Source organism: Rattus norvegicus, chromosome Y (genome assembly GCF_036323735.1).
Source record: "Rattus norvegicus strain BN/NHsdMcwi chromosome Y, GRCr8, whole genome shotgun sequence".
Taxonomy (NCBI): Eukaryota; Metazoa; Chordata; class Mammalia; order Rodentia; family Muridae; genus Rattus; species Rattus norvegicus.
The window spans coordinates 21,377,580-21,449,668 of record NC_086040.1 but is presented as its reverse complement, the minus strand read 5'-3'; the positions used below and the strand labels follow the sequence as shown (position 1 = coordinate 21,449,668).

At 37.1% G+C, this 72,089-nt stretch overlaps 2 long non-coding RNA genes across 2 annotated transcripts; one reads left to right on the top strand and one right to left on the bottom strand.

Annotated features, from left to right (window-relative positions):
- Positions 1 to 17,127: 17,127 nt before the first annotated feature.
- Positions 17,128 to 36,992, bottom strand: LOC120099673 (uncharacterized). Its single transcript, XR_005498803.2, has 3 exons — positions 36,819 to 36,992; positions 34,057 to 34,145; positions 17,128 to 17,226 (listed from the first exon to the last, which is right to left on the bottom strand). It is a non-coding gene; the product is annotated as an uncharacterized LOC120099673 (long non-coding RNA).
- A 9,173-nt stretch (positions 36,993 to 46,165) lies between these two features.
- LOC134484272 (uncharacterized) lies at positions 46,166 to 66,527 on the top strand. The gene is made up of 3 exons (XR_010061684.1): positions 46,166 to 46,335; positions 57,510 to 57,649; positions 66,370 to 66,527. It is a non-coding gene; the product is annotated as an uncharacterized LOC134484272 (long non-coding RNA).
- Positions 66,528 to 72,089: the final 5,562 nt, after the last annotated feature.

Genomic DNA, 72,089 nt, shown 5'->3' with positions numbered 1-72,089 from the left:
TCTATAATCCATATGGTCCTTTGCTGTATTGATGTCTGGTAATATTTGGATAAAATATGATTTGGGAGATTATCATTTTAAGTAGGTACACAATGTTTGCACTGTACTCACTGTAGAGCTGGGCTCCCTTTGTTGCCAAAATCATTGCAGATAATGTAATTGGAAAACTGAATTTTTGAGTACACATTGAGGAATATTTATAAAGTCCCCTATCAAGGAATGTACAATAAGAAAGTGAAATACATATTCATTCAATTAAAGGTCTGTATGGAAAATAGTGGCCTTTGGGAAACAGACAAAACCTAGAAATTTGTACTGTAAGTCACAGGAATGAAACTGGGAATAAAAATATTATGTAGAAGAATCTCCTCCATTCCATGTTCCTAAATCATTTCTACCCATGCCAAGCCCCTGACTAATTTTCTCCATTCAGAGCATGTAACCACTAATGGAGGAAAGAGAAGTCTCTAGCTTTAGAGAGATGTAGTAAATGAAGGTTTCCACTATGTCACAGGAGTCACTACTGAAAAGTGCAACCTTGAATCAGGTTCTCATAAGGAACACTGTTCTGCAGGTAGGAAATGGCAGCTTTCAGTGACATCAGCAATAGGACCTCCCTGAACAATCTCTTGTATCCTGAATAGCTCTTTCTTTTATATGATGTCACAAGTGTTGTCATGACAACAACTACCTCTCAGATCTTCTTTCCTTACCTCTAGGATTTGCATATTGGCCTCTAATTCAGAATAAACAACCATTTGGGAGAGAGAGCAAAGAGGAAAAAGAGATCAGAGATGGAGAGAAGGAACCTTGCCTTCTGTCTTGGTATTAAAAAAGGAAGAAACGCTGGGGATTTAGCTCAGTGGTAGAGCGCTTACCTAGGAAGTTCAAGGCCCTGGGTTCGGTCCCCAGCTCCAAAAAAAAAAAGAACAAAAAAAAGGAAGAAACATGTGGTCAATGTGAAAGCTCAGTGAGTCCTGTGTAGGGGTTGAGTGGAATCACTGAAGAGATAGCCTAGACCTGAGCCTTCCACATATGGGAATAAGGAGATCAGATCCTCTCAGTAGCATCTGGACTCCCCTGTTTGTTATGGTTCCTGGAAATCAGAGAGTTTATATCATTACTTTCTTTATTCCAAAAGACAGGTTTTCATCTTGGCACATATGTTTTCCTGACAGCTCATGGCTTTTACTCTTTTAGTCCAGAAGAAAAACCTCCTAATGAAGAAGAGAAAGACAAGTATTGTGTCCTCAGCTCAGAGTAAACTCCTCCATGCTTTGGATACCTATAGTTCAGTTTGTGTCTTACACTGATATCTGGGAGAGAGAAGTGCTTCCACTTGAGACTTCATCATCTCAATCTTTCGACTAGTATTACTCTGAATACCATTCCCTGACAGTGATTCTTTAGATTTCTGAGTCCATAGATGTGGTAAGCTGGAAATTATTTTCTTTTATTTATTTCATTTTTCTTTTAATTTTTAACAAAATTTATTGCTTTTTTAATTGGATATTTCTATATTTGCATTTCAAATGTTATTTCCTTTCACACTTTTCTGTCCACAAGATCCCTAACTGGTCCCACACCCCTTCTTCTCTAATCCTCCTTACTGTTCCTTGACATTCCCTTGAACTATCAGTCACACCTTGGTAGGACCAAGGTCTTCTTGCATTGGTACCCAACAAGGCCATCTTTTGCTACATATGCATTTGGAGCCATAGGTCTGTCCACGAACACTCTTTGTTTATTGTTTTAGTACCAGAATGCTCTGGTTCATGGACATTGTTCTTCTTATGGTGTTGAATGCACCATCAGCTCATGAAATCCTTTCTCCAAATCTACTAACAAAAGGTCCATTTTCAGTTCCCTGGTTTGCCACTAACATTCACTTCTGTATTTGACATGGTCTGGCTGTGTGTGCCAGGAAAAATCTATATCAAGTTTCTGACAGCATGCACTACTTCATAGCTTCATCAATCTTACCTTGTTTTGTGGTGCATATATACTTGTACTACTCTAACTATCATTCCCTAACAACGACCCTTTAGATTTCTGAGTAGATAGAAATGATTAGCTGGCAGGTATATTATTCTATTTAGGTATATTATCATAGGCTAGCTATGGAAGAGGCTTTGATGAGGGACAAGCTCACCTACACATCTCCTTCCAGCCCAGGTAAGATATTTTTGTCCTTCAGTCAAATGAGGCCAACATTCTTTTCTGCCTACTGTCCTGATGCCTTTGCTGAAAAATGAAGAAAGTGTAAACCCTGTGTGCTAACCTGGACAGTCAATGACAGATAAGGGAGTGAAATATTCACGAGTAAAGGGCCAAAGACATGGGGCTGGGAGGTGCCATTAGTTGCTGTCTGATCCCATGAAAGACCCTGACTAAAAGATTCTCCTGGCCATGTGACAAATATCACTCCAACCTAAGACAGACAAAGTTCTCGAGGGGTTCATTCCATGGCAAGCACGGACATTTGACACCTATTCATTTGACTTCAAGGAAGGAGGAGATGTCGGGAGTGATGCCACTGAAGTCCTACGTTGGTGATGTTATTATTATGGTTAGAATTAAGTATGGCTGGGTTAATGGAAAATCCCCAGCCAGGAGAAAGTGACTATTACAAATCTGGTGGTCAAGAAAAAAAATAATATGATAAAGTTGTCCTGACGACTAATAATATGACAAATGGGTGAACTTTCTGACATCCTTTCAATTTCGGCCAATTTTCTGACCAGAGGAATATTGTGTCTTTCGACTGCATAAATGTTTCTTACTTTCACCCCTCTCTCTGTTACCCCTGTTATGGTATAAATTCAGTCATGGAGAAAAAGAAAATTGACGCGTGGTTCAGATTCTTGCCTTGGCATCCTTCTTTGCGTTGCTTGTCACTAATTCTCTTCCAGGTACCCTCAGACCCCTCACTTACACAGCTCTTGTAAACCTTTCTCAAAATCAACCAACAAGAGGTGAATTTAAAGGTCACTGGTTTGTCACTATCACTCACTTCTGTATTTGACATGCTCTAGCTGTGTCTCTCAGGGAAGATCTATATAAAGTTCTGGGCAGGATGTACTTCTGAGCTTTATCAATCATACCTAGTTTGGTGGCATATATAATTTGTTATATATATTTATTTATGCTATACACACACATATATACACACACATTGGGTGGCTCCTACAATTTGGAGGTTAAATGGAATTTTAACATGGATTCTGAGCAACTAGGTCAAGAATTTAGAATCCACAAATGACAGTGCCAAATAGACTTCCTCCTTTTCTGATAAAACTGTTGAGGTTGAGGTTTGCCTGGACCTCAAGCCATTCCTCTCCCTGACCATACTCCTTTATCTTATGTTTGGCCTGAAGAAAGAGTTAGGGTAAAACATCTAAAACCCTCAAGTCTGGTCATGGGAACACATGAAGGTAGATATTAGAGAACTGATATCCAATGGGACTGCATAACCACACTCTGTAATACATTTTGTTCGTTGCTTTACTGATGTCTGGTAATTGTTGGATAAAATAAGTATATGGGAGTTTATCATTTGGAGGAGGTACACAATTAATATACTGTTATACTCACTCTATAGCTGAGCCCCCTTTCTTGCCAAAATCATTGCCAAAACTTGAATTGGAAAACAGAATTCTTGAACACATTCAGGAATATACATAAAGTCCCATAAAAAGGAATGTATAATAAGAAAATGTAATAAAATACTCACTCAATTAAAGGTATGTAGTGAAAACACAAGCCTTTGGGAAACAGAGAAAACTAAAGAAATTGAATCATATGTCACAGGAATGGTCCATTGAATAAAATTATTATCCATAAGAATCTCCTCCTCTCCTCATTCCTAAAACATTTCTACCCATGCCAAGCCCCTGAGAAACTTTCTCCATTAAGAGCATGTAACCACTAATGAAGCAAATGAAGTCTCTAGATCTAGAGAGATGGAGTACATAAAGGTTTCCACTGTGTCACAGGTGACATACCTGGAAAAGGCACTCTCGAACCTCTCAATGTACGGAAAGCTGTTTGCAGGTAGGCCATGGCTGTTCTCAGTGACATCATCATTAGGACCTCCATGAAAAATCTCTTACATCCTAGAGAGCCCTAGCTTCTTCTGTGATGTCAGAAGTGTTGTCGTGTATTCAACTGCACCTCAGATATTCCTTCAGTACCTCTAGTGTTTACCAATTAGCCTTCTATTCAGAGTAAACACCCATTTGGGAGGGAGAATAAAGAGGATGAAGATATCAGAGATGGGGAGAAGGAAGCAGGCCTTCTCTTTCCTTTTTAAAAAATGGAAGAAATATGTGGTCCTTGGGAAAGCTCAGTTATTCCTGGGTAGGGTTTGAGTGGTTCCACTTAGGAGATAGCCTTGATCTGAGCCTTCCACATATGGGAATTGGGAGCTCTCATACTCTTAGAAGCATCTGGATTTCCCTTTTTGTAATGGTTCCTGAAATTCAGAGTGTTTAAATCATTAATTTCTTTTTTCCAAAAACCCGGGGTTCGGATGGGCACAGTTGTTTTCCTGAGAGCTCTTGGACTTTATTATTTTTCCCTGAAGAAAAAGGTCCTAAGGAAGAAGGCAAAGAGAAGTATTGTGTCCACAGCTCAGTGTAAACTCCTCCATGCTTTGGATTCCTATAATGCAGTTTGTGTCTGACACTGACATCTCTATTATCCCTACACCGTATGTATGTGTGTGTGTGTGTGTGTGTGTGTGTGTGTGTGTGTGAGTTTCTGTTTGTGTGCTTAAATTGTTAGTTTGTATGCAAGATTACAGAAACCTTGTCACTGAAAGGAGTCCATTTATGAAATCTATAAACTGTGGATGGCGGAGCATCCAAATATTCTCCCATACCATGACCTTCTAGAAAGTGTAGCATGATCTGCAATAAAATAATACACTTTAAAGTAAAACTTGGAGGAAATGCCCTGGCATGGCTACATTATCACTATTAACTGTGACATTTTCTCTTGGCTTCTGTGGCCAGACATGAAGTCTCTGAAGCAAAGTTGCATCTTGTTGATCTTTGAATAGGTTGAAGTAGGCTGTCAACTTGGTCACATGAAGCATAAGAAAGGTGTGACAAGACAGTATCAGGCCATGTGACACTGCCCTCCCAATGGAAACATGGAAGTGTTGACAATCACGGAATGGGGTCTCATGTCTGAACTTTGACACCCAGCTAGGCAAAGTGTAACCTGTCAGTTAGCTTCCTGAGTACCATCCACAAGCCAAGCGTAGGCTCAGATGAAGCACCATTGAAAATAGCTGCTATTACTTGTGAGCTACTTTTCAGGATATGTGGAAGTCCATTCAACCTCTTGTGACATGGGAGATCAGAGTAATGAGAGGCAGACACTGGGGACAAATCTGTGCTTTTTTTCTGGACCACCATAACTGCATTATCCAGGCTAAGGATTTGCTCATGGAAGTCTTGTGTCTCACATTGGTATAGACCAATCTGTATGAAGTCTCAATAGAACAACTGGCTCCAGGATTCTTTCTTAGTTACTGGGATTTACAGATGGTCATTTATACCTTGTCTTCTAGATTCACAAATTATTTTCTGACTTCATATACACAAGGCATAGAATTCTTTCACTCTCTCTCTGTATGTGTCTTTCCTATCTCTCTGTCTCATCTCTCTTCCCTGTCTGTCTGCCTCTCTGTCATATTGTTCAGCTTTCCTATTACAGTATTTACTAATGATAACATATTTCATGTCAGTTTATGCACTTGCTTCTCTCATAAACCCCAGTGTGATCTGAACTTGCTGTCTATTGGAGAACCACAATTAAAAATAGAATTGATGTGCAAATCTACTAGACTAGAACTTTAACAACTGAGAAGACATAGAATATTCAACAACTCCCAACAAGCCTAGGGGCAAAGGGTCATGTATGAAAGGAAAATTTTCAGATATCAAAGAAATCCATTCCAGGCTGACCGCGGACTCTCTTCTCTTTACAAGGACTGCCAGCATCAGGAGAAAGGCAACATGGGGCTTTAATAACCATGCATCATGTAATAATACCTAGTCTCTTCCCTTATGGTACCCTTCCCTGTCTGTATTTTCCTAAGGGATGTGGTACATAAATGTAGTAATGACTGCCTTTCAGTAACATAGAAGTTGTCACATGTGGCACCCAAATGAAGAATTTGACTTTTCTTCCCTGGCTGAAGCTCCGTACCTCTGATCTACAACATCTTTTTCCCTATGACTGCTTGTTTGTTTTGTGTGTGTGTGTGAGTGTGTGTGTGTGTGTGTGTGTGTGTGTGTTTGTCTGTCTGTCTGTCTTTCTGTCTGTGTCTCTGTCTGTCTGTTTCTTCCACATGATACTTCTCTATACTTCAGTTTCACTTCTTAATTGCTCATTCCAAGATTGATCCATCATGCTTTCTCTGAGTGTTTGCTTTTGATGACTCAAATTACACCTGTGTTAATCAATGCACCTGCAGACAGAAATGTGTACAACTGATCATATCACAACCAGCCTCATGGCTAAAATAAGTAATTTTCGAGGCTGTGAGGGAAGTTTTTATCAGAATTTAAAATTTTTCTGTATTTTTTACTCCCCTTTCCAAACTGTTGTAGGATATTCCCCAAGTATTTGCTTAATTGTATTTATCTATGTACCTGGCCTACTGGGAAGACATCATCCCAACCCTCCAGTATTACTTAGCAGGAGGAATAGATGAAGAATTTGGAGAAATTTGTCATTTAGCTACAGAAGATATCCCCTGAGATGGATTAAATGTGTCGAATCAACATATCAGTGACAAGCAGTCTGAACTTTGTTCTCTGTTTATTTTCTTCTTTGTCATATTGAGTGTGCTACCTAAGGTGGGGAGGACCATTTGTGGGTTGTGTTTGAAAATTGAGTCTTCACTATTCATGCATGATTCTGGTAAAAAAATACAATAGATCAGTGATATCTTTTGGTTAGAAGGTATAGTGATATAAAGTCTTCCCTTGTGTCTCAGGCAAAGATCCTGGAAAGGGCAACTTGGCTTGTTTATTTGGATAAGATCTAGTTAACATTTAATTATATGCTGTTGAAGGGGACTCTCTTCTGAATACTCTAATGTATGCTGGAATGTTCACGGTATTCTCTGTGATGTCACTAGTGTTATTGAACCAGAAACTGCCCTTGTGGCATTTAGTTAGTACTTATTTGTTTACCCACACAAATGTTTTTCAGGATGATCAAGCTATTTACAGAGAAAAGTGCATGGAGAGACAAAAGATAGAGGAAGAAAAGTTAAGATACTTTCTTGTTATAGAAGTGAACACATAAAATATCTGGTGGAAAAGGGCGAGTGAGTGCAGTGGGCAGGTTCTGAAGAGCTTCCTAGAGGAGATGGTCTTGGCTCAGGCCTTCTAGGAGTAGGACTTATGACCTGAAGCCTCTGTATTCCAAAAGAAGAGACCCAGTTTCAGGAATATCTGATAAATTTTTGGCAGAGAGTCAAGAATTGCCAAGCATGCATCTTGTCTACTATGTGTTCCTTTATTTCATTCTGAATGAGGAAGAATACCAATAAGAGCCACAGGGATAAAAGCGTTGACGCTCAGGGTAGAGTATTGAATTTTATCTTCAGAGGATTCCTGGGCATGACATTGGAATTTTATGACAAGGGCAAGTCCCCTGGACATGCATCAAGTCTCTTACTCCTTGTCTTGAACATACATGATTAAGGCTTGGTGGTTCTAAACACTATGGACTCCAGGACTTACCTGCACCCCATCAGATACGAACAGAAAATGTCCTCCATTTATTCATGTCTTGTTCTGATTTTGTTGTTAAGGGCCAGGTGGACTGCAGAAAGGAATGAGGCATATGTTTAACAATCATGGTTGGGAGAAAGAAAATAGCTAATAGGTCCAGCTTGAAGAGAGCATTCATCCTCTTTCAGTGCTTCCAAGTATCTGTAGATTTCCCCTTTCATCATGCTTCATTGGGGAACTCAGGTTTTTCTCTCCTGTCTCTGGGCCATTACTATGCATGTTCCCTTGTGTTTCTCTACAGGGTCTGCTGGGAAGTCGTCATCCCAACCTACCACCATCAGTGAGCTAGTAAAACAGATTAAGAAGTTGGAAAAATTGACTAATGAGCTCCAGAAGATGACCTGAGAGTTGGGTAAACTCCCAGGAATTCTGACCCATTGCACCAAGAGCATTTGGACAAAAGATAGCCATTTTGCCCACTTCTTTATTGACTGTCTTGACCCCTCTCTGTTAACCTCAGTTTTCTCACACTACAGGAAAATGCAACTGTAAGGTCCTCATGTACAAACTAATTTTCTTATGTGCCTCAGAGGCAGGACCTAAAGAAGGATAGGAGTTTGATAAGAAACTATTTAATTTCTCAGAAAAGCAGAGGCTGTGTTTTGAATAAAAGTATTGGGATATGGCAAGTAATGTTTGAGCTCTCATTATGGATTTTAATAGACAGATAATGCATTTTCTGTTCTCAGAGGAATACAAAAAGCTGATCAGCTACAGAAGCACAGTAACTTAAACTTTGATAAATAAACTTTTATTTATTAATTTTAAAGATGTGTTTTATTTGATTTATATGAGTATTCTGTAACTGTGAGACACGACAGAAGTGGGAGTCAGATGCCATTATACATGGTTTTATGCCACGATGTTTTTGCTGGGAATTAAACGCATGACCTATGGAAAAGCAGTCAGTGCTCTTAAATGCTGAATCATCTTACAAGCCTAAATTACTTTTGAAGGTGATGGAGATTGTATTGATGATGATGATGGTGATGATGATGATGATTGTTATTATTATTATTATTATTATTATTATTATTATTATTATTCTGCAACTCTAAATGGATCAAGACTTACCCTCCTCCAATTCTCTTCCCCCTCTCCTGTCTCAAGAAGAACCTACAGTAAGGAAGACATCATCAGAGCTGCCCATCCTCCCAAGCACTAATGAAAGAAAAGATTTACTTTGTCTTGGTTATGGAGATTTTCTTGTTGAATGGGCTCATAGCTTCAGACCTGAAGACAGGTAGACTATGGAAATGGGAGCTCCTTTTGGAGGATTCTGCTTATCTTGGAGTAATTGGGAAATACTGAGGAAGCATAAGATGTTGGTCCACCACCTTATCCCTTAATGAGAATAAAGTCTCCTTGGAACTGGATAAGCAGGGTAACAGGCATGGCTAACAAGTCAATCCAGGTGGGTAAACAATTGTCCATTAGGTATACAGGGGGAGTATTTCATTGACTAAGCTAAATGTATCTCCTCTCCACTATGTTCTAATCCCATGTAAGGAAAGTTTTGTTGATTTTGTCTATCCTGTGGCCCAGCAAGTGTTTTTCACATTCTGTACACAGTTTCTTCACTGATATGAACCTTGTGAGAATGGAGGGAGCCAAAGAAAGCCACAGACAACAACATTCTACATTCTAGAAGATCAAGGCCTTCTCATAAAAAAAAAATCTTTGTATCTATGAATTAAGCAATGAGGTAAATTGCTACAAACCTCTGGTCATGCCGCTGATATCTGCTGCACAGGCCTATTGACTAACTATTCCATGGGGGAAAGAGAGCATCAAAAATTAGCATGAGATTAAAAAAAAACTTAAAAATGAGTGAGAACTCTGATACCTAGAAGTAATTGGTCCCGATGAGGGTCACAAATAACATTAAGGGTATTATCTTGAGCAAGATTTACTCTGCTGGAATCTCAGATGTTCATATGTGCTTGAAAATCTGTCACAGAAGACAGTATTGACATCAAACTCTAGTCCAGAAAGACCATACCCAAAAGTATATTATTCTTTCTGCAATACAGTGTTGCAACAACTTCACATCACACATTTGTATGTGAGGCTGAAATTAATGTTCTACATAGATGAAAGCATTCCCTCAATTCTTGTATTAGTAATTTTTTAATATAGAAAATGAAAATTCATCAGTTCCACACCAGAACTGAAGTAACTGTTCTTCTGACTGTATACATAGAAGACATCTGAGTAGTAGTTGACATTTTCAGTCAGTGGCATCTCCTAATGGATCTGTTTGAGCCTGAATAAGAATGCATAGTCATATTTTAGCTAAGGGAATCATGTAGTGTCCTAAACATTACAGGATCCATCTGCTGTAAATATTTTTCTTTCACACTGGTGAAGGAAGGTGCATAAAGTTCTGTATATCAAAGTTTTTAGATATTACACTATCCATAGATGAAAATATTTTCATTTACACAGGTGAAGGAAGGTGTATCAAAGGCAGTATATCAAAGGTTGTAGATATTACACCATCCATAGATGAAAATATATCAAGAAGAATTGTGTAGGGCTACACAGATTGATCTAAGTATCCCCAAACAATTCTAAGCCAGGAGGGACAAGAAATCACTTTACATGGAAATTTAAAATAATCTGATGATATGGTATGCAGACTGTTAATAGATAATGAAAAACCACCTAAAAAGCACATGCATTTATCCAAGATGTTATTCAAAAAATATACAGAGGCAGTTTGCAACCTACGTTTAGCACAAAGGGATTGATTCCCCACCTTACAGATTCTGATCAGATCCACTGAGTATTAAGAAAACTGTATTAGAACTCACTTGCATATCATAAGACTATATAACTAGGTAGTCACAGCAAACCTGACATTCGGGAAGCATAGCATGAACTTGCCAAGAATGGAGGAAATGCATTTAGCTGATGATTTCTGGCCATGAAACTCAAATGTCCAAAATACCAGCTTGATTTGCATTTACAGAACAATAAATACTTAATGAGTTTTAGGACAACTTTGAATCTAAGGTCTCCAAAAATTATTTATCATTGAGCTCTGAATCCATATGAAGATTGGAGGATATTATGAGTTTAATTTGTGGCCCAAAGTTATAAGTAAATGGTGCAATTTGAAGTGATTAGATATGTTATAGAGGCATGCAAAACAAAGGAGGCCATGGTATCTTTGAAGAAGTGTGCTTCTCCAAAATGTAGCAGGAGTTACCATGGAGTGACATACACACACACACACACACACACACACACACACACACACACACACACACACACATCCTACAGATAAGTGACTTGCTCTGTGCAGTTGGGGAATGCTGGTTTGATCCAAGATATGAAGTGTATACTCCACAGGTAAGTCAAACTCAATGTCAATGAAAGAATTCAGAATTCCTCCTCCTTTCTTGAGAAAGAATTCAGTGCATGAGCAATGCTTACATTTTAAAGTTTAAGAGAAATCATTTGAAAACAGTAACAACTGAATCCCACTTTGGAAACACCATTTAAGAGAATTCTAGTGACTCAATTTTAATAATATGGAACTCTAAATGCTCAGTTCTCATGATTGTAGGATGGAACCAGGTCATTACTAGTCATAACTCTATAGGGACAATAAGAGCTTTGACAATTCTTCAAGTTGAAAAACCTAATATACCATACTGGGAACAGCTTAATTCAAAAGGGAGAAACTTGTGCTTGGGTAAATTCAGTACCTAAGACTGAGCAGCTGGTTCAAAGCCAAGGAGAAACATTGTATCTAAATAAGGGCTTCCTGAAGCAGAACCTGTTATGAAAATGAAGAAAGTTAAGGGCTTCAGGAAATATGCATTAGGAAGACTTTGAATGGTAGAAATTATATGCTATTAATATATTGGTACACATTGAGAGGACAAATTGTTAAAATCTATATCTCCTTGGGAGTGAAAATGTTTGAGCTTAGTAAATGCTATAGCCCAAGTAGGAAAGGGAAGTGAGTTTCCATTCAGACATTGGAATTCCCTTCACACTGAACATGAACATGAGAGGGTTTCAAAGAATTGTTGAAGCACATCAAATATTGCTAGGCATACAGGAGGTGTCTAAGAGGATTAATTCATTGTTGTTCTGAGGGATTTTCATGTTTATTATTGGAAATCAGTAAAGAGAAATTCAATATCTAGAAACCAAACACTGTACATGTCTCATATTAGCCTTGGAAGTCCTTGACCTGTAAAGGCCCCAAAGAGGCATAACTAGATTAATCTTTAAAATTTATTACAATTCGTGACTGACTGCCTTCCCACTATGTTCCCAAGTCTAGCCACAGGGTACAACGGAGGTGCTAATTCTTCAACAAGAGAATGCTGATTAACTTAATTACTCTGTTTTGTTTTTGGTTTTTCTTTTGTTTTCTTCGGGTATTAGCTTTATTTGGTTTGGTTGGAAGATTTGTTTTTCATTCTTTTTTAAATTTTTGTTCTTCTGGTGAATTTTCAGTTCAGTTAAGGTCATGAATTTTATGTTATGATTGGATCATTTAAACACTTTTTGAAAAAAGTTAATATATATTTATCATAATAAATTGTGTTTTTCAACTCTTAAGAAAGTTGTTTTTTCATGTTTGGTGTAGCCATCCTGTAATCTGACGAACCGTATGCAGAGGTAGATCACTGAAACATTCAGGGCCCTTGGGATTGATAATTTGTTCACAACAAGCCAGAGTTAAACATGTGGATTGGACTTTCGATGTTGCTAATATGGCCCACTGTGGATACCAATTTCATGATGCAAAAGATATCCATGATGCATCCTTGCAGTCATATGTTTAGGTTCTCCTAAAATATAGTACTCTACTGATGATCGTATAGAACAAACTAGTGAGAAACCCAATAGTTTTGCTCTAATGACTCTCAGGAAATGAAAACATTCACCAATGGTGTAAAAATAGAAATCAGAAAAATGAGACCTATCTTTCTCAGGTTTCGTGAAATATAGTCACAGTGGGAACCACTTGGGAGAGATAATAAATTCCATGTTTCTAAAAACTTTTTTATACTTAGTTTTTATGTTTTTGGACTTGAATATGTATTTGGTGACTAGTTTCAATAGTTTTTGTGTCAGTTTATTATCATTAACATTATTGTTGCTATTATTTCGTTATTTATTTATTTATTTTTTTAATCTTTACTAACTTGAGTATTTCTTACTTACCATCCCAATTGTTATTCCCCTTCCTAGTTTTTGGGCCAACATCCCCCTAACACATCCCCCTCCCTCTCAATATGTGCTTCCCCTCCCCATCCTCACCCCATTAAAACCCTCACTCCAACAAACATGTTCACTGGGGGTTCAGTCTTGGAACTACCAAGGGCTTCCCCTTCTACTGGTGATCTTAATACCTATTCATTGCTACCTATGAGGTTGGACCCCAGGGTCAGTCCATGTATAATCTTTGGATAGTGGCTTGGTCCCTGGAAGTTCTGATTGGTTGGCATTGTTGTTTATATGGGGTCTCGGTCCCCTTCAAACTCTTCCAGTTCTTTCTCTGATTCCTTTAACAGAGGTCCAATTCTAAGTTCAGTGTTTTGCTGCTGCCATTGGCCTATATGATTGCGGTATTCAGGAGAGATCTACATCCGGTTCCTGTTGGCCTGCACTACTTTGCTTCATCTATATTATCTAAATTGGTGGCTGTATATGTATGGGCTACATGTGGGGCACACTCGGAATGAGTGTTATTTCTGCCTCTGTTATAAATTTTGCCTCCCTATTCCCTGCTAAAGGTATTCTTGTTCCCCTTTTAAAGAAGAAGTGAAAAATTTGAGTTTAAGATCTGCATGGTAAGAACTTCAAGCCGCTGAATAAAGAAATTGAAGAATATGTCAGAAGGTAGAAAGATCTCCAATGCTCATGGATTCACAGGATTAATATAGTAAAAATGGCAATTTTACCAAAAGCAATCTGCAGATTCAATGCAATCCCCATCAAAATACGAATCAAATTGTTCAGAGAGTTAGGCAGAATAATTTACAAATTCATTTGGAATAACAAAAAACCCAGATTAATGAAAACCTCAACAATAAAATGACTTCTGGGGGAATCACTATCCCTAAACTCAAGCAGTATTACAGAGCAATAGTGATAAAACTGCTTGGTATTGGTACAGAGACAGACAGACTGACCAGTTGAATAGAATTGAAGACCCAGAAATGAAATCACAAACCTATGGTCACGTGATTTTTGACAAAGGAGCCAAAACATCTAATGGAATAGATTTCTTCAAATTTCTTCAAATTCTCCATTTCTTCAAATGGTGCTGGTTCAATGGGAGCTGTGCATGTTGAAGAATGCAGATTGATCCATGCTTATCACCCTATACAAAGCTTAAGTCCAATGGGATTAAGGACCTCCACATCAAACCAGATGCACTCACACTAATAGAAAAGAAAGTGGGGAAGCATGTTGAACACATGGGCACTGGAGAAAATTTCCTGAACAAAACACAAATGGCTTATGATCTAAGATCAAGAATCCACAAAGGGGATCTCATAAAACTGCAAAGGTTATGTAAGGCAAAGGACACTGTTATTGTTTCTTTTTTATGTAAGTGTTTTGCCTGCTTTAAGGCTATGCACCATATGCATGCAATTCCCACTGAAGCCAGTTGGGTGAGAGAATTCTGCATGGGTTACCATTTTAGTTCTATTCTTAGGAAATGTTCAAAATGCATGAGCTATGTTTCCATCCCATGTGCATGACTTTTTTCCTTCCTTTTTTACTGTCTTAATTGAACTGGATCAAACTCAGCCAAAGAGAGAAGTTTTGTGATACCTACAGGAGTACATATATGGTATAGACATGGTCATTGTCTAAACTGCCAGTCATCCTAGTAGGTTATTTGTAGATACTTCATTACACCTCAGCATCTCAAAACTCTCAAATCTCATCCTTGGTGACAATGTAGATTAGACACATCACATGTAATGAAGAATTAACACTCTTCATGTGGTGAAAGTTGAAAGGAAATTACATTGATGTATCATAAATGCACTGCTAAGAGTAAGATTCAGACTGGTTTGGGAGGAGGCAGCCTGCAGTAGAGACAACAGGCATTTGATGGAAAATGATTCATTTTAAAAATGAGAAGGGAGAAAGGTAGTTGATATTGTTCTAATAGATTTCACAACATTTAAAATGAGTTTCTTCCAATTCAGTAAATGACTGCTATAAAGCAACTCTTGAAATGAACTTTTGAGACCAAACATCAGCCTGAGAATTAATGTGGGAAAGAATCAATTCTGCGTCTCCACAGACCGTTGCTTTGAAACTAAGAGCTAAAAGTACCCATTCTATGAATGATATATAGATTTATACACATTATACCAGGAAGGATACAGTTTTTCTTCATTTCCAATAATGAGGTATTCAACAGGTGAGTTGGGTCAGCAATAAAAATAATTCTTTCTGGCTCTTGATACCTGAAATCCTTCCCTAGGAGACCCATGATTGAAAGAAAGAACAAACTTCAGACAACTTGTCTCAGATTTTTATAGTTCAGTTTATCAGGTCTTGGTCCACAAAAGGAAAGACATCTGGTTTTCCAATTCTTTTTTATCCGTAATTCTTCTACATGATGCACTCATGCAAATATATTACTGTGCATTGACAGATCACTATTTCTATTTTACTCTGTTCCCATGAACTATAGAAAATAAGAATATGAAAATCATGCTAAGGGAATGTGGCCATTGGAAATTTGTAATTGAGCTGAACCTCTTATTAGACACAAGCAGCACTAAAAGGTCTTCTCTAGATTCCTGGTGCAGAAGACGGTATTCCCTAACAGAACAGAAAGGATGAATCTCTCTGTAGAGAGAAAAGGCATTTGTTACAATGACAATTATGGACCACGTAATTGGACAATGGGTGGCTATTTGGAAAGTCCTAGAATCCAATAGTTTATTGATCCAAAAGTCTAGATGTCTCATATGTTAATTAGTATATGGATAAATCTTCAGAATGCAGGTTCTAATGTCTGTGAGTGTTTGGTGGCAATGTGAGTGCAAGCAGGAAAAAGGAAAAGCTTCTTTCTTCAATGTTATCTATGGACTTCAAGTAGGATGCATGGTTTAGAACGCATTGGGATTACGATTCTCAAACAGACCAGTATATTCAACTGAACTTTCTTTTCTGGGAAGCTGCAGCGTGACAGCATGGCTCACGTGTATGTGAACTGAAAGATCCAGTCTGGGAAGGCGGTACTGTTCATCCATTCCCACCTGTACATTTTTGCAGAAATATTCAAGAAATTCTCAATCATCTCCCATTCAAACATGTTGCTCTGGGACTTGTAGACATCATAGCCACTAACAACACCAATGCGATTCAAGATTACTTAAAACAGCTCACTGGAGTGAGAACAGTTCCTTGGGCCTTTATAGGTAAAGAAAGACTGCATAGGCAGACGCAGTGATCTAATCTCACTCCAACAGAATGGGGAGCTGATGACGTGGCTAAAGCAGATTGGAGCTCTGCAGTTATGTAAGGGTTGTCAATAAAAAGCCATGCTGACAGAAGATATTCAGTCCTGCTGAGTCCAGTGCACCTGAGATATTATGTGCATCATGAAGGATGTCAGTTTTTCTTATGATTGGGATTTTCAACAAATCGGTATTATTCTATAGCTCATTGTTAAAATCTGATGCTGTTTCCCTGAAAACATGGAGTAGGGAAGCTTAACAGATCACACAGGATTGACTCTCCATTCTTAATGTGCTGATATGTCTCTACCTATAAGCCCATATTTAACAATCCAGTGCATCTAAATCGCCAGTGAATCAGTTACTCTTTTTCTACCATGAGGTTCTGCTGAGGTCATTTTGCAGAAGTCCACTTCCTAATGATAATTTAAACAATGAATAATGTGAAGTTCTTTATGATCTACACACTGGCCTTTCCCTCCCTCAATCATGTACTTCTGCATTTACAACTCTCAGCCAGTGTTCTCAACCTTTCCCTACTACAACCCACAGAAGTCCACACTTGTATGAGGATGCTGTATGAAAATCAGATGAAGAGTTTTAGCAGAATTTTTTCTTACTGTAGCAATATTAACATAGACAGCAGACCATATGATGAATTGAGTTCTGTTCCCAAACTGGTTATTTGCCAAGAAAATCCCAAACAGTTGTGAATACATTCTAGTCAGAGTACTAGAAAAGTCAAATATGAAATTCAAAATTACAGGGCTCTCCTTCAAAGACTGTCTATGAAAGAAGTTTCTTGCAAAACACTGTCCTAAAATATTTTTTCCATTCACACTTTTACATTTTGCTTTGATGTCTTCCAATGATGTTTATTAATCATGTAACTGCAGGTCTCTTCTCTGGTCTCCAATGAGAAGGATTCATTCTTAAAGAAGATGTATCTGCAGATGAGTTAAAAAATAAAAATAAATAATAGATTTGATTAAAGTTCTGTGTTAAAGATATAACACCCTACCACAAAGATCAGATTAGAAGTAGACTTGAGATATATATGCGTGTGTGTGTGTGTGTGTGTGTGTGTGTGTGTTAAATCTGACTTGTATGTTTGATATTTTAAGAAAGCTTACCTTGTAGAAGATTATTTTTAATGTCGTCTTGAATTTGTTCACAAGAATGTTATTGAGAGTATATGTGCATCGGTGTGAATTACTCTCTAATACTCAGTCTTACATTTTTTCTGTCAGTCGTTTGTAATTCTTTCTCCCTCTCTCTGTACCTTTCTGTTTACCTCATTTCCCCCCTTCCTCACTCTCTCTCGTTTGTTTTCTGTCAATTGTTGGATAATACAAGAATCAAAACAGAATGTTAATGTATTCAATAATTTTGTCTACTTTATGGAATGATCTAAGAAACTTTCAATGCTTTTTAAATGTCTAATCAAAATTTTAAACTGAATACATATGGTACTATGGTATTTTAGGAGGGAGATATTAAATGCCCGACTCTGTATCATTGTTCAGTATAGTGCTATTTAAATTATGCATATAGAGGTGATTTAATGTTGGTACATTCAATACATCCAGTAAATCATTAATGGTTTAAAAATATTCTACATTTGGGACTGTAAATATAAAAAGTCTTTTCTCCACTCTCCTCCCTTCTCTTTAATTTTGTTAATTCTACCCTTTCTTTAACTAACTTGGCCAGAGGTTACACCAATCTTGTTAATACTTTCCATGAATGAACTCTTCCTTTCATTCATTATATTGTTGTTCTCATTTTATTGATTTCAGCCATGATGAGTTGGATATACATGTTATACCCCTTCCACAAGGCTCAAAGACCACCCTGAAACAAAGTGCAAAGAGACTGTACGTGCCCAAAATGTGGGGTGATCATAGGGAAATCCTTTCTTCTGGATACACAGAGTGCTCACCTCATGACACATAGCACCTGCACAGCTTCAAGCGAGTCAACAGTCCATGATGCAGTGTAAATGCCTGAAGATGTTACTCCTAACTGAAACACTATGGGCAGTTAATGTCTTCTGTTGGAGGGTTGAACGATTTTTGTAAGGGATCATCATGGGCTTATTAAACAGTATTTTAATGTAGAAGATATACAAAGAAAGGATTCAAAGAAATATAGTGATGTAGGTAAAATAAATGGAAAAATTATCGTCAAAAATTTTGGTGGAAATTCTCAAAAAAATAAAACAATTAAAGTACATTCCTCAATATTATATACATAGAGAATGTTTTATTATATAGGAATGTTTCATAAAGTAATCTAATGAATTCTGTTAGTACCAAGAGATCTGCCAATTCTGTGAGTTTAGTGAGAGCACATTATCTAATTTGACTTTAGTAAATTAAAGTGGCTATTTTCAAATATAGTAAACATTTTTGCATGTACACGTTAAACAATGGGTTTCTATAAATCATAATGAAAAAACTAAAACACTGTATATCCAGAAAAATAATTAATTGGGTACATATCTAAACAAAATATTCACAATTGAAGAAACTTGAATGACTAAGAATCTAATGCAAAATACATATCACCCTTATAAATGACAGAAATGCAAATCAAAATTATTCTGAAATTTTTTCATCCCTTTCAGAAACTTTAGTTTAATAACACATGAGCCTACTTATCTTTACTGTGTTATGGAGAGAGGAGAGCATTGCTTTTCTCCTGGTGGGAACACAAACTTCTACAGCAACTTTAGAAATCTGTATATTTCTTCATGAATGTAGAAATGGATACACCTAAATGTATAAATCGAGGGCATATATCCAAATGTTGATTTATTCTAGTATAGAGACACTTGATAATTTGGAAATATGCAAGTTGTTCTTTAACAAATGAATGCATAAGGAAAATATAGTGCATTGACAGACTAGAAAAAGGAAAGCATGTAATTTTCAAGACAGTGAATGTTTCTTGAGAAAGTCATCATAGATGACTTAACCCAGATCAAAAAGGGAAAATGGGATACTTATTCACTTTAACTTGAATGTTAATTCAGAAAACTGTGTTTCTGTATGATCAGTTTAGAGTGTGCTGTCCTCATTATGGGAAGTACACATGTAGTGATGAATTGCTGAGGGACACTGTCAGGTACAGGAATGTCAAATGTGAAGAGACAGGGAAGAGTGCAACAATGGAGGAAAGATAGATATGTACAGCTAAAACTGAGAGAAATTTGAGTCATAGAATGGAAACCTAATGGAGTAGAAACAATTTTTTAAAATTTTTATCAAGGTTAAAAACAATTTATTATAAGTACAGGGACAGAAGATAAAATATTATTTGGGTTTATCTATTTAAATTTTCAATAGTAAGTACATCTCAAAAATTATGGATTTCACCTTTCAGTAAACCTGTAGTACAGATAATGACTGTATAGACCTTAAGGAGGGAGATGTGAATGTCCCTCTTGGAAACATAAATGTATTATATTATAAACATTATATGTGTACAATAATTTATTTACTTGTTTACATTTCAAATGTCATTTCCCAAATTTGTCTTTGTTCCTTGAACCACCCAAGCCATTCAAATCCTCTTTGTTTCTAAGATGGTGCTCCCCCACCTACATGCCCACTTCCACTTTTGTCCTCTACCATCCCCCTTCTCTGGAATATGACGTCTCCACAGTACCAATTGACTGCGTTCCCAGAGATGGAAGATGAGGCAGTTGTCTCCTCCATATCCTCTACGATCTATGTAGCAGAAGCCATGGACTGGCCCAAGTATATACTTATTTGTGGTAAATGTCCTGAGCCTCTGAAGGGTAAATTTAATTGATAGTGTTGTACATCATATTGGGCTCCAATCCCCTTCAGATCCTTCAGGCAATCCCCTAACCATGCTTTTCTGGCTCTCAGGTCTGTCAAATGGTCATCTGTATGTGAATCTGTCACCATCAGGTGATGGCAGAGTCCCTCAGAGGACAGACTTATTAGGGTCTTATCTGCAGGTACATCTTGACATCAGGAATAGTCTGAGGATTTGGAGTCTGTGGATGAAATTGTTCTTCTGGTCGGGTGGTCTCGGGATTGCCTTTCCCTCAGTCTCTACTCCTTTTTTGTCTTTGCATTTTTTTTTAGACTTTGGGCATTTATACGTTAAAGATTTTGAATTTTGTGGGCATCACCTTCTCTTCACAGGTGGGCATGTCTAGCTGCAGAAGGCAGACTCTTGTGGTTCTATCTGTTTGCTCCTTAGTATTTCAACTACCATCATCCCTGGAAACTTATGGGACCCTCTTGCATCCCTGGCATCTGTGAAATCCTGTGGGATACCTAAGTTCACCACGCACCACTGATGCTTATTGATATTTACTCCAATTTTCCTCTAGATTTTCCCTCTTTTTGCTTTATATTGTTTCTACTCCCCCCATTTTGTCCATCCTTCTCTACTTCTAGCAAGGACCCTCTATTCCTCTGTCTTCCATTATCATTTTGGTCTCACTTCTAAGTGGGTTTCAAGAATCCGCAGTTTGGCCTTGGAACATTTTACCCTCCATGTGATAAATGATTTGTGCATTGGGTATACTGATCTTTATGGGCTAACCTCCACTTCTCACTAAGTACATCCCATGTCATGTCCTTTTCGATCTCTGTTACTTCATTAATTTCCAGGTCCATCCCTTTCCCTACAAAGTTCTTGGTTTCGTCATCTTTAATACCTGAGTAGTATTTCTTTGTTTAAATATAGCACACTTTCTGTATTTATTCCTCAGTTGAGTGGACATATATCACGATTGTTTCCAGCATTTGACTAATATAAGTAATGCTGCCATGAACATGTTCAATCACATGTCAATGTTACATGTGAATCATGTATGAGTATTTGCGTTGAAGTGAGAGGTAAAGCCGGGTCTTCAGGCAATGCTATTTGTAATATTCTCTGATCCTCCACATTGATATCCAAAGTGGTTGTATAGGTACCAATCCCACCAGCAGTGGAGGAGTGTTCCACATTCTCTACATCATAGCCTACTCTGCTACTTCATTAGTTTTTTGTCTTAGTCACACTGATTGGTGTAATGTAGACTCTCAAGTTCATTTCAGTTTGCATTTTCCTGATAACTAAGGATGTTGAACATTTCTTTACGTGTTTCTCAGCTACTGAGATACCTCAGTTGAGAATTCTTGGTTTAGCTCTCTAACCCATTTTAAAAGTTGGGTTACTTGGTTGTGTGGATGTTTACCTTTCTGAATTATTTCTATATTTTTTATTATGGCACTCAACCAGATATAGGGTTGTTTAAAGTCTTTCCCAAATGTGTAGATTTCTGTTTTGTCCTATTGGCAGTGTACTTTGCTTTAAAGAAAATGTTCAGACTGTTGAGATTTCATATATTGACCGGTGATCTTAGAGCCAGAACCATTGGCATTTTGTTGTGAAAATTTTCTCCTGTGCAAATGTGTTTTAAGCACTTTCTGACATTTTCCCTTCTGTTGGTTTCTGCATATATGGTTTTATATAGATTTCCTTGATGGTCGTGGACTTGAACTTTGAAGAAAGAGATAGAAATGGATCAATTGGCACTCAGCTATATACAGACCAACAGTTAGGGTAGCATCATTTCTTCAAATGGTTTATGTTTAAATTTGACTCTGTGATCAATAAGTCACTAGGAATTATCCTCTCTTTGTATCTTCAGAGATGGGACCACAAATGAATGTCACCTGGCACATTTACATGGGTGCTATGAATTAAAATTAGGTATATTATTCTTTCATGTCAAATGTATTCCTAGCTGAGATAATTGGTCAGTCAACAAAGTATTGTTGTTGAATATGAAATAGACTATCGTTGACAAATAAAAATGTTTAGGTAATGTCATCTAGGTCATTGAATTGTAATATATATATATGAACTCATATAATTACTTCATGATGGTTTAACCAATGCATGGAATGCATATTCATTAAAACGAAGAATAGTATAAAGTTTATTTTTATAACTTACTGAATCATGTAATAAATAATAAATCTCCATTAATGTACCAGGCTCCATAATAGTGGCATAGATTAGGAATGAATAAAAAGTATTATGAACTTTCTTTTATAAAAAGAAAGAAAAAATATAAGAAAAAAGAAAGAAAAGAATGCATAAATCAGTGTGTTGGAATTGATTGTATGCAAATAATTGAAGAATCTATTTTAGAATAAGGTCATGGAGATTGTCCTAAGGAAGTGACATTTAAGTTAAATTAGATGGAAAATAATTGAACTATATTTGGGCAAAATCACAGTAAATATAAGGACGATAAAAGGACAAAGACCTTGACATATCCAAAAAGTAAATATGAGAGTAGTTTGTATTGATAAAGAGATAGAAGAGCAGTCCAAATAAAGCTGAAGCTTAGGCAATGTCACATTTGGGAATATAGAAACAATATTAAAGATATAATTCTTATTTACTGAAAATGTCTTAGAAATCATTGAATAGTTTTAAATAAGTTTGTTTAACTCACTATGTGTATAGTAAGTGACTCTCGTTACTTATGTATTATGAAATGATACAGAGAATGATTTGAAGGATGTTTTTGAAGTCAATCTGGAAGTAGTGTCAGTAGTAATGAAAAAGATATGAATCAGAGAGCTATGTTGGAAATTTATGAGTTTGGTAGTAGACTGATTTTGGGGAGGGCAGGAAGTAAAGAAAGACAATGTCTTGTTTTGAGCAAATGAAAATTTTTGGATTTATTTTTGATGTGGAAATTTTATGATAAGTGTATTTAGGAGAATTTTAAAGTAATATATTTTAGATCGAGTTACATGAAGATGCTTGAGAGAACCTCTAATTCACTAGAAATTCCTACTTACTGTTAAGGTTTGGTGATTTAAGCCATTAATCAGACCATGAATTAATAGCTGTGATATAACAAGAATTTACTTTAATAGATGTATTTTTCACGTTATATCTGGTAGTTCTTATTTCATTAAGAGAAAACCTATGCTTACATTACATGCTTGTTTAATACATGCAGTCAAATAATTTTCCCATTTACTTACTACAAACATTTTGTATTACAATTAGCATTTAATCCAACTTTATGGGAGCTGACACAGGAGTTTGATTAGAATATAAAGCTCATGAATATGAATTTCACAGAAAGAAGTGATTTGCTCATATTGTGTAAAGTTGCAAAATCTAGAAGAGTAAAAATATATAATTAATATCTAGTGCTTCTACGTTTTCCCTTTAGTTTTTTAGTGTGTTACGATATTCATGGAAAAATTCTTTATCCAAATGATTTTTAACTATAATATACAGCACTATTAAACATATGCACAGCATTTTACAACTATTAATAACATATGTTTTCAGAAAATTTTCATCAAATGAGCCAGAAATTCTTCATGACTTCAACAAAACATGGCCATTGGGAACAGAATAAACCACAAATAAGGAAATACAGAAAGTGATTGACACACACAAAATTCTTGGTTTTAAATTTAACAATCATGCTATTTATGGGATAGAGCTTTGAAAGTAGAGTCAATGACAGGATGAAAAATACTGAAAAAGAGTATTTAAATTGAATTATTCCTGGTTTGGTTATATAGCTCAGCGGATTTAGCGCGGCCCTGGGTTTGATCCCCAGCTCCAAAAAAAAAAAAAAAAGAAAAGAAAAAATGAATTTTTACTAGATAAAAGAAAGCAATGGACCTGAAGGTAAACTATATTTAACAAAATGTCCCTGTTCTTCTGCCACTATTTATTCAATGCTTTGGTATTTTTTTCCTATTTTATGTTCCAGAAACATGTCAATGATTCTTCCTATTCTTAAATAAATGAACATGCAGTTCAGCTGATTTAATATTCCACATTATCTTAATGTTCTTCTGTATCTTTGGATATTAAAATTATAGAGAATTATTTTGATTAGAGTAAAATTTTATTGTTTGTTTATCATATGAGAGAAGAAATTATTAACAAAGAATGGATACCTAATATTTTCTAAAAAATGTCAATAGAGGTTTAAACCGTATATTTAAGCTCAACCATTTATACATTCTCCAAATGAAACTCTTTGAAATGTCACTACATATATAGTACGTAAAGGGAGAGATATATAGGAATAAAAACATCCTCTATGCATCCAGAACCATCTATTATCCCCATGTTGAAAGCCAATATTAGGAAGAGAAGATAGTACAGACACATTGCAGGATAAATCAGCTTCATTCAAAACGAAGAATGATCTGGAAAGTGATTTGAAATAAGTATAGTTAAGAATAATGTAAATGCCCAAAAATTGCAATCTCACTAGGTGGTATGTCCTTGTTGCAGGAGGTATGTACTTAGGGGTTACTTTGAGGTTTCAAAGGACTGAAGCTATTTCAATCTTGTTTTCTCCACCTTCCTGTTGTGGTCTGATATGTAATCTTTCAGCAAACTCTCCCTGTGTATCTTTGCTCTGATATCATCCATCACTGACTCTTAAATTCTGGAATGTAAGCCAAATAAATCATTTCTTTTATAAAGGAAAGGATAATATAAATGACTTAAATGTTGTGAGAAGCAGACCTGGTTTACCTGATATGGTTGACTTTTCTCTTCTCACCTTGGGCAGTCACACTTCTGCTATGTTGAATGAGACATCTCCTCCTTCTCTACTCTCACATTTTGCAGTTTGTCAATTGGTCCTCAGGACCTCCTTATACCTGGGGCTGTATTTTTGTTCTTGGAAGTTAGAAAGTTTGGAATTTCCTGATTTTGGGGGCAGGGTTAAAAGTAAACGGGAAGTGAGGGACATTCATACCATAACTCTTCTGTTTTAGTCCCTAAATGGGGGTTATTGGAGGATGGGATTACTGAAGTGAGCAGAAAGGCAAGGTGCTGCTTTATTTGAAATATTTTCTTTCCTCATTCTGTGCCCCTATAAAGGACCAGCCTTATCTCTGAGGCCTGGCCATGTTCCTGTCACTGCTCTCCTGTCTATGTCTTGCCGCTCTTAATTCTAGTTCCGGCTTGCCACGGTAGGTTTCAACTTGACCAGAATTAGCTCATTTTTCAGTGCTCCTGTTCTGAAACATACACAAGTTCTTTTTCTTTTGTTTTATTTTCAAACTTTTAATGTTTATGTTGGCTTTTGTTTTACCTCTTTTATGGAAGATCTTTTCCAATCCTACATATGATAGAGGGCTAAATTCAATCTATACAAAGACTCAAGGAACTATGTTACAGGGAATCAAATAGTCCTTTCAAAATGGTATACAGAGCTAAAAAATGAATTCTTTTTTTTTTTCTTTTCTTTTTTTCATACCTGAGGATCGAACCCAGGGCCTTGCTCTTGCTAGGCAAGCGCTCTACCGCTGAGCTAAATCCCCAACCCCTAAACAATGAATTCTTAACTGAGGAATATCAATATCCTTAGCCATCAGGTAAATTGAAATAAAAAAAAATCCTGAGATTCCACAGTACACCAATCAGAATGGTTAAGATAAAAACAAATTCAGTTGAAAAATGGTACCTAAAAGATGTGGAGAAAGAGGAAGACTCCTCCAATGTTGGTGGGATTGCAAGCTGGTATAACCACTCTGGAAATCAGTCTGGAATTTTCTCACAAAATTTGTAGTACATGAGGATCCTGCAATACCACTTCATGGGTATATACCCAAAAGATGCTCCAACATATAACAAGGACACATGATGCTATAAGTTGGTAGCAACAATTTATATATATATATATATATATATATATATATATATATATATATAAAATATATATACATACATATATATACATATGTATACATATATATACATATATATATACATATATTATACTATATATATTATACATATACACATATATACAATATATATATGTACTATATATATATTATACATATTTGTCAGAAGCTGGAAAAAACCCAGATATACCTCAACACAATAATGGATAAAGGAAATGTGGTACATTTACACACCTGTACTTCTAAGCTGTCAAAAGCAATGTTTGAAGAAAATTCTTAGGACCGAACTAGAAATTACCATTCTGTGTGAGGCAAGAACACAAATAGTATAAACTAATTGGAAGTGTGTATCAACCCAAAAGTGTGGAATGCATAAAAAAGAATCCACAGGTCATATGAAGGCCAAGCAAAAGGAAGTCCAAAATGTGGATGCTACATTCTTTCTAAGAAGGGAAAACAAAATATTCATTGGAGGTAATAGAATGATAAAGAGTTAAGCAGGGACTGAAGAGAGGGTCATCCAGAGACTGCCCCACGTGGGGATCCATCCAATATGCAGTCACACAATACATATTTTATTGCTGATGCCAACAAATCCTTGCTGATAGAAGTCAGGTATTGATGACTCCTTAGAGGCTCTGACAGATCCCTACTGATATAAATGAGGATGGTTGCAGCTAACCGTTGAATCAAACAAGGGGGTTTCAATGGAGGTTTTAGAGAAAATAGTAATGAGCTGAAGGGATTTGAAAAACCCCAGGAAAAACAACAATATCAATCAACAAGATCTCACCAGAAATTCGGGGGATTAAACAACCCACTAGTGAGTACAGAATGGGGAACCCATGATACCAGCCACATGTGTGGTAGAGAAATGCACTGTCCAGCATGATTGGAAGGACAAAAGTCCTTAAGCCTATGAAGACTTGTTTCCCCAGTGAAGGGTAATTCCAGGGCACTGAGGTTGATGTGGGTGGGTGGGAATGGGAATATCCTCAAAGAAGCTGGAGGGGTGGTTTATGGGAGAGGGAGGAAAGGAGATAACATTTGAACTGAAAATATATAAAATATTCAGGAAAAATTATTAAATAAAAATGACATTTTGTATAATTAAATTAATAGTAAAATATTATTTCCCATTTCTGATATTGGCACAAATATTAGAGTTTGGTATTACTTTCCTTTGGTCTTTTTTGCTGTCTATAGCCAATATGTCCCTTTTTGTTATGACCTATTTGAACAAAACTGTATTTTACAATTTATAGGAATATAGAATGAAAAAAACTGACATAATTTGTGATTCAATTTTACTATATTTCCCTTTACTAAAAGTTAGACAACTCCTTGAAAAAATTCTGATGGCTAATGTCAAAATATGTTTACAGGATTGGTACATCAAATAATTTTTGTTAATCGCGTCAATCAGGAAATGGTCCTAATATTCATGCATATGGTAGTTGATTATGGAAGACACTGAATGTTCTTAGATTTCGTAATAATATATATAAATCAATAATTCTCAATGTTTGTTGACATGAGGAAGTTATCAACGAATACGTATATATAATGTGACACAGGTTTCTAATATGATTAGAGCAAATTAACTATATAATTTATGAATTAAAGATGAGCAAAAGAAAGGTATATCACTGATTCTACCTACAGTTGGAGTTAAGATTCATGCATCCTTGTATTTCTTTCTAGACATCTAATGAGATAAAATTAGTGTGGAAAAAGCTAAAACTGCAATTAGTAGGTTTGATCTAGTATACATATTTAAAAATTGCTTTTGAAAAAATACACAGAAATATTTTCAAGGTAATATATACAGCATATACAAAAATTCACTGCGTCAATAAATTATCAATATCACTCAATCAACTTTCTCTAGTATTATATTTGAATTATCAAATATACATATGTATGTATGTATACACACTGGCACTCACACACACACACAAACAAACACAGACAATTATCTAAAAATTTAAAACAAATTAGTAAATAATAGACATTCAGAGAAAACAAATGAAAAAGGATGAATTAAATTTCCAATATAATGTACTCTCAAAAGTGTACTTTCTAGCATGTAAAATTTTGCCTTGTAATTTTTCGAAAAATACGTATGTGGACAATATATGTAATCAGATCCCATTGTGACTTATTACTCAGAATTAAAGTAGAAATTTAAATGGAGTGGGAAAAATAGTAAAGAACAAGATTTAGCTATACTTTTTCAATTATACAAAAAAATCTGAGGAACAGTGAAATGACACAACATGGAAAGTTGCTTTCTATTAAGCATTGATATCTAAGTTTAGTCTTCATAGTCTAAATAATAGAGAGAACTAAATCTCACAAGTTGTTTCCTGGCTTAAATACAATTTTCTTGGCTTGTGAATATACACAGAACCAATCAACACAATGAAAATGGATAGATGTTGTGTTACAACAAGTAAAAGAACTTTTGTTTATTATTTATAAATTTATTTTTGTAGCATTTCTTCCCATGTTTCTGTTAGATATTTTATAAATCCTCACTTTGGTGTGGTCGGTGCTTAAATTTAACTGATCATGGCTGAATATGACAATATAATAGAAATGGATCCTTGGGGCAGAGAATACCTTTGGGTTCAACCTGGTTATAATGAAATGATGGTCACAGTGTGCACAACAAAATAGAAGGTAACAAACTGTGGCTTCTGGTAACAGTCTCTTTATGAGATTTCACTTTGTAGTGTTGGAAGAATTGTTCCATGATATCATGAGATTGTTCAGTGAACAGGCCTTTTCTTTATTCCTGTAATGAAAGCAAAAATTTGCTGTTTTCAGTTCCTTCAGAAAGCTTGCTAGGTGACTAGATGAATCAGGACCTCAGGAAGAGGGACTTAGATATTCAAAATATATTTTTGGTATTGGATTTCTTCTAGGTACTTTAGGGAACTAACTTCATAAGATTTGGAATATAATCAGACAAGAGCTTCTTAAAGATGTAGAAAAACACGGGGTGTGATGGCACAGGCCTTTAATCTTAGCACTGGGGAGCAGAAGCAGGCATAACTCAAAGTTCGAGGCCAGCTTGGTCTACAGGGAAAGAGAGAGAGAGAGAGAGAGAGAGAGAGAGAGAGAGAGAGAGAGAGAGAGAGAGAGAGAGAGAGAGTCTGCCAGGGATATAAAAGAAACACTATCTCAAAAATGTTCAAGAATAAGTTGAGTATTATACAAAGAAAAAAATTCTGATTTTAGTAAGATGTTAATAACGTTATCTTGTTTCTAATGAAATGTCTTAGCTATAAAATAATGTGAAGACACCAAAAAATGCATGAAAAGATGTTTTCCATCACTATTCCCCTTAAACTATAAGCTAAATTTTTATTAAATAAACATGTAAAAATACTTTGAAGGATTTTCTGTGATTAGTTTTTACATTTTGAATAAAGAATGGTGGATTTCAGGCTAGTGTTGAATGGTCATCACTAAGGTGTAGAAGCAAATTAAGCATACAAAATCAAATATAAATTTTGCACAATAAAGAATGAGAACTTTTAATTGGTTTTACTCTATTGTAAACAGCTTCTATTTGTTGGAATGAAGATCAGATGATTTAAAATAATTTTGTGAGAAACACCACCTGCTCTCAGAAGATAAGAAACAGAGAAAGATAAGCAATAACATATGCTAAGGAATAAAGAACTGGGAGAGAGTATTCTATGGACTATATAGATCAATAAATTTGACTCATATTTTACTGGTTAGCTGAGGACTTCATTACGCATATCTATGCACTTAAAAGTGTTTTCTTTTCCTTCTTAAGTTTGTATGGTTGCCCTGAAAACCCTATGTTTTGTGTTAGGATCTTTGCATATTTAATGATAGTTTTGAAATATTAGTGTTATAATCAAAAGCCGAGCTTTGTACATACATTTTAAGCAACAAAATAGAGAAGTGTCTGGTTGTGTTTTATGAAGAAAGTTACTATGCTAAACGTGAATTTATTTTTCTGATATATACATTCTCTTCATGTACCATGTTTTTGATGAAACCTTAGCTCATAGGAATGCATAGTAACCATTATAGTAGAGTTTGAGTATTTTATTGTATCCTGTTTGACATGTGCATTTCTATTAAAATGCTATCTTTTTTCTAAGTCTTTTAATTTAACTGGAGAGGTTTTCAATAACTCCAAGTGTATTTTTTATTCATATAACATGTCTTTGGTGTTGTTATTTTATTTTATGACAGTAACTTCTTAATGTCCTTTATTTTGAAGGTAAATTATATATATATATATATATATATATATATATATATATATATATATATATGTGTGTGTGTGTGTGTGTGTGTGTGTGTGTGTGTGTGTGTGTGTATATAACCAAAATGTATATATAAATTATATGTATATATATGTGTATATATATATATATATATATCCAAAGTGTTTTATAAAAAGATTACATTTTTAGTGGAAATATCACTTAGTGATGGACAATTTTATAAGTATTCTTTAAAGTATTGAATATTCTACATTTTTAATTAGTATAAAAATATTATAAATACCACATCCTTTATTAACTTTAACATATACCGCTCTAGTTAATATAACCACAAATATGTTAGTTATTTTTATCTTTGAAAAATTTTTCTTAGTTTTTTAGTAATTAATCTTGACTTCTCTATCTGAGCCTTCTCATAGTTATTCACAATGAAATCTATTGCTGTTTTATTGAGAATAGTAAGGAATGTTCATTTATATGTAGATACATAAGAATGTGACAATATACACAATGCCACTTCATTCTCCCCTAGGAAAACTAAACTACCATGGTTTCAGAAAAATAGATGTAACTAGAAAATATACCGAGAAAGGTAACAAAGACTCAGAAAGGCAAGTAACATGTGTCCTTTCTTATATAGATCAAAGAAGCTCCCTTTAATATACTTGTATTTATGTGAAGCTGTGGGTGGTTTGAGTTTATTTAACTGGAATAGGTCGCAGAGATTAGAATGTAGGGTTTAAAACGGTGTGGTATGGAAGATATTGAACATGTGGGATATGAATGTAGAAGTAAGAATAATGAGACAGACTAGTATAAGTACTGAGGGACATAGGGCAGGTGGGAATAAAGAACGGAGTATGCGAGGATGAGGTTGAATGTCTACAAAAATAACAAAAGGCAACCTGTTACTTTACAGGTTAGGTTAAAATAAATATGAAAATTTAAAACTAATGCCATAATGTTTAATGCTATATACATCATGTTTGAAGAAAAATGCCAGTAAGTGATATCAAAATGAAAACAATATATTTATCTTATTTGATCTTAGTCACATTATCCATAATTATTTGGTGAAAACATCTTTTGTCTGCCAAATTTATGGTACCACTTAAAAAATTGCCTGTGAAATAATAATTCCTTATGATAATAGAGATTTTTATTATTAGGTCAATTTTTAAAATCTGTGATTTGATCTATGTTTTAAGTTTTTTTTTTTTACTTAAATTTTCTCCTCCTGACATTCACTCATACTAAATTATAGTTTTCAATTTTAACATACTACAATAAAAATATGATTCAGCAGGGTTTTTCAAATTCCTCAATTATAAGTAATATTATCCATAAACTACAGGACATCCTCCACTAAGCTCATAGATACAAAGAAGATAAACAAGAAGAATGGCCCAAGTGCATATGATTGACGCTTATGTAGAATGGGAAATACAATAGTCTTGGAGGCAGATTGAGGGAAGGAACTAGATGGGAGAAGGAAGGAAGAGGAGAATTGATCCTGTGTGGGAAGGGACAGGAGATATGACCCGATAGTCATAAGAAAGAAAGGAAACCTTGAACTTTTAAAGATGAGGAGGTGGGAGAAACCTCCAGGAAGAGAAAGAGACTTGGGATAATGGAGGTACCCACAAATCAATAGGATGACTTAAGCTGTGACTTACATTTGTGATATGGAACATTAAGAGGCCAACTCCTGTAGCCCGGAAGGACCACCAGTGGAGGGATAAACACACAAATACACCCACAAGACTTTGTAGGCAAAAATTTTCAAGCCCAAAGAAATTCAGAACCGCATTCTAGGGTCCATGCTGTCCTTAGCTTTACTGATGGCTGGTAATTTTTGTATAAAATAAGGATTTGGGAGATTATCATTTGAAGTAGGTATACAATAAATATACTGTTATATTCACGCTTTAGCTGGGCCCACTTTGTTGCCAATATCATTGCAAAAAATTAAATTGGAAAAGAGATTTTTTGAGTACACATTCAGGAACATATATAAAGTTCCCTTTCAAAGTGTACAATAAGAAAATGTAATACAATATTCATTCAACTAAATGTCTGGAGAGAAAATATTGGACTTTGGGAAACAGAGAAAACCTAGGAACTTGAACTGTATTTCACAGGAATGGCCCTGGGAGTGGAATTAGTATCCAGAAGAATCTCCTCCACACCATGTTCCTAGATCTTTTTTATCCATGCCAAGCCCCTGACCAACATTCTCTATTCCGAACATGTAACTATTAATGAAGAAAAGAGAGGTCTCCAGCTTTAGAGATATATAGTATGTAAAGGTTTCCAGTGTGTGACATGAGACACTCTTGCAAGGGCACCCTCAAATCTGGTCAATGTAAGGAAAGATGTTCAACAGTTCATGTTCAACGATGACAATTCTCAGTGAAATCTTCATTAGGCCCGCCCGGAAAATTCTCTTGTATCCTGGAGAGCCCTAGCTTTTCTGTGATATCACAGGTGTCATGGTGACAGCAACTGCCTCTTGGATATTCTTTGAGGACCTCTAGGTTTAACTCATTGACCTCTTATTCTGGATAAACAGCCATTTGCGAGGGAGATAAAAGGGAAGGAAGCTTCCATTCTGTCTTTGTATAAAAAAGGAAGAAATAAATGGTCCATGGAAAGCTCAGTGATTCCTGTGTAGGGTTTGAGTGATTTCGCCGAAGAGATATCCTTGATCTGAGCGTTCCACACATGGGAATCAGGAGCTGCGATCCTTTCAGAAACATCTGGACTTCCCTGCTTGATATGGTTCCTGGAAGTATAGAATCAGTTTCTTCATTCCAAAAGTCAGTTGTTGGGAAGGGCACAGTTGTTCTCCTCAGAGCTCATGGCTTTTACTCTTTTTCCCCTGAAGAAAAAGGTGCTAAGGAAGAAGGCAAAGACAAGTATTGTCTCCTTAGCTCAGTGTAAATGCTTTGGATATCTATAGTGCAGTTTGTTTCTGACTCTGATATCTGGGAGAGAAGAGCTTCTAGTTGAGACTTCATCATCTCAGTCTTTCCACTAGTATTACTCTGACTACCACTTCAGATTTATGAGTCAATATGTGTGATTACTTGGCAGCTTTTTCTTTCCTTTATAACTTTCATTTTTTTATATTTTTAGCAAATTTTATTGCTTTTTTTAACTGGAGATTTCTATATTTACATTTCAAATATGGTTTCCTTTCCCAGTTTCAGGTCCATAAGATCCTTACCATTCCCATTTCGTTCTTCTCTAACCACCCTTTCTCCAGGATGACATTCCCTTTAAATGAAAGACGTACAAGGGAGGACAAGGGTTTCTATTTCCAATGTTTCCCAAAAAGGCCTTCTTCTGCCACACATGCAGTTGGATCCATAGCTCAGTCCATGTACTTTCCTTGTATATTGGTATAGTACGAGAAAGCTCTGGTTCATTGGCATAGTTGTTCTTAAGGTGTTGAAAGTACCATCAGCTCTTGTAATACTTTTTCAAAGTTTACCAAAAACGGATCCGTTTTCAGTTCACTGGTTTGCTACTAGCATTAACTTCTGTATTTGACATGCTGTATCTGTGTCTCTCAGTAAATATCTTTTTCTGGTTCCTGGCAGAATGAACTTCTTACCTTCATCAATCTTATATAGGTTTGTTGACTGATTTATACACATGATTTTGGTGACTCCTACACCTATGTAGTTAAGTGGAATGTTAACATGGATTCTGCCGAACTATGACAAGAATGTAGAATTCACAAATGACAATTTCAAATAGACTTTACCTTTTTTTTATGAACCTATTGAAGTAGATGTTTAACTGCTCCTCAAGCCATGTTTCTCCCTGACCATCATCCAGTATCTTAGATTTGGCCTGAAAAAAAAGAATCATGGTAAAACATCCTAAACCCTCAAGTCTGGCCATAGGAACACTGGAAGCATCATAGTGTAGTACTGATATCAAATGGGACAAGAAACCGAATTCAATAGTCCATCTTGTCCTTTGCTTTCCTGATGTCTGGTAATTTTTTTAATAAAATAAGGATTTGGGAGTTTATCATTTGAAGTAGGTACACAGTATTTACACTGTTATACTCACTCTATAGCTACACTCACTTGTGACCAAAATCATTGAAGAAAATGGAATTGGAAAACAAATTTTATGAGTACACATTGAGGAATATTTACAAAGTCCCTTAATAAAGAATGTACAATAAGAAATTGAAATACAATATTCATTCTATTCAAGGTCTGTAGGGAAAATACTGACCTTTGAGAAATGGAGAAACCCTAGAAAATTGAAGTGTATGTCACAAGAGTGAACCTGTGACATATAGAATAAAAATATTATCTAGAAGAATCTCCTACACTCCATGTTCCTAAATATTTTTACCAATGCCATGCCCCTTAATAACCTACTGCATTCAGAGCACGTAACCACTAGTGAAGCAGAGAGAAATCTGTAACTTTAGAGTGGTGGAGTACATAAAGTTTTCCACTGTGTCACAGGAATCATACGTGGAAAGTGCAAACTCGAATCTGGTCAATATAAGGGAAGGTCTTCAGCAGATAGGCCATGGCAGTTCTCAGTGACATCACCATTAGGCCCTCCCTGACAACACTCTTGTAACCTGGAGAGCATTAGCTTCTTTTGCGATGTCACAAGTGTTGTCATGACTGCAACTGCCTCTCAGTTGCAGTAACTCTAGTGTTTATTAATTGGCCTCTAATTCAGACAAATTGGGGAGTGATAACAAAGAGGATTAAGAGATCAGAAATAGGGAGAAAGAAGGTGGCCCTCTGTCTTGGTATAAAAAACAAAAAATAAATATATGGTCCTATGGAAAGCTCAGTGAGACATTTATAGGGGTTGAGTGCTATCGCTGAAGAGATAGCCTTGATCTGAGCTTCCCACATAAGGGAATCAGGAGCTGGGAGACCCTCAGAAGCATCTGGACTTCCCTGTTCTTATGGTTCCTGGAGAGTTTATATCATTCATTTCTTACTTCCAAAAGCCAAGTGTTGTGAAGGGCACAGTTGTTTTCCTGAGATCTCATGACCTTTACTCTTTTTGTCAAGAAGAAATGGTCCTAAGGAAGAAGCGAAAAACAAGTATTGTTTCCCTAGCTCCAAGTAAACTCCTCCATGCTTTGGATACCTATAGTGCAGTTTGTGTCTGACACTGATATTTGGAAGAAAGAAGTGCTTCTATTTGAGACTTCATCATCTCATACTTTCCACTAGTATTACGCTGACCATCACTTCAGTTTTCTGAGTCAATATGTGTGATTACTTGGCAGCTTTCTTTTCCTTTATATCATTCAGTTTTTATTTTTTAGCGAAATTTATTGATTTTTTTAATTGGATGTCTCTATATTTACATTTAAAATATTATTTCCTTTCCCAGTTTCCGGCCCATAACATCCCTAACCATTGCATTTCTTTCTTCTCTAACCAGCCTTTCTGCTGCATGACATTACCTTAAACTGGGAGACAAACTAGGAGAGGAAAAGGGCTTCTCTTTCCAATATTGCTCAAAACTCATCTTCTGACACATATGCATTTGGAGCCATAGGATCAATATACGTTCTTTGTATATTGGTCTAGTATGAGAACGTGGTGGTTCATTGGCATTGTTGTTCCTATGGGGTTGAAAGCACCTTCAGCTCTTCTAATCTTTTTTTCAAAATTCACCAACAAGTGGTCCGTTTTCAGTTTACTAGTTTGCTGCTTCCAATCACTTCTGTACTTGAAATGCTGTATCTGTGTCTCTCAGGAAATATCTATATCCAGTTCCTGGTAGAATGCACATATTACCTTCATCAATCTTATCCAGTTTTGTTGGCTAATGTATACATATACTTTTGGTCGATCCTACAGCTATGCAGTTGAGAAGAATGTTAACATGGATTATACCCCACTATTTCAAGAATGTAGAATTCACAAATGACAATTTCTAAAAGACTCCCTCCTGTTTTTATAATCTATTGAAGTAGACCTTTAACTGGTCCTCAAGCCATTCTTCTCCCTGCACATTATCTGGTATCTTACGTTTGGCCTTCACAACACTGGAAGCTAGATAGTGTAGTACTGATATGAAATGCGACAAGAAACCTAACTCAATAGTCCATGTTGTCCTTGGCTTTCCTGATATCTGGTAATTTTTCAATAAAATAAAAATTTGGGAGTTTACCATTTGAAGTAGGTACATAGTATTTACACTTTTATACCCACTCTTTTGCTGGGCCTCCCTTAGTGACCAAAATCATTGCAGAAAATGGAATTGAAAAACAGAATTTTCGAGTACACATTGAGGAATATTTCCAAAGTCCCCTATCAACGAATTTTCAATAAGGAATTGAAATACAATATTCATACAATTAAATGTCTGTAGGGAAAATACTGGCCTTTGGGAAACAGAGAATACCTATAATATTGAACTGAGTCACAGGAATGAACCTTGGAATATAAGTATTATCTAGAAGAATCTCCTACACTCCATGTTCCTAAATCTTTTCAACCCATGCCAAGACCATGACCAACTTACTCCATTCAGAGCATGTAACCACTATTGAAGTAGACAGAATTCTCTAGCTTCAGAGAGATGGTGTACGTAAAGGTTTCCTCTGCGTCAATGGAGACGGACCTGGAAAGGGCACCCTCGAACCAGTCAATGTAAGGAAAGCTGTTCAGGATGTAGGCCATGGCAGTTCTCAGTGACATCACCATTAGGCCCTCCCTGAAAACTCTCTTGTAACCTGGAGAGTCATACCTTCTTCTGTGATGTCACAACTGTTGTCATGACTGCAACTGCCTCTCAGATATCCTTCAGTAACTTTAAGGATTACTAATTGGCCCCTAATTCTGGGAATATTGGGGAGTGATAACAAAGTGGATGATGAGATTGGAAATGGGGGTAAGGAAACTGGCCTTCTGTCTTGGTATAAAAAAAAAACAAGGAATAAATATCTGGTCCTTTGGAAAGCTCAGTGAGTTCTTGGTAGGGGTTGAGTGCTATCACTGAAGAGATAGCCTTGATCTGACACTTACACATAAGGGAATCAGGAGTTGGGAGCCTCTCAGAAGCATCTGGACTTCCCTGTTCTTATGCTTGCTGGATGTCAGAGTGCTTATATCATTCATTTCTTTAATCCAAAACCAAGTGTTATGAAAGGCACAGTTGATTTCCTGAGAGCAAATGATCTATACTCTTTTTGTCAAGAATAAAAGGTCCTAAGGAAGAAGGGAAAAACAAGTATTGTGTCCGTAACTCAAGTTAAACTCTTCAATGCTTTAGAAAACTATAGTGTACTTTTTGACTGACACTGATATCTGGGAGAGAGAAGTGCTTCTATTTGAGACCTCATCATCTCAGTCTTTATACTAGTATTAACCTGACCACCACTTCAGAGTTCTGAGACAATAAGTGAGATTACTTGGCAGCTTTCTTTTCTTTTATATCATTCATGTTTTTTTTCTTTTTTAAATAGATGTATATATATATTATTTCCTTTCCAGGTTCCTCCCTAAAAATCCCTACCTGTTCCATTTCATTCTTCTCTAACCAGTCTTTCTGCCACATGACATTTCCTTGAACTGGGAGACAAACTGTGGAGGACAAGGCCTCTCTTTCCAATGTTGCCCAAAACGGCCATCCTCTGCCACATATGCATTTTTAGCAATAGGTCAGTCCATGTACTTTGTTTGTATGTTGGTCTAGTACAAGAAAGATCCGGTTCATTGGCCTTGCTGTTCGTATGGGTTTGAAAGCAACCTCAGCTCCTCTAACCTTTTTCAAAATTTATGAACAATGGGTCCGTTTTCACTTCACTGGTTTACTACTAGCATTCACTTATGTATTTGACATGCTGTATCTGTGTCTCTCAGGAAATCTTTATATCCGGTTCCTGGCAGAATGCACTTCTTACCTTCATCAGTCTTATCTAGTTTTTTTAACTGATATATACATATATAATTTTGGTGGCTCCTACACCTAAGTGGTGAAGTGGAATGTTAACATGGATTCTACCCAACTATGTCAAGAACGTAATACTGACAAATGACCATTTCAAAAATACTCCTTCATGTTTTTATAAAGCTATTGAAGTAGATGTTTAACTGGTCCTAAAGCCATCCTTCTCCCTGCCCATCATGCGGTATCTTATGTTTGGCCTTAAGATAGAATCATGTTAAAACATCCTAAAACCTCAAGTCTGGGCATTGGAATACTGGAAGCTCGATAGTATAGTACTGAAATCAAAGAAATCGATTTCAAAAGTCCATGTTTTCCTTTGCATGCCTGATGTCTGGTAATTTTTTGATAAAATAAGGATTTGGGAGTTTATCATTTGAAGAAGGTACCAGGTATTTACACTGTTATATTCACTCTATACTTGGGCCCCCTTTGTGTCCAAAATCATTGCAGAGAATGGAATTGGAAAACAAAATTTTTGAGTACACATTGAGGAATATTTACCAAGTCCCTTGTCATGCCCAACCTCGACTAGCAAGGAAGACATGACCAATAAAGATCTTCTTCAAGCAGTTTTACTCAGGAAACTTGATACAATATTCTGACCCTGGGGAACCCCCGAAGCACACTTAAATAGCCAGTGCTGGACAATCCCAGAAAGCTATGTGGGTCATGCAGGTAGGCTGTCACTATGCAGAAGCTAGCAGGCCAGGCAGGCATAGCAACATAAGGACTTGCTTACTACAAGGAGCATTCACCATTGGGAGGGTGGAAGGCAGAAACCAGTGCGATCTTTTAGGCATGCCACTTCACAGCTAGCTATAGATCCCGCTTTTTGTTTAATTATTTAAGCAGGCAAAGGCACTGTTGAGCATGGAGACCCCTCCCCAACCCCCTGTCTTAGGAACATCTGCTCATTAAATCAGTCTTAGGACACCTTGTCTCCCACAAGGTTCCATGCCTTAGATAGAAGGGAGGTTGCCCATCACTGGGCAGGGTCACTCACACATACTCAGGTGTGAGGTACAACAAGGTCTTCTGAAAGACCTTAAGCCAGGCTTGAGGGGACTGTCCTGCTTCAATGGCTGCAAATAGGTGTACCACCATAACCATGTGCCACCTCTAAACAAACCTCATTCTACAGAGACCCCACAGGGTCACTAGGGAGACCAGCAGCAAGAGTCCAGCTAGGGTTCCCATACACACCCACTCCCTCAGATGATTCATAGCAGCAGCAATCCAAGATGACATTCCCGTAGGCAGTCTAGTATCTGCACATGTGGAGATCATGGTCAGGATGGCTACATGTACCTGATCCATTAAGAAATTGAATTCTCCCATCCAATTGCCTAGAAGATAACTTGACAACTGTTTAGACAAATTAGAGGAGTGGGCTTAAAATCATGATGTAACGGCATGAGTCTCGGGAACACCGATAGTATCCCCCACCGGGGTTCCGTTTGGAACAGCATTTGGGTCACACCAAGAAGTTTCAGCAAGAGCAGGATCTTCATTCTTGTTGCACCTCCTGGTCAATCATTCAGGGACACACAACGGACCTTGCTGGTCCTGAGGAAACACACAAACAGAACCTCTTGCCCATGCCAACACGGGATCTGGTCCATGCCATAAGCCAGTGATCATGTCTTTCCATTTCATATAACCTTTCAATGTGCCCGCCTGACACTGATGTCAGTCAGCAGTAGAAAGGCCATCATCAACCAAAATTTAAAAAAAAAATAAGAGTAAAAGGGGCTAAGGATATCTTTTCTTTGGGGTTCTACCATGGCCTATTCCCCCTTTTTGTATAATTACGCATTCCTTCAAGGTACGATGTGCTTGCTCAACAACACCTTGACGTTGGGGATTATAAGGCAGGCCATGCGTCAAGTGCACATCCATCTTTTTATAAAAGGATTTGAAAGATTTGGCAGTTTATGCTGGGCCATTATCAGTTTTTAAGTGTTGAGGCTTTCCCCAAGCACCCCAGGCTTATAGGCAATGTCCAATAACATTGCATGCATTTTCTCCACTCATATGTGTAGCAAGAATGACACCTGAACAAGTATCCACAGAAACATGATTGTATTTTAGAGTCCCAAATCCAGATATGTAAGTACATCCATTTGCCAAAACTTTATGGGCAAAAGGATTAACACCTACACTAGGGGGATGGTGAAAGGTGATACACTGTTGACATCCTAAACTATCTTTGGAGCATCTCCTCAATACAGATGATACTTCTGCTCTAAGGTCTTAGTAGTCATATGAAATTGTTGAATGAAACTGTCGGGATTGATCCAATGATGAGCTTAGGAAGATGAACTCCTTTCGGGTCCATCTATCCACAAGATCATTTCACTCACTTAGAGGAACAGGCAAACCTTTATGAGCTCTAATATTTGGACCTTTATGAGTTCTAATATGTTGGACAAAAAACGTGTGACCTCTGTTTTAGATCAATTCCTGAAGTTCCCTCAGCAGCTAGCAAACTGTACTACTAATTTTAACAGGGCAAGCCACTTCTAATATCTTAACTATATTAACAAATATGATGAATCAGAGAGCAAATTAAAGGGAAAGGAACAATTTTTACACACTTCCTGCCCAATCTTGAGTTCCATTATTTGTGGAGAGCCGGGTTGATATTGACACAAAATTGGCTCTTGATAGTTAATCCCATAAGTCCAACAGCCATTTTTGGATCCATCTGTAAAAATGTTTGGCACCCCCTGTATAGGAAGACTGGAGGTAACCTTAGAAAGATCACGGGATATTCTTTAAAGAAGGATAGTAAAGAGTGTTTTGGATAATGATTATCTATCCCTCCATGGCATGCACAACATAATATAGCCCAATCATCTACAGTGCCACACAAGATCTTCATCTGCTGTCCTGTATAGGGCACTATGATCGAGGTTGCGGAAACACCAAAATATTGTGTGCACTGTTGGATCCCATTCAAGGCTAATCGTGTAACTGTTGTAGGAAAATACTCTACTGATCTAGCTCGAGAAGCCTTGAGATAAATCCAAAGAAGAGGGCCATCTTGACACAACAATCCTGTGGGCTGCATGTAGGTGGCTAGAATGCATAGCACAATGTCTGCACCCTCCTTCCATTGATGTAATATTTTGCCTTGTAATCCTATTTCAACCTTCTTTAAAGCTTCCCTTGCTTCATCAGTCAATATTCTAGGAGAATACAAGGCCGAAACCCCAACTAAAGTGTTATACAATGGTTTTAACTCATAATTTGGTAATTTTAAATGACATCTGACCCAATTAATATCTCCTAGTAATCTTTGAAAATCATTAAGAGTCTTAAGATTATCTTTCCTCAATTCAACCTTGTGGGGATAATGGTATAAGGACTTACTTTTGCTCTTAAAGAATTTACAAGATTGCCCTTTTGTACCTTTCCCGGGCCAATAATCAATCCCCTACCTTCTAGCAATTTAACTAAATTTTGATATGCTAAATCTAAAATCTCTTAATTCTTTACAGTTAAAAGGATATCAACTGTAAAATGGATGCATCTAAGTGCAGGAAAATTCTGTCTTATTGGGGCAATGGCGTTGCCCACAAAAAGTTGACACATAGAAGGGCTATTGGCTGTACTCTGTAGTAAAACTACCCATTCATATTGTTGTTCAGGTTCTTCATGATTGCATGATGAAACAGTAAAAGCAAATATTTCACTATCCCTTGGACAAAGAGGTATGGAGGAAAAGCAATCTTTCATATCAATCACTACAACAGGGCAACAGAATGGCAAAGAGGAAAAAAGAGGAAGCCCACCTTGCACTGGGCCCATGATTTGCATCAGTTGATTACTACCTTATAAATCATGCAACAGTCTCCATTTTCCTGACTTCTTTTTAATCACAAATATTGGGGTATTCCAAGGTAATAGTGATGTTTTTATATGCTTTGTCGGCAGCTTTAGCTGTGGCAAGCTTCTCAGAAGAAAGCAGCCACTGAGGAACCCACACCTGGGTCCTCTGCTTTCCAGGTAATGGCAACCCATCCTCGGTGGCCCCAAGGAAAAACCCAGGTCCTGATTCCTTTCTCTCTGTTGGGCAGTTATAAGGCTAGTCCTACCCTGCATGTGTTTCCCTATTCTTTTACCGGAAAAATAGCCCATATGTTTGATATCTTTTGTGAAGTTTCAGAGTACTCACTGGTCAATTTGAAACCCTTACCTTTCTCCCCAAAAGGTAAATGTGCAAATCCAACACATAGGGTTGCATAACTCCTGAATGGCCTTCCTGATCTCTCCAACTCAATTGTCTTGCACGCATATCGGGAGCTCTTGCATAACCGAGACCTTGTAATGTTTGAGATGAGGTCTGTACCGGCTGTCCAGAGGGTCAATCTTTCTAAGTTATTATGCTTCTATTGGCTGCTATATTCAACACTCCTAGGATGCTTTTACCATATCCCCTTAGCACCAATATTGGGCGTTGGTTTAAACCCAAGCCTAAAAATGTAGGATCAGAGTCTGTGAAACTGAAACCATTCTCTCCCCTCTCTCTAGACTGGGCTGCAAATCTTCCATGAAGCTTAAGCAAAGTAATAGTTGGGCTATTCTGTCCCCAGGGGAAATGGCACTAATCCCTTTCAGTGATTCTAACATGATCTTGACTACCCCTGTATAATCTGGGTCAATAACTCCTGGATGGACATGTAGTCCTTTTAAAGCTGTAGATGATCTCCCTATAAGTAGCCCTAATGTGCCAAGTTCATGGGGTCCTTTAAAATCAGTTTCTATCAACTGGGCCCCCATCCAACGAGTTAGTATGAATCTGGCAGTGGAGAAGAGTTCCAGTCCTGTGGAGCCCTTAGTGGCTCCCCTTGGCCCCTCAGACGGAGAAGGGATGGCGGTCTCTCATGACTCTGTTCTACATCCTGATTCTCAACTGCCCCATATATATGTGGGCCCTGGGGTTGTGGGCTCCACTGTCCATTTTTGGACCTGCTCCACCAAAACCTGAGCAAAAGTCTGTCCATTGATGTTTTTTACTGAGCGGCACTCAGTAGCCCAATGGTTCCCCTTTTGCACTTGGGGCACAGCCATTGTTGCCTTGGGCACTGGCCACTTCATGTACTGAATAGACTTCTCCTTTCTGGACATTACCTTTTCAGGTACCCCTGTTGACCACACTTAACACAGGCTCCTGACTTTCCTCCTTTTCTCTGCGTCATCTACATAACAGCAGCTGCAAGTCCAGCATCAGTTAAAGGTCCCACTATTTCTCTATAGACCTTCATCCATGTTTTAAGTCCCTTATTCTTGCTTTTTTTTTTCTGGAGCTGGGGACCGATCCCAGGGCAAGCGCTCTACCACTGAGCTAAATCCCCAACCGTAAGTCCCTTATTCTTGTAAGGAGTGATAGCAGCTCGACATTACTTTGTGCACTCTTCATAGGCCAATTGTCTAATCAAGGGCATAGCCGTATCGGGGTCACCAAAGACTCTCCCAGCTGCTTCCACTAATCGGGCTACAAAATCAGAGAATGGCTCCATAAGTCCTTGAAGGATCTCGATGTGGTTTCCACTCACTTCTCACTTATTAGGTAAGGATTTCTATGCCTTTGTTTCAACTTCATTAATCTGCTGGTAAACCTGTCCTAGATACCCTGTCTGAGCATTGGCAAAGCATCCCTGACCCAGCACCATATCTCTATCCCAGGCAGCCTGGCTGCCTCCTGTCCTGCTGCCAAGTTAGAAGCATTCTGTTCATTCGCAAACTCAATAAGAAAAGCTCTCCAGTCCAAATACTGTCCCAGTCTAAGACAGTTTAATCCAATCACTAGCAGTAATGCAAAAATCTGTATCAGACCTCAACCTGAGCTATGGTAAATGAGGACATAATGCCGTATGTCCTACTGATTCCATCAGGGAATTGATCACATTAAAGTCTAAAGTCTCATGATACCTTTGTTGATTAGCATCCACATAAACAGGATAGGCCAGATGCAGTTTTGTGCAGACTGGCTTCCACACTTCTGGGCAGAATGTACTACCCATTTGTCACATGCCCAATCTCTCACCAGCAAGAACAAAGCACGGCAACAGGATTCTTCTGCGAAGAAGTCTTTACTGTACAGCTCTCTTGAACAGGGACAGGGAGACTTCAAACAGCAAGAGTGATATATAGAGAGCAGCTGAGGCTATGCTGTCCTTCAGGGATTGGCTGAGTAAGAATTACCTCATTAGCATGGTGCTGCTCCCTCAGTAGCATATTACTGGCCAAATGATGCCAGGTGCAAAGCCTGCGCATACCCTGTACTGTTGTTCACCACAGGAGGGTGCCTTTCACCCTATACTTCCTCCTTCTCCAACATTGCATGGAGGAGGAGCTGAGCGGAACAACCCAGGAGGTTCCTCCACCATTTTAGGCTTTTTCCTTTTCTTCTTCTGTCTATTCCTTAGAGACTGTTTATGCATTTGATCTATCAACTCCTGTAAATCTTTTTCTGACTCTGTTTTGTCTGTTTCTTCCTCTGTATCAGTCTTTTCTGAATCTGTCTCCTTTGGGCTTCCATGCTCTTCTGACCTCTCCTCTTGAAGCATTTCTAGGGCAGCATGCCCCCTCTCAATAGTTGCCAAACAACATTTTTCATCCTCAAGGCAACCACGCACTAAGCGACACCCTGGATGGACCCCAGGTTTTAGAGTCCCCTGTTCCCAGGCAAAATCAAGGTCTTTTCCTAATTTTTCCTAACTTGCCACAGTCAGAGTACCAGAGACTGTGAACCAGGGGGCAATGACATCACATTTGCTCAAAAATCTCTCTATGGCGCTCCTTTATTTTATTTTACTTTTTTTTTTAGATTCTTATGCTCAAACAGCTCTTGAAGAGCCAGAAAAATTGGATGAAATTCTGAGGTCCCTATGGCAAAAATTTTCTATGCTTCTACGGCTAAATTCACCGAGCGTCTTCCTAATTTTGGTTCGCTGCTACCAATAACTTTCTTGTTAACTACCCTGAGAATTTATAGCCGCTTATTTCACACGGTCCCTATGGTCCCACCTTACCTTGGGAACTTTCCAGCGCTGCCCTGACTGTAAGAATTTCTTATCTAAGGAGGTCCACATAGGGGCCACCTCTTGCCGCACCCAACCTCGACCATCAAGGAAGACATGAATAGCGAAGGTCTTCTTCAAGCAGTTTTACTCAGGAACCTTGATACACATTTATGACCCCAGGGAACCCCTGCACCACACTTAAATAGCTAGCCATGGCCTATCCTAGCAAACCACGTGGGTCATGCAGATAGGCTCTCACTATGCGGAAGCTAGCAGGCCAGGCAGGCATAGCCAAATAAGGACTAGTTTAGTACAAGGAAATCTCACCATTGGGAGGGTTGAAGGCAGAAACCAGCACCATCTTTGAGACCGTACACATCGCTGGTGCCTACAGTATCTTTTCAAGGAATTTACAATAAAAATGGAAATAAAATATTCATTCAATTAAAGGTCTGTAGGGAAAAACTAGACTTTGGGAAACAGAGAAAACCTAGAAAATTGAACTGTATGTCACAGGAAAAAACCTGTGGCATACAGAATAAAAATATTGTCTAGAAGAATCTCCTACACTCCATGTTCTTAAATCTTTACTACCCATGCCAAGTCCCTGTCTACATTTCTCCATTCAGAACTTGTAACCACTAGTGAAGCAGAGAGACTTCTCTAGCTTTATAGAGATGAGATATGTATAGGTTTCCACTGTGTCACAGGAGACATACTTGGAAATTGCAAACTCGAATCTGGTCAATGTTAGGAAAGGTGTTATGCAGGTAGGTCACAGCAGTTCTCAGTGACATCATCATTAGGCCCTCCCTGAAAACTCTCTTGTAACCTGGAGAGTCCTAGCTTCTTCTGTGATGTCACAACTATTGTCGTGACTGCAACTGCCTCTCAGATATTCCTTCAGTACCAATAGGTTTTACTGATATCCTCTAATTCAGAGCAAATTGGGATGTGATAACAAAGAGGATAAAAGATTGGAAATGGGAAGAAGGAAGCTGGCCTTCTGTCTTGGTATAAATAATAAGGAAGAAATATGTGGTTTTTGGGAAAGCTCGGTGAGTCTTTGGTAGGAGTTGAGTGGTCGCTGAAGAGATAGCCTTAATCTGAGCCTTATACATAAGGCAATCAGGAGCTGTGAGACTCTCAGAAGCTTCTGGGCTTCCCTGTTCTTATGGTTCCTGAGGGATTATATCATTCATTTCTTTATTCCAAAAGCCAAGTATTGTGAAAAGCACAGTTGATTTCCTGAGGACCTTTACTCCTTTCATCAAGAAGAAAAGTTCCTAAGGAAGAAGAGAAAACAAGTATTGTGTCTCTAAATCAACGTAATCCCCTCCATGATTTGGACACCTAAAATGCAGTATGGGTCTGACAGTGACATTTGGGAGAGATACGTTCTTCTTGTTGAGACTTCATCATCTCAGTCTTTGCAGTTGTATTACTATGACTTCAGCTTTCTGAGTCAATAATTGTGATGACTTTGCAGCTTTATTTTCTTTTATATCCTTCATTTTTTTTATTTTAGCAAAATTAATTCCTTTTTAACTAGCTGTTTCTATATATACATTTAACATACTATTTCCTTTCCCAGTTTCCTGAACATAAGTTCCCTACCCATTCTATTTCCTTCTTTAACCAGCCTTTCCTTCCCATGACATTCCCTTTAACTGGTAGACATACTAGGGAGGACAAGTGCCTCTCTTTCAAATGTTGCCCAAATAGGCCATCCTCAGCCACATATGCATTTGGAGTCATAGGTCAGTCCATGTACTTTCATTTCATTTTATTAATTTCATTTCATTTCATTGGTCTACTACAAAAAGGTCTGGTTCATTAGCATAGTTGTTCTTATGGTGTTGAAAACACCCTCCGCTTTTCTAATCCTTTTTCAAAATTTACCAAAAAGAGGTCCGTTTCCAGTTCGCTGGTTGGCTACAAGCGTTCACTTCTGTATTTGACATGCTATATTTGTGTCTCTCAGTAAATATTTATATCCGGTTCCTAGCAGAATGCACTTCTTACCTCATCAATCTTATCTAGATTTGTTGTCTGACGTATACATATATACTATTGGTGGCTCCTACACCAAAGTGTTTTAGTGGAATGTTATTGTGGATTCTGGCCAAATATGTCAATAATGTAGAATTCACAAATGACAATTTCAAATAGACTCTCTCCTGTTTTTATGAACCTATTGAAGTAGATGTTTAACTGGTCCTCAAGACATTTTTCTCCCTACGCATCATCGGGTATTTTGTTTGGCCTTAAGAAGAATCATGGTACATCATCTTATCTCAAGTCTGGGCATGCAAAACTGGAAGGTAGATAGAGTGTATTGATATCAAATGAGACTAGAGATCCGAATTCAGTAGTACATGTTGTCCTTTTCTCTCCTGATATCTGGTAATTTTTTATTAAAATAAGGATTTGGGAGTTTATCATTTGAAGTAGGTACACAGTATTTACACTGTTATATTCACTCTATACTTGGGCCCCCTTTGTGTCCAAAATCATTGCATAAAATGGAATTGGAAAACAGAATTATTGAGTACACATTGAGGAATACTGATACACCCCCTTAACAAGGAATTTACAGTAAGAAATTGAAATACAATATTCATTCAATTAAAGGTCTGTAGGGAAAATACTGGCCTTTGGGAAACATAGAAATCATAGAAAATTGAACTGTATGTCACAGGAATGACATGTGGATGCAAATATTATCTAGAAGAATCCCCTACACTCCATGCTCATAAATATTTTCTACCCATGCCAAGACCCTGAATAACTTTCACCATTCAGAGCATGAAACCACTACTGAAGCAGAGAGAAGTCTCTATCTTCAGAGAAATGGAGTACATAAAGGTTTCCACAGGGTTACAGGAGATAGATATGGAAAGGGCAGTGTAAGGAAAACTATTCAGCATGTAGCCCATGGCAGTTCTTACTGACATCACCATTAGGACCTCCCTGAAAACACTCTTGTAACCTGGAGAGCCCTAGCTTCTTCTGTGATGTCACAACTGTTGTTTTGACTGCAACTGCCTCTCAGAAATCCTTCAGTGCCTCTAGGGTTTACTAATTGTGCTCTAATTCACAGCAAATTGGGGAGTGATAACAAAGAGGATGAAGAGATTGGAAATGGAGAGAAAGGAAGCTGGCCTTCCATCTTGGTATAAAAAACAAGGAAGAAATATGTGGTTTTTTTGGGAAAACTCAGTGAGTCCTTGGTAGGGGTTGAGTGGTATCACTGAAGAAATAGCCTTGATCTGAGCCTTACACATATGGAAATCAGAATGTGGGAGCCTATCAGAAAAATCTGGCATTCCGTGTTCTTATGGTTTCTGTAAGTCAGTGGGATTATATCATTTCTTTATTACAAAAATCAAGTGTTGTGAAGGGTATATTTGTTTTCCTGAGAGGTTATGACCTTTACTCTTTTTGTCAAGAAGAAAAGGTCCTAAGGAAGAAGTGAAATACAAGTATTGAGTCCCTAGCTCCGAGTAAACTCCTTAATGTTTTGGAAACCTATAGTGCTGTTTGTGTCTTACACTGATTACTCAGAGAGAGAAGTGCTTGTTGTTGAGACTTCATCATCTCAGTCTCTCCACTAATATAACTCTGAATACCACTTCAGATTTCTGAGTGAATATGTGCGATTACTTTGCAGCTTTCTTTTCTTTTATATGTTTCTTTTTTATTGGTTTTTTAATGGATGTTTCTATATTTACATTTAAAATACTAATTTCTTTCCAAGTTTCCTGCTTTTCAGAACCCTACTAGTTCCCTTTGTCCTACTTCGCTAACCAGTCTTTCTGTCTGATGACATTCTCTTGAACTGGGAGACAAACTAGGGAGGAACAAGAGCTTCATTTCCATTGTTGCCCAAAAAGGCCATCCTCAGCAACATATGCATTTGGAACCATAGGTCAGTCCATGTACTTTCTTTGTATATTGGTCTATTAAGCAAAAGCTCTGGTTCACTGGCAGAGTTGTTCTTATGGGGTTGTAAGCACCCTCAGCTCTTCTAATCCTTTTTCAAAATTTAACATCAAGAGGTCCGTTTTCATGTCACTTGTTTGCTACCTGCATTCACTTCTGTATTTGATATGCTATATCTGTGTCTCTCACTAAATATTTATATCCAGTTCCTGGCAGAATGCACTTCTTACCTTCATCAATTTTATCTAGCTTTGTTGGCTGATATATACATATATATGTATACATATATATATATATATATATATACATATATATACATACATACATACATATATGTACATATATATAAATATATATATATATATATATATATATATATATATATATTTGGAGTCTCCTACACCTAAGTGGTTAAGTGGAAATTTAACATGGATTCTGCCCAACTATGCCAAGAATGTAGAATTCACAAATTACAATTTCAAATAGACTGTCTCCTGTTTTTATGAACCTATTGAACTAGATGTTTAACTGGTCCTCAAGACATTTTTCTCCTTACCCATCATCGGGTATTTTATATTTGGCCTTATGAAGAATCATGGTGTATCATCCTATGATCAAGTCTGGACATGCAAACACTGGAAACTAGATAGAGTGTATTGATATCAAATGGGACTAGAGAACTGAATTCAATAGTCCATGTTGTCCTTGGCTTTCTTGAAGTCTGGTAATTTTTTGATAAAATTAGGATTTGGGAGTTTCTTATTTGAAGTAGGTACACAGTATTTCACACCTTTTTTTTTTTCTTTTCCAAGCTGGGCACCAAACCCAGGGCCTTGCGTTTGCTAGGCAAGCGCTCTACCACTGAGCTAAATCCCCAACGCCAGTACACAGTATTTACACTGTTATCCTCACTCTATAGCTGGCCCCCTTTGTGACCAAAATCATTGGAGGAAATGGAATTGGAAAACAGAATATTTGAGTATACATTGAGGAATATTTAAACAACCCCTTAACAAGGAATTTACAATAAGAAATTGAAATACAATATTCATTCAATTAAAGGTCTGTAGGGAAAATACTGGCCTTTGTAAAAGATAGAAAACCTAGAAAATTGACCTGTATATCACAGCAATGAAGCTGGGAATAAAAATATTATCTAGAAGAAATTTCTACACTCCATGCTCATAAATATTTTCTAACCATGCCAAGACCCTGACTAACTTTCTCCATTCAGAGCATGTAACCACTACTGAAGCAGAGAGAAGTTTCTAGCTTCAGAGAGATGGAGTACGTAAAGGTTTCCACTGTGGCACAGGAGACATATATGGAAAGGGAACTCTCAAATCTAGTCATTGGAAGGAAAAATGTTTAGCAGTTAGGCCGTGGCATTTCTCAATGACATCCCCATTAGGCCCTCCCTGAAAACTCTCCTGTAACCTGGTGAGCACTAGCTCCTTCTGTTGTAATGACTGCAACTGCCTTTCAGAAATCCTTCAGTACCTCTAGAGTTTACTAATTGCCCTCTAATTCAGAGCCAATTTGGGAGTGAGAACAAAGAGGATGAAGAGATATGAAATGGTGAAAAGAAGCTGGCCTTCTTTCTTGGTATATAGAACAAGGAAGAAATATGTGGTCCTTGGGAAAACTTAGTGTGTCCTTGTTAGGTGTTGAGTGGTATTACTGAAGAGATAGCCTTTATCTGCGCCTTCCACATAAGGGAAACAGTAGCCGGGAGTCTCTCAGAAGCATCTGAACTTCCCTGTTCTTTTGCTTCCTGGAAATCAGAGAGTTTACATCATTCATTTCTTTATTCCAAAAGTCAAGTGTTGTGAAGGACACAGTTGTATCCCTGACAGGTTTGGACTAATACTTTTTGTCAAAAAGAGAAAGTTACAAAAGGAAGATAGAATGGACAAGTATTGTGTCCTCAGCTCAGAGTAAACTCTTCAATGTTTGGATACGTATAGTGCAGTTTCTGTCTGACACTTCTATCTGGGAGAGAGAAATGCTCTAGTTCTGACTTCATTATCTCAGTCTTTCCACTAGTATTTTCTGACTATCATTTTAGATTTACAAGTCAATGGGTATGATTAATTGGTAGTTTTCTTTTCTTTTATATCTGTCATTTTTTAGTAAATTTTATTGCTTTTTTAACTGGATGTTTCTGTATTTACATTTAAAATGTTATTTCCTTTCCCAGTTTCCTGCCCATAAGATCCTAACTGGTCCCCCTGCCCCTCTTCTATAACCCTCCTTACTAGCCCTTGACATTTCCTTGAACTTGTAGTCAAGCCTAGGAAGACCAAGGACTTCTCCTTCCTTTGGTGCCCAACAAGTCCATCCTCTTCCACATATGCAATTGGAGCCATCACTCCGTCCATGTACACTCTTTAAATATTGATCTAGTATCAGAAAGTTCTGCCTCATTGGCATTGTTTTTCTTATGGTGTTAAAGCCCTTCAGCTCTTGTAATCTTTCCTCAAAATCTATAAACAAGAAGTCCATTTTCAGTTCACTGGTTTGCCACTAGCATTCACTTCTGTATTTGGCATAATCTATCTGTATCTCTCAGGAAATATCTATATCTGATGCCTGACAGATTGCACTACGTACCTTCATCAATCTTGTCTAGTTTTGGTATCTGATGTATATATATATGTACTTTTGGTGGCTCCTACAGCTATGAGTTTAGCTGGAATTTTAACATGGATTCTGCGCATCTAGGTCAAGACTGTAGAATCCACAAATGGCAACGCCAAATAGATTCCATACTGTTCTTTTGAAACTACAGAAATTGAGGCTTCACTGGTCCTCAAGTCATTCCTCTCCCTGCCCAGCCTACTTTATCTTATGTTTGGCCTTAATAACAAATCATGGTAAAATAGCCAAAACCCTCAAGTACAGCAATGAAACACAGGAAGGTAGATATTGCATTATTGATATCAAATGAGACTGGAGAACCGAATTCTATAGTCCATGTGGTCCTTTCCTTTATTGATGTCTGGTAATTTTTGGATAAAATAAGGATTTGGGAGTGTGTCATTTGAAGTACGTACACAGTATTTACACTGTTATACTTACACTATAGTTGGGCCCACTTTGTTGCCAAAATCATTGCAGAAGATGGAATTGGAAAACAGAATTTTTGAGTACACATACAGGAATATTATAAAGTCCCCTATCATTGAATGTCTAGTAAGAAAATATAATATAATATTCATTCAACTAAAGGACTAGAAGGAAAATCCTAGTGTTTGGGAAACAGAGATATCTGAGAAAATAGAACTATAGGCCATAGGAATGGACCAGGGAATAAAATTATTATCCAGAAGAATCTCCTCACTCCAGGTTCATAAATCTTTTCCACCCATTCCAACCCCCTGACTATCTTTCTCCATTCAGAGCATGTAATCACTAATGAAGCCAAGAGAATTCCCTAGCTTTAGAGAGATATAGTATGTAAAGTTTTCCACTGTGTCACAGGAGACACTCCTGTTAAGTGCACCCTTGAATCTAGTCAATGTTAATGAAGCAGTATAGTAGGTAGTCCATGGCATTTCTCAGTGAAATCATTATTAGGCCCTCCCTGAAAAAAATCTCCTGTATCCTGCAGAGCCCTGACTTCTCTTGTGATGTCACAAGTGTTGCTGTGACATCAATTTCATCTCAGATATTCCTTCAGTACCTCTAGGGTTAACTATTTGGCCTCTAAATCAGAGTAAACCCCATCGGAGGGTGAGAACAAATAGCATAAATTGATCAGAGATGAGAAGAAGGAAGCTGGCCTTCTGTCTTGGTAATAAAAAAGGAAGAAATGTGTAGTCTATGGGAATGCTCTTTGAGTCCTAGGTAGGGATTGTGTGGGTTGGCTGAAGAGATAGCCTTGTCTTGAGCCTTCCTCATATGGGAATATGGAGCTGGGAACCTCTGAGAATCATCTGGACTTCCCTGCGTGTTATGGTTCCTGGATATCAGAGTGTATATATCATTAATTTCTTTATCCCTAAAGCCAAGTGTTAGGAAGGGAATAGTTGTTTACCTGAGAGCTCTTTGCTCTTATTCTGTTTTTCATAGAAGAAAAAGGTCCTAAGTAAGAAAGAAAGACAAGAATCATGTCCTCAGCTCAGAGTAACCTCCTCTATGATTTGGATTCCTTTAGTGCAGTTTGTGTCTGACACTGACATAAGGAAGAAGGGAGGGACAATTATTGTGTCACTACTCACAGTAAACTCCACCATGTTTTGGATATCTATAGTGCAGTTTGTGTTTGACACTGATACCTGGGAGACAGAAGTGCTTCTAGTTGAGTCTTCATCATCTCACTCTTCACTAGTATTACTCTGACTATCATTCTTTGTCAGTGACTCTTTAAAATTCTCAGTCAATATGTATGATTAACTGGTCAATCTCTTTTCTATAATTTCTTTCTTTCTTTCTTTCTTTCTTTTTTACTTTTTACCAAATTTTATTCCTTATTATTAATTGGCTATTTCTATATTTATATTTCAAATGTTATTTCCTTTCCCAATTTCCTGCCCATAAGATCCCTAACGAGTCTAGTCCCCTTGTTCTATTACTCCCTTACTGCCCCTTTACTTTCCATTGAACTGGAAGTCAAACTCAGGGAGAACAAATGGTTTCTCCTTCCACTGATGCTCAAGAAGGACATACTCAGCCACATATGCCATTAGAACCATAATTCTGTCCATGAACATTCTTTGAATATTGGTTTAGTACCAGGAAGCACTGCATCATTGGCATTGTTGTTCTTATGCGTTTGAAAGACTCTTTATATCTTATAATCCTTTCTCAAAATCTACCAACAAGAGGTCCATTTTCAGTTCATTTGTTTGCCATTAGCACTCACTTCTGTATTTGTTATGCTCTAGCTGTGTTTCTAAGGAAAGATCTATATCTGGTTCCTGGCAGAATGCACTTCTTAGCTTCATCAATCTTATCTAGTTTGGTTGCAGAATATATATATATATATATATATATATATATATATATATATATATATATATATGTATGTATTTGATAGCTCCTACAGTTATAATGTAAGGTGGAATTTTAACATGGATTCTGTGCAACTAGGTCAAGAATGTAGAATCCACAAATGACACTGCCAAATAGGCTCCCTCCTGTTCTTATGAAACTATTGAAGTTGAGGTTTCACTGGTTCTCAAGCCATTCTTTTCCCTGCCCATCCTCCTGCATGCTATGTTTGGCCGTAAGACAGAATCATGATAAAGCATCCAAAACCCTCAAATCTGGCCCTGGAATACTGGAAAGTAGATACTGTAGTGCTGATATCAAAAGGGTCTACAGAAACGAATTCTATACACCATGTGGTCTTTGCTTTACCGATGTCTGGAAATTTTTGGATAAAATAAGGATTTGGGAGTTTATCATTTGAAGTAGGTACACAATATTTACACTGTTATACTCACTCTATAGCTGGGCCCCTTTGTTGTCAAAATCATGGCAGAAAATGGAATTGGGTAGCAGAATTTTTGAGTACACGTTCAGGAATATTTATAACCTCTCCTAACAAGGACAGTACAATGAGAATATGAAATACAATATTTATTCAATTAAGGTCTGTAGGAAAATAAGGTCTTTGGGAAACAGAGAAAACCAAGAATATTGAACTGTATGTCACAGGAATAAACCTGGGAATAAAAATATTATCTATATGAATCTACTCCCGTCCATGTTCCTAAATCGTTTCTACCCATGCCAAGCCCCTGACTATCTTTCTCCATCCAGAGCATGTAACCACTAATGAAGCAAAGAGAAGTCTTTAGCTTTAGGGAGATGTAGTACATAAATGTTTCCACTGTGTCACAGGAGATACTCCTGGAAAGGCCACCTTTGAATCTCGTCATTGGGAGGAATGTTTAGCAGGTATGCCATGGCAGTTCTCAATGACATCATCATTAGGCCCGCCCTGAAAAATCTCTTGTATCCTGGAAAGCCCTAGCTTCTTCCATGATATCACATGTGTTGTGCTGAAAGCAACTGCCTCTTAGATATTCCTTCAGTACCTTTAGTGTTTACTATTTGGCCTCTAATGCAAAGTAAACAGCCATTTGGGAGTGAGAACAAGGTGGATGAAGAGATCAGAGATGGAGAGAAGGAACCTGGTATTGTCTTGGTATAAAAAATGCTAGAAATATGTCGTCCATGGGAAAGCTCAGTGTTTCATAGGTAGATGTTGACTGAGTTCACGGAAGAGATATCCTTGATCTGAGCCTTCCACATCTGGGAATCAGGAGATGAGAGCCTCTCTTCTGGTCTTCCCTTTTTGTTATGGTTCCCGGAAATCAGATAGTTTATATCATTTATTTCTTTATTCCAAAGCCAGGTTTTGGAAAAGGCAGAGTGGTTTTCCTGAGAGGTCATCACCTTTATTCATTTGCCCAGAAGAAAAATGTCCTTCGGAAGAAGGGAAAGTCAAGTATTGTGTCCTCAGCTCAGAGTAAACTCCTCCATACTTTTGATTCCTTTAATGCAGTTTGTGTCTGACACTGATATCTAGGAGAGAGCAGAGGTTCTGGTTGAGACTTCACCATCTCAGTCTTTCCACTAGTATTACTCTGACTACCGTTCCCTGAGAGTGACCCTGTATATTTCTGAGTGAATAGGTGTGAGTTGCTGGCAATTTTCTTTTCTTTTATTTCTTTATTTTTTTAATTTTATAGCAAATTTTATTGCTTTTTTGAATGGGATATTTCTATATTTATATTTCCAGTATTGTTTCCAATGCCAATTTTCTGTTGGTTAGGTCCCTAACCTGTCCGCCTCCAATTATACTATAATTCCTCTTACTGCCCTTTGATATTCCCATGAAAAGGCAGTCAAACCTAGGGAGAACAAATGGTTTCTGCATCCATTGGTGCCCAAAAAGACCATCTTCTGCTACCTGTGTATTTTGAACCATAGGTCTCTCCATGTACAGTCTTTTAATATTGGTTTAGTACCTGAATGCTCTGGTTCATTGGCATTGTTGTGCTTATGGGGCTAAAAGTCCCATTAGCTATTGTAATCCTATCTCAAAATCTATTAACATGAGGTCCGTTTTCAGGTCACTGGTTTGCGACTAACATTCACATCTGTCTTTATCATGCTCTAGCTGTGTTTGTCGGGTTCCTGGCAGCACGCACTCCTTATCATCAAAAATCTTTCCTAGTTTTGGTGGCTGATATGTTTATCTATCTATATCTATATCTGTGTCTGTATCTGTATCTCTCTCTCTCTCTCTCTCTCTCTATATATATATATATATATATATATCTTTATCTATAGCTATATTATCTACATCTATATCTACATCTACATCTGCATATATATCTATATCTTTATCTATATCTTTATATATATATATATATATATATATATATATATACACACACAACTATGAAGTTAGGTGGAAATTTTACATGAAATCCGCACAACTAGGTCAAGAATGTAGAATTAACAAATGCCATATAGACTTCCTCCTGTTCTTATGAAGCTATTGAAGTTGACGTTTCCCTGAACCTCACGCCATTCCTCTCCCTGTCCATCCTCCTGAATCTTATATTTTCCTTGAAGAAAGAAACATGGTAAAACATCCAAAATCCACAAGTATAGCCCTGGGAAAACAGGAAGGTAGATATTACAGAATTGAAATCTAATTAGACTGCAGAACCACATTCTATACTCCATGTTGTCCTTTGCTTTACTGAGGTCTGGTAATTTTTTGTTTAAAATAAGGATTTTTGATTTTATCATTTGAAGTAGGTACACAAAATATACACTATTATATTCACTCTGTAGGTGGGCATTCTTTGTTTCCAAAACCATTGCAGAAACTTGAATTCGTAAACAGAATTTTTCAGTATACATTCAGGAATATATATATATATATATATATATATATATATATATATATATATATATATATATATATAAAGTCTCCTATAGAGGAATGTACAATAAGAAAATGTAATACAGGGTTGGGGATTTAGCTCAGTGGTAGAGCGCTTGCCTAGCAAGCTCAAGGCCATGGGTTCAGTCCCCAGCTCCGAAAAAAAAAAGAAAAATGAATATAGAATATTCACTCAATTAAATGTCTGTAGGGAAAATATTGGCCATTTGGAAACAGAGAAAACCTAAGCAATTGAACTTTATGTCAGAGGAATGGACCTGGGAATAAAATTATTATCCAGAAGAATCTCCTCCACTCCATGTTCCTAAATCTTTTCCACCAATTCCAAGTCCCTGACTAACTTTCTCCATTCAGAGCAGGCAACCACTAATGAAGCACAGAGAAGTCTCTAATTTTTGAATGATGTAGTAAGTAAAGATTTCCACAGCATCACAAGAGAATAATCTGGAAAGAGCACTGTCAAACTCGTGAATGTAAAGACAGCTCTTCAGCAGGTAAGTCATGGGAGTTCTCAGTGACATCATCATTTGTCCCTCCCTGAAAAAATCTCTTCTATCCTGGAGAGCCCTAGTTTCTTCTGTGATGTCCAAGTGTTGTCGTGTCTGCATCTGCCTCACTGATATTCCTTCAGTACCTCTAAGGTTTACTAATTGTCCTATAATTCATAGTAAACAGCCTTTGGGAAGGAGAAAAAAAGGATGAAGAAATCAGAGATGGGGATAAGGAAGCTGGCCTTCTGCCTTGGTATAAAAAAAGGAAGAAATACTTGGTCCATGGGCAATCTACATGAGTCCTGGGTAGGGGCTGTGTGGGTTAGCTGAAGAGATTGCCTGAATCTGAGCCTTCTACATATGCAAATCTGGAGCTGGGTTTCTCTTAGAATTATTTGGACTTCCCTGCTTTTTATGGTTCCTGCAATCAGAGAGTTTATGTCACTAATTTCTTTATTCCAAAGAAAAATATTGGGAAGGGCGCTGTTTTCCTGAGAGCTCATCAATTTTATTCTTTTTGCCCAGTAGAAAAAATCCTAAGGAAGAAGGGAATGGCAATTATTGTATCCTCAGCTCAGTGTAAACTGCTCCATGCTTTGGATTCCTACAGTGTGCATGTTGTGTCTGACACTGATATCTGGGAGAGAAACGTGCTTCTAGTTGAGACTTCATCATCTCAGTCTTTCAACTAGCATTACTCTGACTACAATTCATTGACAGAGACTCTTTATATTTCTGAGTCAACAGGGGTGATTAGCAGGCAGTTCTCTTTTCTATTATTTCTTTCATTTTTAACATTTTTTTGCTTCTTTAATTGGATACTTCTATATTTACATTAGAAATGTTATGTCCTTTTCCAGTTTCCTTTCCATAACATCCCTAAGCAGTCCCCATCCAGTTCATTTAAAACCACTCTTATTGGCCCTTGACATTCCCATAAACTGGGAGTTAAACCTAGTGATGAAACCAAAGGTCTTCTCCTTCCTTTGGTGCCCAGAAAGGCCATCCTCTGCTACGTATGAAGTTGGAGTCTTAGGTCTGTCCATGTACAGTCTTTGAATATTGGTTTAGTAGGTGAAATATCTGGTTCCTTGGAATTGTTGTTCTTATGGTGTTGAACTCCCCTTCAGCTCTTGTAATCCTTTCTCAAACTCTACCAGCAAGAGGTCCGTTCTCAGTTCACTGGTTTGCCACTGGCTTTCATTTCTGTATTGGACCTGCTCTAGCTGTGTCTCTCAGGAAAGATCTATAATCAGTTCTTTTTTTTTTAATTAACTTTAGTATTTCTTATTTACATTCCGAGTGTTATTCCCTTTCCCGGTTTTCCAGGCAAACATTCCCCTAATTCCTCCCCCTCCCCTTAATTATGAATGTTCCTCTCCCCATCCTTCCCCCATTGCCACCCTCCCCCCAACAATCTATTTCACTGGGGATTCAGTCTTAGCAGGTCCCAGGTCTTCCCCTTCCACTGGTGCACTTACTACGATATTCATTGCTACCAATGATTCAGAGTCCAGGGATCACTCCATGTATAGTCTTTCGGTAGTGGCTTAGTCCCTGGAAGTTCTGGTTGCTTGGCATTGTTGTAAATATGGGGTCTAGAGTCCCTTCAAGCTCTTCCAGTTCTTTCTCTGATTCCTTCAACGGGGGTCCTAGTCTCAGTTAATTGGTTTGCTGCTGGCATTCACCTCTGTATATGCTGTATTCTGGCTGTGTCTCTCAGGAGCAATCTACATCCGCCTCATGGTGGCCTGCACTTCTTTGCTTCATCCATCCTGTCTAATTGGATGGCTGTATATGTATGGGCCACATATGGGGCAGGCTCTGAATGGTTGCTCCTTTTGTGTCTGTTTTAATCTTTGCCTCTCTATTCCCTTCCAAGGGTATGCTTGTTCCCCTTTTAAAGAAGGCGTGAAACATTCACATTTTGATCTTCTGTCTTGAGTTTCATTTGTTCTAGGCATCTATGGTAATTCTAGCATTTGGGCTAATAGCCACTTATTAATGAGTGCATACCATGTATGTTTTTCTGTGATTGGGTTACCTCACAATGGATGATATTTTCCAGTTCTAACCATTTGCAACAAATTTCATAAAGTCATTATTTTTGATAGCTGAGTAATATTCCCTTGTGTAGATTTACCACATTTTCTGTATCCATTCCTCTGTTGAAGGGCATCTGGGTTTTTTCCAGATTCAGGCTATTATAAATAAGGCTGCGATGTACATAGTGGAGCACGTGTGTTTTTTATATGTTTGGGCATTTTTGGGTATATGCCAAAGAGAGGTGTAGCTGGATCCTCAGGCAGTTCAATGTCCAATTTTCTGAGGAACCTCCAGACTGATTTCCAGAATGGTTGTACCAGTCTGCAATCCCACCAACAATGGAGGACTGTTCTTCCTTCTCCACATCCTCAGCATCTGCTATCACCTGAGTTTTTGATCTTAGCCCTTCTCACTGGTGTGAGGTAAAATCTCAGAGTTGTTTTGAATTGCATTTCCCTTATGACTAAAGATGTTGAACATTTCTTTAGGTGTTTCTCAGCCATTCGGCATTCCTCACCTGTGAATTCTTTGTTTAGCTCTGAACCCCAATTTTTAATAGGGTTATTTGTCTCTCTGTGGTCTAACTTCTTGAGTTCTTTGTATATTTTGGATATAAGGCCTCTATCTGTTTTAGGATTGGTAAAATTCTTTTCCCAATCTGTTGGTTGCTGTTTTGTCCTAACCCCAGTGCCCTTTGTCTTACTGAAGCATTGCACTTTTATGAGTACCAATTTGTCAATTCTTGATGTTAGAGCATGAGCCATCAGTGTTTTGTTCAGGAAACTTTTTCCAGTGCCCATGTGTTGCAGATGCTTCCCTAGTTTTTCGTCTATTAGTTTGAGTGTATCTGGTTTGATGTGGAGCTCCTTGATCCACTTGGACTTAAGCTGTGTACAGAGTGATTGGCATGGATCGATCTGCCTTCTTCTACATGTTGACCTCCAGTTGAACCAGCACCATTTGCTGAAGATGGTATCTTTTTTCCATTTGATGGTTTTGGCTCCTTTGTCAAAAATAAAGTGCCCATAGGTGTGTGGGTTCATTTCTGGGTCTTCAATTCTGTTCCATTGGTCTATTTGTCTGTCTCTTTGCCAATATTATGCAGTTTTTATCACTATTGCTCTGTAATACTGCTTGAGTTCAGGGATAGTGATTCCCCCTGAAGTCCTTCTATTGTTGAAGATAGTTTTAGTTATCCTGGGTTTTTTGTTATTCCAGATGTATTTGCAAATTTTTCTCTCTTACTCTTTGAAGAATTGGATTGGTATTTTGTTAGGGATTGCATTGAATCTGTAGATCGCTTTTGGTAAACATGTGATTATTACTATATTAATCCTGCCATTCCATGAGGATGGGAGATCTTTCCATCTTCCGAGGTCTTCTTCAATTTCTTTCTTCAGAATCTTGAAGTTCTTATTGTACATATCTTTTACTTGCTTGGTTAAATCACACTGAGTTACGTTATATTGTTTGGGTCTTTTATGAAGGGTGTCGTTTCCCTAATTTCTTTCTCGGCTTGTTTCTCTTTTGGGTAGTGGAAGGCTACTGATTTATTTGAGTTAATTTTATACACAGCCACTTTGCTGAAGTTGTTTATTAGCTTTAGTAGTTCTCTGGTGGAACATTTGGGATCACTTAAATATACTATCATATCATCTGAAAGTAGTGATATTTTGACCTCTTCTTTACCAATCTGTATCCCCTTGATTTCCTTTTGTTGTCTGATTGTTCTGGGTAGAACTTCAAGAACTATATTCAATAAGTAGGGAGAGAGTGGGCAGCCTTGTTTATTTACTAATTTTAGTGGGATTGCTTCAAGTTTCTCTCCATTCAGTTTAATGTTAGCAACTAGTGTGCTGTATATGGCTTTTACTATGTTTAGATATGGGCCTTGAATTCCTATTCTTTCCAGGACTTTTATCATGAAGGGGTGTTGAATTTTGTCAAATGCTTTCTCAGCATCTAATGAAATGATCATGTCGTTTTTTTCTTTCAGTTTGTTTATATAATGGATCACGTTGATGGTTTATTAAACCATCCCTGCATGCCTGGGATGAAGCCTACTTGATCATGCTGGATGATTGTTTTGATGTGCTCTTGGTTTCAATTTGCCAGAATTTCAATGAGTATTTTTGCGTCGATATTCGTAAGGGAAATTGGTCTGAAGTTCTCTTTCATTGTTGGGTCTTTGTGTGGTTTAGGTATAAGAATAATTTTGGCTTCATAGAAGGAGTTTGGTAGTGCTCCATCTTTTTCAATTTTGTGGAATAATTTGGATAATATTGGTACAAGGTCTTCTATGAAGGTCTGATAGCATTCTGCACTAAACCCGTCTGGACCTGGGCTCTTTTTGGTTGGGAGAACTTTAATGACTGCTGGTATTTCCTTTTGAGTTATGGGGTTGTTTAACTGGTTTATCTTTTCCTGATTTAACTTCGGTTCCTGGTATCTTTCCAGGAAATTTCCCATTTCTGCAGATTTTTGAGTTTTGTTGAATATAGGCTTTTATAGTAAGATCTGATTATTATTGAATGTCCTCTGAATCTGTAGTTATGTCTTCCTTTGCATTTCTGATTTTGTTAATTTGGATACAATCTCTGTCACCTCTAGTTATTCTGGCAAAGGGTTTATCTATCTTTTTGATTTTGTCAAAGAACCAACTTTTGGTTCTGTTGATTCTTTCCTTTTTGTTTCTACCTGGATGATTTCATCTCTGAGTTTGATTACTTCATGTCTTCTACTCCTCCTGGATGTATTTACTTCTTTTTGTTCTTGAGCTTTTAGGTGTGCTGTCTCGCTGGCTACATTTGCCAACTTCTGTTTCTTTTTGCAGGCACTCAGAGCTATGAGTTTTCCTCTTAGGACAGTTTTCATTGTGTCCCATAAGTTTGGGTATGTTGTATGTTAATTTTCATTAAATTCTAAGAAGTCTTTAATTTCTTTCTTTATTTCTTCCTTGACCAGGTTATCCTTGAGTAGAGAATTGTTCAACTTCCACGTATATGTGGGTGTTCTTCCCTTATTGTTATTGAAGACCAGCTTTAGGCTGTGTTGGTCTGATAGCATGCATGGGATTCTTTCTATCTTTCTGTACCTGTTGAGGCCCGTTCTTTGACCAATTATATGGTCAATTTTGGAGAAAGTACCATGAGGAGCTGAGCAGAATGTATATCCTTTTGCTTTAGGATAGAATGTTCTATAAATATCAGTTAAGTCCATTTGGTTCATGACTTCTCTTAGTCTGTGCATGTCTCTGTTTAATTTCTGTTTCCATGATCTATCCATTGATGAGAGTTTTGTGATTAAATCTCCTACTATTATTGTGTAAGTTGCAATGTGTGTTTTGAGCTTTAGTAAGTTTTCTATTACGTATGTAGGTGCCCTTGTATTTGGGGCATAGATATTTAGGATTGAGAGATCGTTTTGGTGGATTTTTCCTTTGATGAATATGAAGTGTCCTTCCTTATCTTTTTTGATGCGTTTTAGTTGAAAATTGATTTTATTTGATATTAGAATGGCTGTTCCAGCTTTCTTCTTCCAAACATTAGCTTGGAAAGTTGATTTCCAGCCTTTCACTCTGAGGTAGTGTCTGTCTTTGCCTCTGAGGTGTGTTTCCTGTAGGCAGCAGAATGCAGGGTCCTCGTTGCATATCCAGTTTGTTAATCTATGTCTTTTAATTGGGGAGTTGAGGCCATTGATTTTGAGAGATATTAAGGAATAGTGATTATTGCTTCCTGTTATATTCTTACTTGGAAATGAGGTTATGTTTGTGTGCTTTTCTTCTCTTTTTTTTTGTTGGCAAGACAATTAGTTTCTTGCTTTTTCTTGGGTATAGCTTGACTCCTTATTTTGGGCTTTAGCATTTTTTATCCTTTGTAGTGCTGGATTTGTAGAAAGATATTGTGTAATTTTGGTTTTGTCATGGAATATCTTAGTTTCTCCATCAATGTTAATTGAGAGTTTTGCAGGATACAATAACCTGGACCGGCAATTGTATTCTCTTAGGGTCTGTATGACATCTATTCAGGATCTTCTCGCCTTCATAGTTTCTGGCGAAAAGTCTGCCTTTATATTTTACTTGACCTTTTTCCCTTACTGCTTTTACTATTCTTTATTTTGTGAGTTTGGTGTTTGACTATTATGTGACGGGAGGTGTTTCTTTCTTGTCCAATATATTTGGAGTTCTGCAGGTTTCTTCTATGCCTATGGGTATCTCTTTTTTTAGGTTAGGGAAGTTTTCTTCTATGATTTTGTTGAAGATATTTACTGGTCCTTTGAGTTGGGAGTCTTCAGTATCTTGTATACCTATTATACTTAGGTTTGATCTTGTCATTGAGTCCTGGATTTCCTGTATTTTTTGGACCAGTAGCTTTTTCTGCTTTACATTATCTTTGACAGTTGAGTCAATGATTTCTATGGAATCTTCTGCTCCTTATATTCTCTCTTCCATCTCTTATATTCTGTTGGTGAAGCTCGTATCTACAGCTTCTTCTCTCTTCTTTTGGTTTTCTATATCCAGGGTTGTTTCCATGTGTTCTTTCTTGATTGCTTCTATTTCCATTTTTAATTCCTTCAACTGTTTGATTGTGTTTTCCTGGAATTCTTTCAGGGATTTTTGCGATTCCTCTCTGTAGGCTACTACTTGTTTATTAATGTTTTCCTGTGTTTCTCTAAGGGAGTTCGTCACGTCTTTCTTGAAGTCCTCATGCATGATGATCAAATATGATTTTGAAACTAGATCTTGCTTTTCTGGTGTTTTTGGATATTCCATGTTTGCTTTGGTGGGAGAATTGGGCTCCGATGATGCCATGCAGTCTTGGTTTCTGTTGCTTGGGTTCCTACGCTTGACTCTCGCCATCAGATTATCTCTAGTGTTACTTTGTTCTGCTATTTCTGACAGTGGCTAGACTGTCCTATAAGCCTGATTGTCAGGAGTGCTGTATTCCTGTTTTCCTGTTTATTTTCAGCCAGTTTTGGGGACAGAGTGTTCTGCTTTCAGGTGTGTAGTTTTTCCTATTTACAGGTCTTTACCTGTTCCTGTCGGCCTGTGTCTTGAGTTCACCAGGCAGGTCACTTGGAGTTGGAACATTTGTCTTACCTGAGGTCCCAAGGCTCATGTTTGCTCATGGGGTGTTTTTTATGAGCCCTCTGGGTTGGCAGCAATCAGGTAGATCTGTGCCACCCTTTCTGGGAGCTTCCGTGTACCAGGGTTCCAGATGATGTTTGCTGTTTTCCTCTGGAGTCAGAGATGTGGGCCGAGTGTAGACTCTTCTGCTTTCCCAGTCGTGTCTGCCTCTTGAAGCTTTTGCTCTCCCTCCCATGGGATTTTGGTGCAGAGAACTGTTTATCTGGTCAGTCCCTTCAGGGTCCGGCTGTGTCTCAGACGCAGCGAATTTCCTGTTCCTTTTCCCTTATCCAAGGGAACCCATAGGCCTTATACAGTTTCCTCTTGGGCCAGGGATGTGTGCAGGGGTGGGGAGTGTTGGTTGTCTCTTCACCTCTGCAGTCTCAGGAGTGTGCACCAGTCTCGGCGATGAGCTCTCTCTCCCATGGGGTTTGGGAGCAGTGAGCTGGAGGCAGGGAGCACGAGATTGGGAATCCCGCTCTCATTTCCCATTTCTGATACTGGCACAAATATTAGAGTTTGGCATAAATTTCTTTGGTTTCTTTTGCTGTCTTTAGCTAATATGTACTATTTTTATGACTTATTTAAACAAAACTGTATTTTACAATTTAAAGGAATATAGAATGAAAAAATACTGACAACATTTGTGATACAAAGACACTAACAATTTTACTAAATTTCCATTTACGAAAAGTTAGACAACTCCTTGAAGAAACTCTGAGAGATAATATCAAAATATGTTTATAAGAATTGTTCCATGATATCATGAGATTGTTCAGTGATATGGCCTTTTCTTTTTTCCTGTAATGAAAGCAAATATTTGTTGTTTTCAGTTCCCTCAGAGAGCTTGCTATGTTACTAGATCAATCAGGAACTCGGGATGGTGGACTTAGATGTGCAAAATATTATGTTGGTATTGGTTTTCTTTTAGGTACTTCTAGGGAAGTGACTTCATAAGATTTGGAATATAATCAAATAAGACCATGTTAAAGATGTAGAAAGCACTGGGTGTGGTGGCACAGGCCTTTTCTCTTAGCACTGGGGAGGCAGATGCAGGCAGAAGAACTCTATGTTCAAGGCCTAGAGAGAAAGGGAGAGAGAGGGTTCTGGTACTCCCAGGGATATAAAAGAAACACTGTCTCGTAAAAAATTCAATTATAAGTTCTGTAGTATACAAAGAAAAAATATTTTATTTTAGTAAGATGTTAATAATTTTATCTTGATTTTAATGCAAAATTTATCTATAAAATAATGTGAAGGCACTGAAAATATATGAAAAGATGTTTTCCATCACTATTCTCCTGACTTCAAGCTGAATTTTTATTAAATAAACCTATGTAAATATACTTTGAAGGCTTTTCTGTGACTAACTAAAGGCCTTTTACGTTGATAATTAAGAACGGTGGATTTCAGGCCAATCATGAAAGGTCATCACTAAGGTTTAGATGTATATTAAGCATACAAAATCTAATCTAAAATGTTGCACAATAAAGAATTAGAACCTTTAATTTTTTTTCCTCTAAAGTATACACCTCTTTTTGTTGAATTGTAGATCTTATGATTTGAACAAATTTTGTGAGAAATACAACCTGCTCTGAGAAGATAAGAAACAGAGAAAGATAAGGAAAAAAAGCCTGCTAAGGGACAACGAACTGGGAGAGAGTATTTACGGAATATATAGGACAATAAATTTGACTCCTCTGGTATTTTTTATCTGTAGACTTCATTATGCATATCTATGTACCTAGATAATTTTTCTTTTACACCTTAAGATTTTATGGTTGCTCTGAAAATTCTATCTTTTGTATTTAGGTCTTAGCATGTTTACATGATAATTTTGAAATATTAGTGTTATTATCAAAAGCCATACTTTATACATACTTTTTAAGAAACAAAATAGATACATGTCTGCTTGGGTTTATGAAGAAATTTACAATGTTAATTATGAATATATATTTCTAATATATACATTCTCTTCATGTACCATGTGTGTGATGAAACCTTAGCAGATAGGAATGCATAGTTACCATCTTGCTAGAGTTTCAGGATTTTATTGTATCTTGTTTGACATGTCCATTTCTATTAAAATGCTAACTCCTTTCTAAGTCTCCTAATTTAACTGGAGAGGTTTTCAATAACTCCTAGTCTGCTGTTTATTCATATAACAGGTCTTTGGTTTTCTTATTGAATTTTATTCCAGTAACTTCTTAATGTGCTTTATTTTGAAGATAAATTAAATATTTTTAAATATCAAAATATTATATAAAAGATTAAATTTTTAGTGGAAATATCACAGTGATGGACAATTTTACAAACATTCTTTAAATTATTAAATATTCTCCATTTTTAACTAGTATAAAATATTATGAATACAATAACCTTTATCAACTTACACATCTCTAGTTAATATACAGGCAGATATGTTATTATTTTTATCTTTGAAAATTTTTTTCTTAGTTTGTCAGTAATAAATCATGACTTCTGTATCTGAGCTTTTTCATCGTTATTCATAATGAAATCTATTGCTTTTTTATTGAGAATAGTAAGGAATGTTCATTGATAGGTAGATAGGCAAGATTAACACAATATACACAATGGTATTTCATTCACCCCTAGGAAAACTAAACTATGATGGTTTCAGGAAAATAGATGTAACTAGAAAATATACCGAGTAAGGTAACAGACTCAGAAAGACAAATGCCATGTGTTCTTTCTCATGTTGACAATAGAATCTGATTTTCATATACTTGTACTTATGAGAAGCTGTAATGTGAAGTGGTTTGAGTACATTAAACTGTAATGGGTCTCATGGAATTAGAAAGTAGGGTTTAAAAGGTATGGGTTGGACGATATTGAACATGTGGCATATGAATGTAGAAGTAAGAATAACATAGAAAGAATAGTGCAAGTGTTAGGGACATAGTGGTGGTGGGGAAAAAGTACTGAAGAAGAAAAGATGAAGTTGAATGTCTACAAACATGGTATAAGGCAACCTGTTACTTTATAGGCTAGGTTAAAATAAATATTAAAATGTAAAACTGATACCTTATTTTTTTTCTTTTCTTTTTTTTTTTTTTCGGAGCTGGGATAATACCTTAATGTTTAATACAATATACAACATGTTTGAGGACAAATGCCAGCCAGTGATATCAAAACAATATATTTATCTTATTTGATCTTAGCCTTAATTATTATCCTTAATTATTATCCTTAATTATTTGTAAAAACATCACTTAACTGCAAAATTTGGTATCATTTAAAAAATCGCCTGTGAGGTAATAATTACTTATGGTACTAGAGCATTATCGTTATAAGAATATCAACTGGTAAAATCTGTGATTTGATCTATGTTTTAAGTTGCTTTTGCTTAATTTTTGCCCATCCTGACATTCACTCATACTGAACTATACTTTTCAATCTTGATGTACTACTATAAAAATATGATTCTGCAGGGTTTTTGAAATTGCTCAATTATAAGTTCATAATATCCATAAACTACAGGATACCCTCCACAAAGCTCATAGATCCAAAGAAGATAAACAAGAAAAAAGGCTCAAGTGCAGATTCTTGACTCTCATTTAGACTGGGGAATAAAATAGTCTTGAAGGGAGATTGAGGGAAGGAATGGATGGGAGAAGGAAGGGAAAAGAGAATGGATTACATGTGGGAAGGGACAAGAGATATGGCCAGATAGTCATGAGAAGGAAAGGAAATCTTGAACTTATGGAGATGAGGACATAAGGGAAGTCTCCAGGATGAGAAAGAGTCCTGGGATAATGGAGTTACCAATGAAACAATGGAGGTTTCCTAAGCTGTGACTCACATTGGTGATATGGAACATGAAGAGGTCAACTCCTGTAGCCAGGAAGGACTACCAGTGGAGGGTTAAAGACACAAGTACACCCAAAAAGCATTCTATGCAAAATTTGTCAAGTCTAAGAGAAAATCAGGGACTGAGTGAATTTCCAGTGCAAATTGAGATCCATCCCATGGGCAAGCAACAAATCTTGGCATTATTAATGATGCTCTGTTACAGTTGAAAATAGGAGCATGTTGTACTGAGAGACTCCACCCAGCAGCTAACTCAGGCAGATACAAACACCTACAGGCAAACAGTGGATGGAGCTTGAGGACAGTTTGGTGGCAAAAAAGGCAATAGGAACTGCACAGGAAGACCAACAGTGTCAACTAACCTAGACCCCGGGGAACTCTTGGACACTGATTTCCCAACCAAAGATCATACACAGAATGGACCTAAGCCCTAGTGCATATGTAGCAGACATGTAGAACAATCTTCATGAGGGTTCCGCAAAAATTTGAGTGGGTGATGTCCTGTTGTAGTCAAGTTGTAGCCTGACTGAGGAATCTGTTCCCAAACAGAGTTGCCTCATCTGGCTGTAGTTGGAGAGGATGTGCCTAATCCTGAAGAGACTTGATGTTTCAGAGTTGGGGCCATATCTGGGCATGTCATCATCATGGGAGAGAAGAGGATTGGGTCAGAGACTCTGGGAGGAAAGTGCAATAGAGGGGGCAACATTTGGTATGTAAATTAAAAAACCTAATTACTAAATTTGCTATTTCTTTAACAGTAATCTAAATTACTCCTAGTCTCCCTGTACATTATTACTGTGCTCTTAAATCCAATCGCTAATAGTGGACTTCTATTTGGATAGATGTTTAGCTTCTCTCTCCTTACCACCTTAGTTCATGAATAGGTGGTTGGGAATGCAATTTGCAATTTTCTTCAGAAGTCAGGCATAGATGTATCATACACTAGGAGAGTAGGCAATTGAAATATGACTGATTATTGAGTATTGAGCTATAGTAGGGAATATAAAAGTAATTTCCTATTTAATAACATGCTCCTTGTCATGAACAAATACAGGAACAGAGTCCATACATTTTACATATATCATAGTTTTTGTCTTATATTTTCCTCTCCTTCAACTTTATATATATATATATATATATATATATATATATATATATATACACACATATGCATGAACATCACTTAAAACTTAGCAGAAGAATCAATGCAATGATGTTGCAACTTACCTTATCATAGAAGAATGCGTTTTCCAAATCTTTATCTGACATAGTGATCATATCCATAACATAAGACCCAACATATCTTATTTTTCGGAAATATGTTACATATTTGAATAAATGCTTAAAATAATGGCCCAATAATTATCAAAAAGTACATTAAAATACTAAACCTACAAATCATTGGTGAAGTTTAAATACAAGTGACAATACTTATACTGTTTTGCTCGAAAAAGGACGCTAGTATACAGTTGCTTGGACTAAATTTTAATATAGCTCTTATAGAAATCATATAGAAACAGAACTGTGAGGACAATTATCTAAATCTTATGAAAATAGGCAACTACTATTTGTTTGATTTTAAGCTTCTTCTACAGAAGGAAATCAGAAGTCATATTATAAACACGGTAAAATTTTCCCTTGGCTCCAAAGGCCATAGGGAAGAATCTACTATTCCTGTTTTGTTAAATGGCCATTTTGTCAAACTGCCTTCCAATTCTTACTGTTTTTTCCATACTTTACTGCTTTCATGAGCTGTGGTCAGAGAAATGTATAGGTGTACTATGCAGCAATTTCTGTAGATCTGTGTAACTGGTGTAAGTGCTAAGACTGTGAGAAGAATGCTGAGCATAAGGCTGGGGAAACATTGCAGAAAAGGAGAAGGCAGAATGTGAGTAGATGGAGGATGCAATCGTGAATTCTGGACATGACACAGTTATTGGACGTACGGACTCACTGCCTCTACACTCGTATGCATAAGTCCTGCACACGATTAAGAAAACAAGATTAGGGAACATCCCAGTAGGCAGTACTCAGTGAAGCAATGGATTACAAAGAAAAGAAAAAAGGAAAATAAAAAGAACATGAAACTGGAAAGAGAATGTATCTGGAAAGAGAAGAACCAAGTACAGGATAGGTGTGATCAAGGTACATTGTATATATGTATGAAGAATAAATAAAAATTCTAAAATAAGAAAAATTCTGAAAATCTTTTAAGAATTTTTGTATCCTCTGCAAGTCACTTTTCCCCCTAAAAGCAGAATAGAGTATCCTAACTTTTGTTAAGTTGCAGGAAAGTCAATTAAAATGGTACTTAACATTAGTTCAGTGCATGGTGTCTTCATTATGGAAATATCAAACTGAGGGTCATTAATCTGTACAGTTAAATTATATCACCTGTTCCAATAAAATGAAATTAAACACTGTGTAATGATCCACCAAAATGAAACTGCTCACTAGAGAGGTGAATGCAGCCTGAAAAGTTCCCTCATCTTAACCTCAACCATTTTAATCTTTGAAACTCTGAATAAATACAAATAAAAAAGGTCTAACCTGATACACAGCATGTACTATGGTGTCTTTGTAAGTTATATGGCAAGACATGCAGGGTTGCACATTGCCTTCATTATGTCAATCATTTTAAAAATCCTAGGACACCAAGACCTAAAATCCATAGGCTTTGGTCTTGACAGCCATGGATTGCACTCTGTCCATGATAACTTTATGTATATTAGTTAAACTCTGAAAGACAATCTGCTGCCTCACAAAATTAAATTGATTAATTGCTCTGGTTATGATAATGATTTCTTATGGAATAGTTATAAATTTCTTATGAGAAAATTTGCTTTTTCTTCTGGTGGTTTGTGGGCTATTGATGAGCTTAAACCTCTTCCTTCCCAATATAGCACTTACTATAGATTATTTTTCACTGTTGATCTTATATATACTAAAGATAGGAAAAACACTGAAAATGGTATGGACTTTGTTTTCTGTCTCAATATTTCTTTTTTGACTTATTCTTCATCATCTTCACCAACACCACCACCAACACCACCATCATCAATGCCATCATCTAATTTACATGAAACTGAATTTGAAATTTTGTTACACCAACAATGAAATGAGAAGCATTCTGCTTGAAGAAGAGATATTGATGAACACTACCTCCTGTGCAGTCATTTTAGTGTTATAAAGACATTGCCAAAATTGCTTCAGATGATTGATTGAAATGCTAGCGCTCTTTACAACAGGTTTTGAGAGGCCCTTCGTGAGAGGATCGTCTTTTACAGCAAGACCTTCATTAACAGGCTTTGATTTAACCCATCTACCAATAAAGTGAATTTGTCCCAGAAATAAAATAGTGCCTCTCCAGAAACAGCTTTTATCCACTAATCTACTAATCTAATCACACATCTACTTTATTTCTCAATTGTCATGTTGATA